General features: G+C 41.0%; 1 protein-coding gene across 1 annotated transcript; it reads right to left on the bottom strand.

Annotated features, from left to right (window-relative positions):
- Positions 1-32,203: 32,203 nt before the first annotated feature.
- On the bottom strand, positions 32,204-46,967 carry ERI1 (exoribonuclease 1). The gene is made up of 7 exons (XM_081085133.1): positions 46,702-46,967; positions 44,003-44,181; positions 41,245-41,455; positions 39,917-40,000; positions 38,488-38,597; positions 36,228-36,342; positions 32,204-33,300 (listed from the first exon to the last, which is right to left on the bottom strand). The coding sequence occupies exons 1-7, from the start codon at positions 46,807-46,809 to the stop codon at positions 33,058-33,060; spliced, it is 1,050 nt and encodes a 349-aa protein (XP_080941259.1). The 5' UTR covers positions 46,810-46,967; the 3' UTR covers positions 32,204-33,057.
- Positions 46,968-72,089: the final 25,122 nt, after the last annotated feature.

Raw genomic sequence — 72,089 nt, 5'->3', positions numbered from 1 at the left:
TTATGATGGGTGTGCCTTCTACTTCCAAATGTAATAGCTAGAATATAAACCGTAGGAAAGGAAAAGTATTTATTAAACACCAAAGCTCCTTTGAGAAATGACTGAGTCAAGTTTACTGGTTATCATTAGTTTTATTAAAATGGCTAGGAAAAGGCTGACCTGGCAGATGTCTGTAACCATACAATCTTCAGTGTGGAATAATGTCCTGTGTTATACTGTGTAAATTGCAAGGACTTTCCCTGCGAGTTCAATAGCTTCAGCAACGGCTCCCTTTTCAAACATGCCAGGAAAGATGTGTTGCTTTGGGTTACAGACACTGGAAAATCAACAGACCAAAACACCCAGAGGAACTGAGTAGAGAGAGGACTGAGCCCGGTCACCCTGTAGTGTCTGAAGAGCTGCAGAGAGACAAAGCCGACCGCAATGTCCTTGAACAGTTCTCTGCCCACTCCCCGGCCACCACCACCACACCCCTGCAGGGCCCTTCGCACATGGTCTGTCAAAATGCTGAGGAAAAGAGCCCTAACTGGTTTGGCTCAGTGGATAGAGCGTCGGCCTACGGACTGAAGGGTCCCAGGTTTGATTCCGGTCAAGGGCATGTACCTTGGTTGCCGGCACATCCCCAGTAAGGGGTGTGCAGGAGGCAGCTGATGGATTTTCTAACTCTCTATCCCTCTCCCTTCCTCTCTGTAAAAAATCAATAAAATATATTTTTTTTTAAAAAAAATGCTGAGGAAAAGAGATTCAACATGACGTCAGGCCCAAGTTAGAGACATATTTCACAGAGCCACAGTTCAAAAGAAAAAAATGAACTTTGACCTATTTGACCTCTACACATGAGAATGGAGCCAGACCCTTTCAGATACCAAGTGTTCTTTCCGTGTGCCTCTGCAAGGACCAAATGCACTGGGCAAGTGGGTTAATTGGTCCCTTATGAGGAGGGAGTTCTCATGGGTATTCATTGTGAGTGCTCTGTGGGTGAATAAGTGGTTGGGGAAAAGCCAAGCAACTTCTTCCTTTGTGCACACTGGCAGTTCTACCAGCTCTGAACACCACCGATGCCTCACCAAACATAACAGGGTCTCCTTACACTGCTTTACATACGCTCTTTGAGTTAAGCCATCCCTGTCCTCTGCACACCCATCTTGAGGATAACACATCATTTTGAGGGCAAAACTAGTTTATACTTCTTAAAATACTTGCAGGCATGTTTGATCTTCATACCTGAGAGAGGCGTTCTCAGGGAAAAGTAACTGAATTTTCTTGACCACTAAAGTATGTTTCTTTATGTTACCACAATAAACAAAATTTAAGTCTCAAAAAAAAATCTTTCTAAAATACATTGCAACAAAGAAATATAAATTAAAATAAGAATAGTAAGAATTTTCAAAAAATGTTTGCCTATTATATTAAGGACTTTTTATTAAGTTACTAGAGTCCCAGTGCACGAAATTCGTGCACTGGGGGAGAGGGGTCCCTCAGCCCGGCCTGCACCCTCTCACAATCCAGACCCCTCAGGGGATGTCTGACTGCTGGTTTACGCTTGATCCGCAGGTATCCCTGCGGGATGGGTCCTAAACTGGGAGTTGGACATCCCTCTCAAAATCCAGGACCACTGGCTCCTAACCACTCGCCTACTTGCCTCATTGTCCCTAACCACTCTGCCTGCCTGCCTGATTACCCCTAACCCCTCTGCCTTGGCCCCTGCCATGGCGGCTTCGTCAGGAAGGTCGTTTGGCTGTCTGGTCTAATTAGCATATTATGCTTTTATTATTATAGATAATACCCATTATAATACCCAGGTTCAGAGAGCAGCAAGGGAAAGGATTCCCACGGACAATGCCGAAGAGATTGTGAATTTTGACATTTGGGGGAAGTGATTTGATAATATGGATCCAAAGCCTTATACATGTTCAACTCCTTGACCCCACAATTCTTTCATGCTTTTAATATTATTTGAATGCCTGCCAAGTGCTAAAAACTCAAAGTACAATGAAGAACAGCACAGGCCAGCTCCCTGCCCTCAAGAAGCTTACATTTTCATGAAGAGAGAGAAAGACAATGAAAAATCACACGGGTAAATAGAGAAGATAAATTCAGACAGTAATAAATCCTAGGAAGAAAGTAAACCATAGCTACGATGGAGCCTGTAGGTGAGAGAGGAGGTTGCTTCTCTTGGTGTCATGAAAGACCCCTGTGGCCAAGAGGACCTCAAACAGTCAGCTTCCCACTCACCCTATTAAGAGAGCCCCAAGAGAAGAGAAAACCAAGCCCACCTTTCCTGGCCTTCCCGAAGACCAGGATAATGTGGGGGGTGTAAAGGCAGTTGTTAGAGCTTCCAGAACAGTTATTTGAAGGTGAGACAGTGTCAGGTCAACCACATGTAACTGAAAAAAAGATAACTGAAAAAAACACACACAAAAAACTTGAATTTCAAAAGAGATACATTAATGGTAAGGAAAAGAGCAATTCTGGCTTAGCTATGGCTCTGAAAATATACATCTTCTGCTTCCTGTACCTTTTTAGTTATGAAGCTTTAAGTGAAATTGTTCAAGGTTTGGTAGATACTTCTTGCTTGGAGGAGTTGGGAGAGAATACTATGGAATATATAGATGCTATAATTCTCTGTGCTAATATGTATTGAAAAATTGTATAACACAGGATAGCAGCCAAGTGGGGTAGAAAGAATATTGGAGTAGGAGTCCATCGACCTGGCTTCCAGCCCTAGTTCAGCTCTAAAAGGCTGTGCAATCTTGGCAACCAGTCACTTAATCACGGAGCCAATCCTCTTCCACTTCAAGTGAGGAAATTGGACGAGCTCATCTCTAAGGCCTCATCCACCTCTGTAAGCCCATTTCTTCTCTTTTCCCTCCCTCTACTATTAACATTATACACACACACACACACACACACACACACACACACACACACACAAATATATAGGCTGAAGATTAAATCCCACTAGGACTTTAGAATGAACCAGTCCAAAGAGAGGAAAAATTACAATCATAAAATAATGACTATATATGCCCAGAAAACTTAATACAGATTTTAGGATGATAAAAGAATGTGTCTATAATTTTTACATGTAAGATATTTTATATGTATGGATAATGTACCTTGTAGCTAAATCAATAATCAAGGCTTATATTTGTAGAATGCTTTCGTGTTTCCAAAGCAATTTTATGTCATATCACTTTCACTTTTGAGCCTCCAACAACTTTAGGAAATCGGTAAGGCAATAAGAATTATTTCTTCACAAATAAATAGATGGAGACTTCAAAGTGTTAAATGACTTGCCCAAGTTTACATAGCAACTGGGACCTTGTCCGGTTCTCCAGCATTTACTCCCGCCTGCCACAATGCAGGGCCACTGGAATGACTGTGGCCCAGGCGTATTCCCTCGCCCCTCACTTCACCCTTCTGTTCCACCCATTCTCACAGCTCAGCTGAAATCACTGAGGACACCAGAGCGGTGAAGCAACAGGATACCCAAGCTTCCCTAAGATAGAAGCTATCACAGCGACACTCAACCAGCTGCTCCACTGTCAACTTGCAGAGCAGTCACATCTCAGTGTCTTTTCTTTCTTTAATTTCAGATAGGAAAATAGAATGCATAAAATAGGTTACACCCCTTCGTTTAAAAATAATGGCTAGCATTATATATCCATCATTCATAATGGAACTCATCTTGAATGACAAAACGGCCTACCTCTGCACAAAACAGTTAATTTGATTTCTTTCTGCCCTTGGTTTGTCGCCCACTTTCAGTATGCCTAACAACCCAGAACAATGTGAACTCTAAATCAAATCACTGTAAGCACTGGTGAGTTCGAATGACACCAGGCATAAGTGCTATATAAGGACCACAATTGGCCCTGGCAGGGTGGCTCTGTTGATTAGAGCACCGTCCCCTACACCAAAAGGTTGCGGGTTTGATCCCAGATTGGGTACATAGGGGAGGCAGCCAATCAACATTCATCTTTCTCTCTCTCCCTTCCTCTCTCTCTCTCTCTAAAACATATCCTTAAGTGAGGATTAAAAAAAAAAAAAAAAAAAAAGAGCCACACTGGTTGCCTAGATAGCAAATATTTATTTTAATCCAACTAAGTTAAACAGGAATATATGAAAATCATAAAAGGGTAAACCAAATGCCACAATCTTATCATTTTTGTCAGTCATTAAAATGGATAAAAACCACTGCCCATTCTGAGTTCTCAGGGATTAATTCTTATGGCCTCAATACCTGGAGCTCTTTCCATGAGCAAATGCGCTTCTAATTTTAACAGAATCATTAATTAAAGCTCCATTTTCCACCAAGCCACCTAAGAGGTTTTAAAAAAGAAATAGTCCTTGATTCCACCTTTTTCACACTTCACATTCACTTCATCAGGAAATCCTGGGCTCTACCACATTCCCAGGCCTTCTCAGCACCTCCGTGGCCCAGTGAGGCCTTTGGATACTTGCAGCAGTCTCTTAACTGGTCTTGCTTCTGCCCTTAAGCCCGGCAAGCTGTTTCTAAGGCAGCATGGGACAGGTTGTGTATTTCTTCTGGTCCAAAGCTTCCAGGGTCTCGCATCTGACTCTGAGGAAGGCCCAAATCCTTACAACCGCCCCCAAATGCTGCAAGATTCACCCCTGTGCCTTTCCGGACCTCAACTTCTTTCCTCTACCTGCCCACCACTCCGTTTCAGCCTCCCTGGCTTCCTTGCTGCTCTTGACACACAGCAGGCAGACCTGTCACCTTGGCTGGTGCCTCTGCCCCAAGCAATCTAATCCCAGAGTCCTCCGTTCATTGTCTCACCTCTTTCAAGTCTTTGCTTCAATGTCACCTTCTCACCCTATTTAAAAATGCTCCCCCAATGCTCTCATTCCCCCCTTACCCAGCAGTCCTTCCCCCTAACTTACACCTTCTAACCCCCAAAATATTCGACTTACCATGTTCACTCTCTTCCTCTCCTCACTAGAAAGTACTCTCTACAAAGGGAGGGACTTTTGTCTGTTATTTTTCACTGTGTCTAAAACAGTGTTCGGCACATAGAAGGCCCATAATAATTATTTGTTAAAATGTGAATAAATGTAGATGGCTAATCCTTGTTTTGCAAACCACAAACTGGTGTGATTGCTAAGCATGGATCCCCAAATTGTTGAATTCCTGATCTGCATGCTGGGTTTTCTATGTGATGACTGAAGTGTTAGCCAGTCCCTGAGACAAGGCTCATTGGCCTCCTCCTGCAATTAGAAGTTATGAGGAGAAGAACAGACCAGAGCTGGGCAAATGTATGAAAAAGAAGAAATAAGGCGCTAACTAGGAAAGGGAGTTTAACTTCAAGAATAATTGAAGAAATATATAGCAAAGCACTAAGACCATTTTTTAAACTATTAAGTTCGCAAAGGTTTTTTAAAAATTATAATATTCAGGGCTGGCAAAAGGACAGAGAAAAACTACTTTTAGACACTGCCCTTTAGAAATTGGAGCCCTTTTAGAAACTTACTTGGTGAGTGCGTCAAAAGCTTTAAAATAGTCAGGAATTAATTTGTGCAATTTTACCCTAAATGTGGAAACAGCTTTATGGGCAAAGATTTTGTTACAACTGCATTTATAAAAGCAAAATTTGGAAGCAACGTAAATGATCCATTATAAGAAGATGATTAAGCAAACTATACATGGCTCATCAACTCGATTTCATTTTTAATGACTCATTAATAACTTAACAATGTGGAAAAGACCGAATGTGATGCTGTGTAACCCCCCATCCCACCGGAGCAGGAAAGAAAGATGGGGGAAGAGGTTAGTTGAATATAAACAGGGGTGGGCCCAGGACAGAGCAGTGCCCCTGGATTCCAGGTTGTTTGATGCCGTCCACCTTATCCCAGATATCAGATTGGCCACAGATCGTCTCTCTCCTGTGTCTGAGAGCAATAGTTCCAATGCCCAGAAACATTATGTTTCCCACCTCTTATTCACTATCTCTCCTCAGAGCTGAGGGGCCCTACACATGTAGGCACCCAGTGACCTGCCCTGAGACCCTGCTGTTGCCAAGGGACGTATATGAATGAGGCCCCAGAGTGACCTCCCTCCAAATAATTAAAAAGTAAATACAAACAGAAATGAAAGAATGGAGGTGTTAGACAACAAATGTATTTGTAAAAAAGTAAACCTGAATCCTATAAAATATTGAATCAAAATCAGGCCTACGTGGGCACATAATGGTATATTTTGAAGGGTATAATTTGGTCCTCTGGATTGTTTTATAATAGGAATCTGCCAAAAATGAGTTCAGTCACAGGTTATTTTAAATACGCTCCAAAATGCCACTACCACTACAAATTTATACTACCTTTGATACATCCAATTCCACGGCAGTAAAATAATTGGACCCACTCTGAGGAGTTCAAGCAGAATAGATCACGAATCAGATAAACTTCATATGTGAACGTGGGAATGGGAGCTCATTATCACACCAGGTAGCATATTGGACCTTAGAACCTTGTCTGTTGTTGTTTACAAGCCTCTATGGATATATCTCCTTTCACTTTAGAAGGATCTGCTGAATATTATGCTCGGTCTTCAACTGTTTTTGAAGTGCCTTTGTGGAGACAGCTGAGACTGGGTGCTTGGCCGCTTTTCAGAAGAGAGTTTTTAGGGTCGGTACCTCCAAAGTTCTTACCTGGTCCCCCAGCAATTCTCTAACACCAACTGGGTGTCCCACAGTTCAGTCCAATTCTGACACAAACCACCAGGAGTAAGCATTAGATCTGTAAGTGAAGGAACGAATAGTCTCACAAGATTGACCCCACTTCAGATGCCAGAAACAATTACGTGTAGGTGGGGCCCCGAGCCACCCACAATTCTGCCGGGCTGACTACAAATTCTGGTTTCTATACAAACATCAAATCATTCTGCTGCACATCTGAAGCTAATATAATGTTATATGTCAATTATATCTCAAATTTTTTTAAAGTCCAAAAATTTGGGAGTTTCTAAGATCCCCATCAGGTTTAATAATTTGCTAGAACAACTCACAGAACCCAGCAAAGAGCTGTACAATAGATCCTCCTTATCCCCGGTTTTGCTTTCTGCTATTTCATTTACCCCTGGTCAATTTTAATCTGAAATATTAAGTGGAAAATTCCAGAAATAATTCCTAAGTTTTAAATCACAAGCCACTCAGCTCTGTCCCACCTGGGACATGACTCATCCCTTTGTTTAGGTTCTCTACAATGTAGACACTCCCTACCTGCTGGACACCTAATAGCCGACCGGATTATCAGACCAACGGTCATAATATCAAAGTGCTTATGTCCAACTCACCCTTATTTTACTTAATAAGGGCCCAAAGTACAAGATTAGTGATGCTGATGATTTCAGATATGCCATGGAGAAGCCATAAAGTGTTTCTTTTAAGTGAAAATGTATCTATGTACAGGGAAAAAACATAGTATACTAGTATATAGGGTTCGGTACTATTCAGTTTCAGGCATCTACTGTGAACATTGGAACATATCCTTCTTGGATAAGGGGGACTACAGTATTTATAACTACAGTGTTAACTTAAAGGACACAAGACAAATGAAAGAGATGCACAAGGCAAGGTAAGGGGGCAGGCGGGGTGGGGGCAGGGCCCAGAACTTCTAAGCCTTTAGATACTCCACTCTTCCAGAACTCCGATGAGTTCATCAGCCGGAAGCTCTTCAGAACCTCATTGTTCAAGTCTTTATCGAGGGCTCATTACTTAGGCACAGAGGATGGACTGACCTCAATCTCCAGCCCCTCTGCTCTCCCTGAAGGTTGACGGTGAGGCTGAAAGGTCTAACCCTCCAACCTCCTGCCTAGTATTTCTGCTGTGACCAGTCCCTCCTTTGAAATTATTTAAGGGTTCACCACGAGTCACCTCATTACTCTACACTCAGATTGAGCCAGAAAGGAGCTCGTTATGAAGAACAAAAGATACTCATATCACTCAGAAAATTCCAAGGATTTTTGAAGTTCTGTGCCAGGAACCTGGGACAAAGACCAAATATATCTTTTATTATATCACAGTTCTGAAATGTTTTCTGGGTAAAATCCCTTTACTTCAGTTTTCTGAAATGTAGCCTGAAGTTACCGAGTTTAACTTCCTTGACAACCATGACCCAGGTTTTTACGATTCTGAAGCTAATACAAGCTTGACACAGTTCTTTGTGCAAAGCATGCACCTCAATATGTGTGCACTTAGTGTGCTTCTCAATTAATAATCGATAATGCTGGTATGTGCTACTTGGGCCAGAACATAGCTGGCGTTAGTGGGAGAGCATGGCCAGGACCCCAGGAGACTGAGGGCTCTGGGAGAGTTAGATCAATTAGATAAAGCACAAGAGTTGACTCTTCTCAAACTAGTGGTGTTCATTCAGATTATTCCGATATCAAGAGATAGAAACCTGACTCAGATTTGCTTAAAGGAGATTTATTATTTTTAAAAATTTATACTAATAAAAGGGTAATATGTTAATTAGACTGGGAGACCCTCCAGACAAAGCCATGGTGGGCAGGGTGGGACAGTTGGGGGAGATCAGGCTGGTGGGGGAGGGGGCAGTTTGGGGCAAGCAGGTCAGCAGGGAGGGAGGAGTGGGGGCAAACAGGCTGGCAGGGGAGGGCAGTTGGGGGCAAGCAGGCCAGCAGGCAGAGTGGTTAGGGGCGATCAGGCAGGCAGGCAGGTGAGCAGTTAGGAGCCAGCGGTCCCAGATTGCAAAAGGGATGGGATCTGGCCTAAACCAGCAGTCGGATTTCTCCAGAGGGGTCCCAGATTGGAGAGGGTGCAGGCCGAGCTGAGGGGCACCCCTCTGCCCCATGCACAAATTTTGTGCGCCGGGCCACTAGTATAAAATAAAAGCATAAGCTAATTATACTGGATGTACTTCTGGATGAAACCAGGGCTGAGAGGGAAGACTGGGTCCCGGATGCCAGAGGGAAGCTGGTCCTGGCAGCTGGGGGTAGGAAGGCCTACTCTTGCACGATAATCGTGCATCGGGCCTCTAGTATACATATAAAAGCTTAATCTGCAAATTGTCCCCTCAGGAGTTCGACCAAGAGACCAGCAGCGCGATTGCTCACTATGATGCGCACTGGCCACCAGAGGGCAGCATGGAACATAGGAAGGCCCCAGCCTGCAGCTGGAAGGCCCTAATCAGCCCTGATTGCCTGATAGGCCTAGGGACCCTACCCATGCATGAATTTCATGTACCAGGCCTCTAGTGTGTGTGTGTGTGTGTGTGTGTGTGTGTGTGTATGTATGTGTGTGTGTATATATATATATATGTATATATATATATCACGGAATGAAAGAGGTCTTTGTTCATCCATGATCAGAAAAGCAGGAAACAAGAAACTCTGGGACTCCAGACATAAAACTGTGACTCAATATCATTAGGTCTTTATCACTTAGTCTCTCAGTGTCTGTCCTCATCTCTCTCAGCTCCTATTCTCCTAAATACTGTTTCTTTTTTGTATGTTACCTTTCTTTTCTCTTAGCCAATCAGCTTCTTCCCTGACACTGTAGCAATTGCTTTGGAACTACAAGGAAAAGGGTCTTCCCACCTAAGACTTCAGTTAGAAATATTCAAGGTTTGGGCTTATGTTCATAGTCTTTGAGAAGCAGGAGAGGCAAAAGAAAATATTGCACCAATTTACATTCATTACATAATGCAGAGCCAGCCACTCAGGAATACTTAGTAGCCCCAACCCCAAAATGGGGAGTCAGGCATGCTCAGCAATAAGAGATGAGTTGTGGTCAAGGCCAAGTAGAGGTCAAGGAAGAGAGCCAATAGCGCCATGGGAGAAAGCCAAGGACACCCTCCATAGTGAGTCAGCCTGGGACACTGCTGGGAGCATAGCTGAGGATACATACAGAGGTTGCATTCAAGGAACAGCTGGAATTCCTTCAGAGCTCCTCCTGTGAAAGCCACAGGATGGTGTCAGCTTAAGATTCCCTCAGAAATGCCTTCACTGAGCTATGATTTAATGCAGTGCTCTCAGCTTTTATCAAGAATTCAGACAAGAAATGGCATTTAAGAAACATTTTGTGGTCTTCAAAAAATCCACAACAGAATACATTGTTCTTACTTCTTATGTAATGAGCATAATATTCTCCCCACAATTTAGAGCCAAAGAAATATCTGTCTCTCCAGGCATACGTGTGCTGATTTTTATCAGACAATATGAACTATACAGCGTGTTTCCCTTTTTGCACTGGCCCCTGCAAACCATAAGTTAAATTTGGTGCTTCATTGTTCCAATATCACCTAGATTCTTGGATGCCTTCTAATAAGTTCTGATTTTCCTTTCTGTCTTGACCCACCTTGGTGGCATTTTTTCTAACTTTTTAATTGGGAAGTACAGTACACATACAAAGACACACAGCACAATGATGACCTCAAGATAAATACCCATATAACCACTACCCAGGTCAATAAACAAGAATTTCCAGCATCCCCAAAGTCCTTTTTGTCTTCTTCCCAAAAACCATGCATCCCCTTTCTCTATCATTCCTTCCTTATTATTCTGACTGCTTTACTTCTCTGTATATTCCTATTCCTCAACACTATAAGTTTAGGTTTTTTTTTCTTTTAACTTCACAGAACTAGAATCACTCAATGTGTATTCTTTTGTGACTGGCTAATTCCACACAATATTACATTTGAGTATATATACAATCCCTTATTTTTATCTTTTCTGTTCATTTTTTTCATAGCTGTATAGTATGCCATTACATGGCTAAGTCACAACTCTTGCTACTGATAGACATTATCCTTTTATTTCATTTTCTTGAATTACTAATGTGGCTGAGTACCCCCATGTTTATGGGTCATTTGGAGTCTTCTCATTGAACCATAGTTTTTAATTCATCTTACTGAACCAAGGAAATGGACTCTCCCCTAGAGCCTCCAGACGGAACACGGCCCTGCCAACACTTTGACGTTAGCCAGTGAGACCGATTTTAAAGATAATAAATTTATGCTGTTTTAAGCTACTAAGTGTGTGGTAATTTGTTAGAGTAGCAATAGGACATTAATACACAAGGAAAGGGAAGAAGGCTGCTTAGATACTTAAAATAGTTTATGTTTTTAAAATGTAAAGATATATTTGCATTATTAACACATTACAGCATTGTCCATTTTCCAAATTTAATATCCCATCATATAAAGTAAAAAATGGCCCTAGCAGACTTGGCTCAGTGGATAGAGCATCAGCCTGCAGACTGAGGGGTCCCAGGTTCGATTCTGGTCAAGGGCACATGCCTGGGTTGCAGGCTCGATCCCCAGTAGGGGGCGTGCAGGAGGCAGCTGATCAATGATTCTATCTCATCATTGATGTTTCCATCTCTCTCTCCTTCTCCCTTCCTCTCTGAAATCAATAAAGAAATATATTTTTAAAAAATGATTTTTAAAACTGAGGTATAATTTATGTACAGTGATATGTACAGATCTTAAGTGTATAGTTCAAAGAGTTCTGACAGATGCCGACATCTGTGTAAACAACACCCAACTCAAGATATAGAATATTTCCACTCCTCCAGAAATTCCTCATGTCCCTTCCTAGTCATTCCCTAACCCCTCCCTGCCTTCACCACCCAGGCAGCCACTGATCTAATTTCTATTTCCATAGATTAGTTTTCTCTCTTCTAGAACTTCAAATAAAAGAAACACACAATATCTACTTTCTTGTGTTTGATGAGAATGCTCACTTTGAAGTTAAAGACTCCAGTGCAAATTCTGGTTCTTCCACTTACCAACTCTGTGAACTTGACAAAGTGCCAGGCTTTCAGAGGCTGTTTCCATTGAGAATATAGACTTCCCACCTCAGAGCTACTATGGTGACCAGAGAGCATATGATAAAATGGTATGTCGTTTCTCAAATGGCATATGCTTGTTTCCAACTCAAAACAAAAATTGGATGCTAACCATCTTTGGGTAATGGTATAATAAGTGACTTTTTAAAATACATACATATATATTTATCTATCTCAAATTTGTATTACCATATATTCCTTTTAAATTAAAAAAAATCATTTTAAAATAAATTAGCACAGGAATATTAATGAACTATTTTATATCACAACCCTTTCTTATTAGATTTTTGTTTTAATATTCTGTTTCAATGAATAATCATAATCCTTAAATATGTACTTGTGCAAATCATATCAATTATGATGTCACACTTCTAACTTGACCATCCTGTCATCAGCTAGCCCAAAATGTCCCTGTTCTGATAGCAGGATTTTACAGCCTCCATCTCTCTACCACTTAGAACTGTTTTATTTTTAATTTTTTATGTATTGATTTTAAAGAGAGAGAGAGAGAGAGAGAGAGAGAGAGAGAGAGAGAGAGATTTGTTGTTTCACTTATTTATGCATTCATTCACTGATTCTTATATGTACCCTGACCGGGGATTAAACCCATAACCTTGGTGTATGGGAACAATACTATAACCAACTGAGCTACCCAGCCAGGGCAACTGAGAACTGTTTAGATATGGATACTAATTGCAGTTAGCTTCCATAAACTACACAAATAACTGATTGTTAATGATACGAATCAAATGTCAACTATTTTACTAGAACTTTACCCTCCATAATTTACAAAGTGCCATTATAGACCATCCATAACGACAGAGGACTGCAGCGTGATAGAATCGTCAGGAGCTACAACCAGTGGGCGTATGTTTAATATTACGAACCAAGATGGAATGACTTCCTAGAACTGGTCTATGCAACCATTCCCATTGCCTCTGTGACGAGCGGAAAAAAGCAAGAAATAGAGAGATAAAGACATTGCCAGGAAGTTTAATAGGGAGCAGTAGTTGGTATTCACAGAAATTCCCCATAGAACAAACCTCTATGTCGGAATTGCACAGGTCGGCGTAATAGCGAACTTAAATAGGAGCGATACAATAATAGTTTGCATTTATTGAGTGGTTACTACTTGCTAGGCACTATATTAAGTAACTTTATAAACATTAATTCTTCCATTCTCACTACCACCCTCTGAGATCAGGGCTATTGCGCCCCATTTAACAGAAGGCCACTTACTTGGCAGCACCACATGGCCTCAGAGCCATGCTCTCGATCATTACACCGTGCTCACTCTCTAATGATGGCTGGAAAATGACTGCATTGCAAGCTTGAATTGTAAGCAATTACAGTAGAAAAGACTCAACATTCTCAGGAAGCCATGTGTGAAAAAGACATGATTATTCAAACACATCCCGTGGAGAATGCGTAATTACCTGGGATACTCAAGAAGACCAAAATATACAAACTCAGAACAACGAAAGAAGCAGCTGCAGGCAGGATGAAGAGGCAGTCGGTCTTAGAAGTAACCCCAATGCCCTGTGGGAAAGTAGTGTAGTTACTACGAGAAGTCATGTTATTCTCTTTACTTAAATTAAGAATTTAGCAAATAATATGTAGTTCATTCCATAGTCCAAGTTTTGTTACTCTCAGTTCATCCCTTCTGCTATTGTTTTAAAGTCCCAAATAAAGGATCGACTTCCAAGGCTTATTGGAGTCCAGTATCAGACCCAGGTGAACTGAGCTCACTTAAAGAAGTACACCCTGACAAAGTTTATTTCCACCTGACTGTGCAGCTGTGGGTCACTTTTGCACCATATCTCTTTGATCCCCACAACAGGAGAACAACAGGACAGATACTATTATCCGCATTTCATAAGGAAGAAATAAAGCAGCCCAGAGATGTGAAGGGATGTACCTAACACCAGCCAGCAAGCCCAAAACCTGCGACTAGAATCTCGGCTTCTCCATTTCTTCTCTAATCCTGACCCATTTTAGTGACAACTTTCCAGATGTATTAATAAACCGAAAAACTGGCTGATTTGGCCTACCTGCTGGGGAGGTATCAGTGAGTGGTGAAATGTTCTGAAAGTGGACTGAGATAAGAAGGTAGAGCTTCTAGAATAAACTTAGAAAATGAAATAGTCATATAACAACAAATGCCATGTTTTTAGCACTTAGAATCTACAAGAAAGTTTGCAAAGTGATATATAGGATGTCCTCCAAAAATGTATACACACTTTGAATAATTATAAAGATAGTATTTATTGAAATACATTTCATTTTCAAAATTAAGCTATCAGCTGTTAAGATGTGTATATATTTGGGGGGAATATATATACATATACATATATACACATATATGCATATATACACATATATCTATAATAATAAAAGCGTAATATGCTAATTAGACTGGACATCCTTCCAGACGTCCTTCCTTCCAGACAAAGCTGCAGAGAGCAGGGGCCACGGCAGAGGCGGCAGGCGGGGCCAGGGCCAAGGCCCTTGCATAAATTTTGTGCATCAGGCCTCTAGTGTGTGTGTGTGTGTGTATATATATATCCTCATCTATCCTTAAACCATTCCTATAGGGATATATTATTAGCTCTATTTTACAGATAGGGGAAGTGAAGGTGAAACAGGTTAACTTACCAAGGTAACAGTCTGAATCCTATGTAACAGGAGCTGTGTGCTCAGATCCAAGCTCAGCCCAGCCTAACGCTTCCACAGAGATGGGAACTTCAAGCTTCTCTCAATGACGTGAGCTGACAACCTGTGCTCTGCGTACCTCTCTTGCACGGCTGCCCACTCTCCCTCTCCCCTAACCTGCCGGCCCTGAACTACGAGGCTACTTGTTTGTGCAAGTGTTCACTTTGATGCAGGCAATCCCTCCCGTCCTCTGGGAGGCCAGTGTTCTGATGCTTTTGTGATATCCCACTCTCTCAATTCAGGAGGATCTGAATAAGCCCACGTTTATTCCCTGTGTGGGAATGTTTACTGGAACTCACAGTGGGGCACACAATTTAAGAAAAACAATGCTTGCCGGCCAGTGTGGCTCAGTGGTTGAGTGTCAATCTATGAACCAGAAGGTCATGGTTCAATTCCCAGTCAGGGCACATGCCCAGGTTGTGATCTAGATCCCCATTGTGGGGTGTGCAGGAGGCAGCCAATCAATGGTTCTCCCTCATCATTGATGTTTGTATCTCTCTAGCCCTCTCCTTTCCTCTCTGAAATCAATAAAAATATTTTAAAAGAAAAATATAAAGAATGATTTAAAATATAATATTTTGAAAAAAATCAAAGTTAATGTAAAAATATTTATTTTAAATAAAGACGGGAGATCCTCCCCACATCTGCACCACTCACCCCACCCCCTCACCTGGCCTCAGTCCTGTCGGATCCTGACTGTTTAAATTATTGACATTCTGTTCATTGTGGATGTTTTTTGCATTGATTTTTTTTTAATATGGTACTAAAACATTATTTATCTTGATGACAGAGGGGTTTTGAGTCCCCTTAAATTTTGTACCCGAGGCCTCTCTCGCCTCACCCTATCCCAGTCCAGGACTGAGTATATAAAAGACAGAATTGCAGACAGTAGGCCCTGACTCCCAGTTTCCCCTTGTCCTTCCCTGTCTCTCTTTATGTTAGTTCAGTGGTTCTCAACCTTGGCTGCACATTAGAATCACCTGGGAATCTTTTTGAAATCCTCATTTCTGGGCCTCATCCTCCGGAAATTCTGTTTCTTTGTTACTAATGTTGTGGCCTCACCCCGTAACAAAGAAACAGAATTTCCGGAGGATGAGGCCCAGAAGTCAGGATTTTAAACAGATTCCCAGGTGATTCCAATGTGCAGCCAAGGTTGAGAACCACTGTGTTAGTTTGCCATGTCAGCCGCACCAAATAAGTGACCGCCACATGCACTCAGGTGCCTAGCGGAGCCGTGAGGAAGGAGGAGAGAGAGTCTCTCCACCGGGCAGCAGAGCCAGAGGAAGGCTTTGGCTGTGTTTCTTGCTCTTTCTCACAGGACACTTCTTATTCCATCAGCTAAGCACTTTGCCGCGAGGGAAATTCCTCCCTTTGACACCCTCCAGTCAGTGTTGACATGTAATTTTAATTATTGAATTCCTACCGCTGTTTCTCTAAGGCAGGGGTTCTCGGTCTTTAAAAAACTAATCCCTGTGCCCAGGCTGCTTCCAAGATCCATTATGTCAGTGTCTCGCGAGGCAAGAGCCTGGTGTCCGCAATCTTTACAGCCTCCTGGTGAGTCGGTGTGCAGGCAAGGTTGGGAACCATTGCTCCTGTGCATGGCTGGCTTTTCCTTTTCCTCGGTCGGAGGGTTTTCCCTTGGTCCCTCCCGGAGGACATCAGCCAGGGCTCCAGGGGCGGAGGGAGCCGCATGCAACCCCTGGCTCTCCCACAGACTAGCTTTGTCATCTTCACAGGATACTTGATTTTTATTTCCTCAGCTGGACCCTGGGGATAGAAACAGAATTTGCCCCGTGGAGCTGTTTGAAGGAATCAAGCCAAGGCGTCTGAGACACCGAGCCCAGCGCTTGGTGCGTGTGCCTGCATGCACGCTCACTGGGGGCTGTTAGCGTGATGAGTTATGAATCCATCCTGCCAACAAAATGGCAAGGAGCCAGTGCATAAACAGATAAAGGTGGAGCTGCTCTGTCGGGAGCCTGTGGCGGGGCGACACTCAGACCCCACTCTCCTTCCCAGGGTGCTCTGCAGAACCCCGAGGGGCTCTGGGAGGTCATCTGAAGATCACTAGTACGGAGCATAATGACATCACGGACCCAATTTTACAGTTTGGAGGGGCTCTTTCTGCCTCGGCACTCCTGCCGCCCATCTCTGATCTCTCTTCTGGTGGCAGGCATCGGCTGGCCAGGTTCAGGGCCATTCTGCGGCCACAGGACCCAGGGCTGCTTGGCCCAAGTGGCCTCCGTGGCCTCAGGCTTATTCGTGGAGTAAGCCGCCGAGTTCACGGACCCACCGAAGGACGTTGCTCTAAATGCCCAGTCCCCTGGCTGGTGAATGTCCATTTGGCTTCGAGGTGTGTGGTGGCGGCTGGAGGCTTGGATGTGTTTCCTGTTGGAAAGCAGAAGGTATTGAAGTGCCAGGTGGGGCAGGATCCCGAGGGCGTGCAGGCGGGGCGAGGACGCTCCCTCTGGGAAAGAGCGGCTGCCTTTGTTCCCCCCTGAGAGTGGCTGTGCTCTCTATTCGTTTCGTGGGCAGTGTTGACTGTTTCACCCCAATGAGTCCAAAGTCTCGGCCCAGTTCAGAGACCCTGGCCAGCCTCGGGCTGACTCCGAAGGGGAGGCAGAAGGGTTAGACGGGGGCCAGTGTGGCAGGTTGGCTGGGCCTCAGAATCGTCTGTACCACGAAGTCGAAGTCGGCTGTGGTTCCTCTTCCCTGAGAGAGGCCCGTCTGGGTCCTGCTGGCCCATGTGTTACTCCCATCGCAGCAAGATTTCTCATAGCTGTCCCCATTTTCCTTTCTTCCCACCAATCGAGTGTCTTTCTCTTTTTGCAGAAAGGGGCACTTCTTGAACCGAGCGAACCGCTGAATAAACTACCCGATAGTAAGAGTGTTTTGTTTTTTCCTCCCGGGAGCCCATTTCCAGGCCTGTGTGGGAAGAAAGGTGATATTTCACCCCAGCCTGAGTGGAAAGTGTATGCCTCGATTGTTCTTTAGAGAAGCTATTTTAGTGAGACGCGTAGTCGTTGGGCTCTTTAATTGCAGGTAACAGAAGCCAACTTGTGGCGGCTGCAGCCACAGAGAGGAATTTATTATAAGGATAAAGGAGCATCTCATGGAAGCGACGACAGGAGTGTGGCCAGGCCTCAGGAAGGAACTGAGGCCTGGAGAGCTGCCAGGACACCTCCGCGTGTTTCATCTCTGACGCTTCCCATGTGTGCTCTCTTTGTCTCTCTCGCTAACTGGTTTTCACTGCCTCTGTCCACAGGGAGAAACGCTGCTGTCACTCAGAGGGTACGCTCTTCACCTCTGCCCAGGATGACTAGCGGCTTTCAGTAAAGATTCATGGGAAAAAGAACCTGGTGGGTCAGATTCCCCCAGCGATGGTCTGTGGACAGATGGCACAGTGGCCGTCTTCTCATCCAGGGTTTCCAGATCTGGCAGATGATTAGAGTCCCTAGTGGGAGATTTTTGTTTTTATTTTTACATACAGACCCAGGTTCCACCTTAGAATCTATAGCAGTAGGAGCTGGGACTCTGCACTAAAAATTCCTCCAGAGATTCTGATGATAAATGAGATTTGAGAGCCAATGAAACCCAAGTCTTAGGTACCCATTAATCTTTCTCCTAAGGACTCATGAGAGACTGCCTTTTAAGCTGTCTATTTGTGGAGGCTATTACTATAGGGCTGGAATGCACAATTCATTTCAGTGCAAATATAGGTAAGTGGGATGGGGAACTCCCTACCCCACCGAGCACTTGCAGAAGAACCAGTCTAGTGGAAATCTGAGAAGCCGGCGAGAGCTGGATCTAACATCACTGTTCTTAAAGGCTTCATGTTCAGCACTTTTAGACAAGATTTCAAGAACCTTGCTTACCAGGTGAAATCTGGCTGAGTGTTAGCCAAGCAGATGATACAGCAGTGTGGGCCAGTGTGAGTCAAGAACAGGTTAGAACCTAGGGCTGCAGGATGAGGAAAAATAGAACTCCGCTGGGAAAATGCAATTGTAGAGAATCAAGTTGTGTGTTATGTTCCCACGTTTTTATTTCTCACACAGGCTGATACCTAAACTATCACCCCTTGTAATGTCTACTGGCTTGTTCTTTAAGACTGAACTTGTGTCTCCACTGAGAGAAAGCCTTCTCTGACTCCTCAGTCCCCTAATCGTCGCTTCTGCCCCTATAATACCCTCTGTGTACCTTGACCACATAGTGGATTGTATTCGTTTTACTTCTCCATCGCCTCCACTTGATGATGGGGAGTTGGCACTTCGGTACCTAAACCTACATGAGGGTTGGCGTGAACTGTCCTATGAACTGATGTAGGACATGCCTGCTAATTGGGCGCCTGGCAGCCCTTCTGTCCCTCACATCCCCTTAGTCCCACAGTCAAAGCCGTTATGCTTTCGCCAACAATCTCAATACTATTCCAGGTTCTGGGAGAACCCTTAATCATGGAAAATTTAGGGAGCCCTGCATCCACTATGCCATGCTAGTATGACGCCCTGATGAATCTGGAAGATGTTTTACTTGTGTTTTACTCTACGATACTCTAGCTAAATCAGCCATACTTCATTAGGCATGATTCAGATATTACCTCATTTAATTCCCACAACAAGCCTACAAAGAATGCTTCATGGGAAAAACTGGGAGTCAGAAAGGTTAAGTAACCGACCTAAGCCACACCACCAGTAAGTGTCAGAACCAAGATCAAAACCCAGATGTGACCCAAAACCTTACGCTCTTAAACACCAGGCTGCACTTGAGTTCTTTTTTAAACTTACAGTCAGTTGCTTAGTTAACTAGTTACTTTATATAGCTGGTTATCATTCCCTGTGTATGCCTCATAGCTGAGTGTCTGCCTCATTTTCTCAATTAGAATAAAATAGTATTTGTTGGCTGAATATAATCAATATAATTATATTGATCTGAACAAAAAAAAAATGAGTGCCTAACCTTCTCTTATTGGTTATCAAGTACAGAATGATTTCCTAGACGTAGCTATTTGAAAGTTTCCAACAGAATGTAAGTCTAGGCCTATTTGCATCTCATCCACTTGCCATGGCTGAGGAAAAGATTTCTCTTGGCTGTCCCCATTTTCCACAAGATATTCCTGAACTTCAAGGAAGTCCAGTGTGCTGATTTATAAGTTGCCCTACACAGTAGGGTCTGAGAATACTTATCAAGAGAGGTGATGGAGCCAGCCACAGCTCTCAGAATAGTCATTACTGAGTCACAAAAGAACCACATGCGGGCACATCCCCAGTAGGGGGTGTGCAGGAGGCAGCTGGTCAATGTTTCGCTCTCATCGATGTTTCTAACTCTCTATCCCTCTCCCTTCCTCTCTGTAAAAAATCAATAAAATATATTTTTAAAAAAAAAGAACCACACAAGCTGGGCCTGAAATTGGGCCGTTAGGGGAGGGCACAGTATACAAATTTCCCAACATGCCAGCTACATATCTGACAGCCCACACAAGAAAACCTTCTTCTCTGGTCTTAAAGGAGGGGTTCTAGGAGACACGAGAGTTCTACAGGATATCAGAAATGGTTTGCATCAATGACAAGTGGGGAAGTCGAAAACTAAATTCTAAATAAACCATAACCATGCAGCCTCTCCTCACTGAAACGTGGTTCAAAGGCTAGAAACCTGGAGATGAACTTGGACCTCAGAGTAGAATCAACCCCACCTATACCGACAAAAGACATGAAACATAGACTGCAAGGGGGGAGGGGCAGGCCTCTCTCTCCAGAGGCTGCACTAGTCCAGAGCCTTGCAGAGATGACATGTACCAGGCAGATACATGACCCTACCTTTGGAAGAAACAGGGGGACAGGCTGATTCAAGCAGGCTCAGGTGTCACCTTCTGAAAGCATAAGGTTTTCCTCCAGCTTCATGAGCAAACTTTTCATTCCGGATGCAAAGGGCAATACATCGAGGCTTCCTCCAAGGGCAGAAAGCCACAGCAGCCTGCAGTGGGAAAGTGAAGCATCCCCATAAGCATAAAGAACAGCTAACTGGCACCTTTGCCCCAGATTTTGAATGTGAGTGATGAGCAGGTGACAGAAGTACAGGTTGGGAGGAGGGAGAAGGGAGGGGATAGCCGCGTGTTTGTTCCTTAATGTATCAACTCTAAATGCTGGACACATTCATAGCATATCCAGTAAGCTGGTAGAAAGCAGTTCTGGAACTCAAAATAGAGGTCTGGGCAATAGATTTTAGGAACCATTAGCAAGGAAGTGAGAGTATCCTATGTGTCAGAGAAGACAAGAAATCAAGGTGAGGACGGAGGACATAAGCTTAGGGGAACATGCACTGGATGAGGCCTTCTGGTTACACAGTCCCCAAGTTCCTCCTCTTCTTTCTACAGAGATTCCCCTCGGCCCTGAGAAATCCCTAATGCTCGCCTTCTTCTATTCCCTTCTACCTTGAACAGAAGTAGTAAATTTTCTCCCCAAACCTGACAGTCAAATAGAGCCTTGGAATAAATGACTTCACTCTGGGTTGTAAAAGGCCATAAAAAATGTTGTAGTAGAGTGATCTTTGAGTGGATTAATAACCTTTCTCCAGAATAAAGAACTGTGGTGTCTAAAACAACGTAAGATTCTTATTGCGTCCCATTAATCTGTATAGTTGAGGGGGGAAAAATTACCTATGAGAATGGTTTAAATTGTTACATTGGTACTTTATTACACCTAATTTTCAAAAGCTCCCTTCCTTCTCTCCTCCCCACACACTAACTGGCAGAACAGAAGGAAGTTGCCTGTATGAGGAATGTAGGACTTAAAGCAAGTTTTATGACTTAAGGCCTATTTATTATATTTTACCTGTCTTTCCTGAATTTCCTGAACCATCATTAAGTTATTGTTTGAAGTTCCCACATTCTTCTCCCTAGACACACAGAATGAACAAGAAGCCGTGGTCACTGCGTTCTTTATACATTCGGCACAAGTTTGCAGAAGAGCCGTGTAATCACTGGGACACTCAGCAGAGCAAGCGATTGGGTTTCAGCTGTCTGCACTGGGAACTGTTTCCTAACATTATATATACCTAGCATGTGGGCAGTTTCAACACGGCTCGGGACTGAATAAGCACTAGACTGAGGTGGGAAGAATGCTAACCCAGGTTTCTTGACATTATCAGATAAAGGGAACTCAAGAGGCTTGGTGTTGGCTTGTTGACAGATAAGCTTTCTGACATTAATGCAGGTTTGGTTTGGTTTACACTCCCCCTACAAAAGATTAACCCAGTTTTCCCAGTGCCCATGAAGGAAGTCCTGAATAAAAGCTTTTATCAAATGTGAAAAAAAAAAAAAAAAAGCACAAATCACAGATGGAAGCATTTTACAAACATACAGAAATTTTCAACACTCTGGATCAGAGGTCTTCATATGGGGTATATCTAACCCTATCAACGGAACCTCAAAACCTTCCAGGGGGCCCTTAAGCCAGGTAACATCCTCACCTTTTACACATACCCTCCCCTCAAACTAAGCAACGTGAAAAACAACAGAACACCACATCGCCAATATTTCTCCCCTTCTACAAACCAGAGGCACACAAGTTTACACAGGGCTCAAGTTGCTTCCTTGGGGCTTCCTAGCCTTCCCTGTTCTATATTTCTATTAAGAGAGATTTAGAAATGGGGTATTTGAGAATTGTTAGGATTTCAAAAGTGGGTTATGTGGTAATGTGGGGGACAGTGGAAGTAAAGATTGTTATTTAACAAGTGGGCCACTCCCATCTCCAGATTCCTGCCAGGGAAGGAATATATCATTCTTGATGGAAGCCCCACCAGCAAAGCAGCAAAGAAATATAGAATGCTACAAATAGCTTTTCTCATAAGTAATTGTCCCAGTATTTAAAATATTCATTTTTACAACACTCGCTGACTGAAAAGTACTTTTGGACAGTCAAAACAAGAATAGTTTAGTGATGCTGATAATTTTAAACGTAACTTGGAATATTTTTCAGGACTACCAGAATTTTCATGATGCACTAAATAAAACCTACGGACAATACTTTTCATGATGTTATCATGACATATTTATTCTAAATACAATAAATCTCCACTTAATTAGTCTCATGAACTTATTAATATCACCTATTAACAGAAAGTAAATTAAGATTTTAGTTGCCACACCAGTTAAATTATAAAAATAACATATTGAATTATTTTATTTTTTTAAAAAATATGTATTCTCTGTGATTTTTATTGCTTTGAGTAAATTTTTACAAGGAGTGTTCTGTGATAGTCTTAATGATTTTTATACTATTCTTTTAAATTCATTAACACAGCATTTGAATTTTCAAGTCAGACTTTTTCTGACAGAAAGGAAGCCTAAGTTGGTTATTTGAAATGGTTGGTTATTTGAGACGGCGGATTAAATCTGGTTTTGATGAATTATATATTTAATGAAATATCTATTATGATAAAAATATATTTAGAACATTAATCCTACCCAAATATATCTGAAAAGGTGTTTTGAAGGTAGTAGGTTGGATTTTCCAACTGGATTAATTTACTGGATCAAGTAGTTTTTCTAAGTGAAAAACTAACAGGTACAATTAATAATCATTTGATAGTCTTGGTAAAGCCTATTGGGTTTAAATGCCCAAATTTGAGAATGAACAATTCTAAATAACGAAGTCTTCTAAAAGTCAGGCAGCTTCTAATTCTCTGTTTTCAACAAAAATAAACAATAAGCTAACCGTGTCACCTGAAAGCTGACTAAAGACAATGTGACTTTTAGTATTGAATTTAAAGAACTGAATAAAACTATTTTGATAAAGCTACTTCCATTCCCACCTCTTTATTTAGGAGCTATTTTTTCAGCATCTACATAGATAGAAATAAAAGGCATAAATAAAATTGACACTGAACCCTCTTTCATTCTAGCAATGCCATAATCATGCAAGGGCATATAAACTAATCAGAAAAATTAATCTCATTAAAAGAGGACTTTTTCCCCCTTTTTATTGAATGTATTGGGGCAACACTGGTTAACAAAATTATACAGGTTTCAGGTGCACAATTCTACAACATATCATCTGTACACTGTATTGTATGTTCACCACCCCAAGTCCATCACCATTTATCCCCCCATACCCTCTTCCTTTAAAAAATATTTTGTCATTTTAGTTGCAAAAAAGTATGACAGTAATCAATATGACCTTCGGGTATAAAAATATATAGTAAACCTATGGCAACAAACTCCACGAATATGAAAATCTGGTCTATTGGAACTGGCCCCCATCCTCCAACCCAGGCCCCCATTCCCAACACTTTAAGTTTCTCTGGAGAAGGCATGTGGTATCAGTGGTGGTGGCTAGAAAGTGATGGCCTTGTGATCAGTGGGGACTTTCTCAATTTAGTGAGCAGTCAGTTTGTAAAATAAGTTTTAGTACCTTAAAAAAAAAGTTTTACCCTAACCGGTTTGGCTCAGTGGATAGAGCAGGGGTGGGCAAACTTTTTAACTCAAGGGCCCCAATGGGTTCTTAAACTGGACCGGAGGGCCGGAACAAAAGCATGGATGGAGTGTTTGTGTGAACTAATATAAATTCAAAGTAAACATCATTACATAAAAGGGTACGGTCTTTTTTTTTTTTTAGTTTTATTCATTTCAAACAGACCGGATCCGGCCCGCGGGCCGTAGTTTGCCCACGGCTGGGATAGAGTGTCAGCCTGCGGACCCAAGGGTCCCAGGTTCGATTCTGGACAAGGGTATGTACCTTGGTTTCGGGCATATCCCCAGTAGGGAGTGTGCAGGAGGCAGCTGATCGATGTTTCTCTCTCATCAATGTTTCTAACTATCTTTCTCCCTTCCTCTCTGTAAAAAATCAATAAAATATATTTTTTAAAAAGTTTTACTACCTTTACTTTTGTCCTTTCTGTGATAGTATAGGCTAAAACATACTTTTAAAAAATTAGTATTAGCCCTAGCTGGTTTGGCTCAGTGGATAAAGGGTTGGCCTACAGACTGAAGGGTCCCAGGTTCAATTTCAGTCAAAGGCACATGTCTGGGTTGCGGGCTCGATCCCCAGTAGAGGGTGTTCAAGAGGCAGTCGATCAATGATTCAATCTCATCATTGATGCTTCTATCTCTCCCCCCTCCCTTCCTCTCTGAAATCAATAAAAATATATTTTAAAAATATTATTATGGCAGTAATATGACCCTGTATTTTCACAATTCGATTTTTGAGTCCTAGATAGGTATTATGTTTTATCATACTAGAATAAAATCTTGTGGAAAAACTGCAGTGAAAACATAAGATCAAAGAGAAAAAGAAAAGATGTAAAATTTTAAATATCTTTATGTATTTTCTATATGGTTGATGGTATTAGGACTCCATTGGATAGATTTGAAAGAGCGATGAACACTTTTTAAAAATGTCAATATTTATTCTATGCTGGAAATTATATCTTTTGCCAATATTTAAGAACAGCATTTAATGTGCAAAGGAACAGAGTATCTTTTTAAAACTATTTTTTAAAAGTGATTTGCACAGGGAGTGCTTGTGAAAAACAAAAAGTTTAAAAATCGCTGCTTTAGAAAGAGGAAACTTAAGCAATGACCCTTTCCAAGGCCAAAGATACTAGGAGCAACCACTTTTTTATCAGCAGTACATAGACTGAACAACTAGGAAGGAGAGCTTAACATTTGTTTGCTTTTTCTGGCCCCTAGAGGGAAAGCCAAGCATAGACAGGATTAAGCATTTCTGTTATTGAGTTGGAGTCTCTAAAAATGTATTTATGAACCATAGTTACAGGGAAGGGACAGCTCATATCTCTAATTCTACCCCGGCAGGAATTCCTTCTTTATCAGAGAGCAGTCAAGACCTAAGCTCTGTACCCTCTGCAATTTCAGGAAAAGGTGCTGACCTCCTGGAATATATTTTATCACCACTAATCATTTTTAACCAAGCATCCCTTATGTGTTAGGTTCTAGGGATACAACATGTAAAAACCCGCACTTGAGGAATTTACAATCTCATTGGAGAAACAGAAAAGACACTGAGATCAATACAAATCTGTGTAATACAAATTAAGGGGCCAATGAGTATAACAGAAAATGTAATGAACAGCCCAGCCAGTGTGGCTCCGTGATTGAGCATCGACCGGTGATCCAGGAGGTCACAGTTCAATTCCCGGTCAGGGCACATACCCGAGTTGCAGGCTCCATCCTCAGTGGGGAGTGTGCAGGAGGCAGCCAATCAATGTTTCTCTCTCTCTCCCCCTCTCCCTTCCTCTCTGAAATATATACACTGAGTGGCCAGATTATTATGACCACCTGACATTTGTAGGCAAATTAGCTATAATTTCGTGCTGAAGTTGCTAGAAGGCCAGACCATTATAAATAGGGAAGCAGGTTGTTTACCATGACAGAAGTGATTTTTTTCTGAAGATATGGGTAAACAACGCGATTTAACAGCCTTTGAACATGGGATATACACACACACACACACACAGAGTGGCCAGATTATTATGACCACCTGACGTTTGTAGGCCAATAAGCCGTACACTGCATCGTATGGGATATGGAAGTCGAAGGCCTGTTCAAACACCTTTGCTGTCTGCAGTTACCAAGATAAAACATCTCCAATTCACACAGGAACACAAGGATTGGACAGCCGAGCATTAGAAAAAAGTCATGTGGTCCGATGAATCACATTTCCAGTTGCATCATGCAGATGGCAGAGTGAGAATTTGGCAGAAACAGCATGAAAGCATGCACCCTACATGCATGAGTGCAACGCTTCAAGCTGGTGGGGGCAGTGTTATGGTTTGAGGCATTTTTTCCTGGCATGATTTGGGCCCTTTAATTGGTTTGGAACAACGTCTGAATATCACAACATACCTAAGTATCGTTGCTGATCAAGTTCATCCTATCATGTTGATGGCGTATCCCAATGGAGATGGCTTCTTCCAACAAGACAATGCGCCATGCCACGGTGCTCGTATTGTGCAGGAGTGGTTTCAAGAACATGAGGGAGACTTTACCTTGCTTAGGTGGCCCCCACAATCACCAGATCACAATCCAATTGAGCATTTGTGGGATGAAGTTAAAAGAGCCACCACGCGGCTGGTTCCATAACCATCAAAACTCACAGAACTGGACAGTGCTATTCATCAGGCATGGTGTCAGATTCCTCGCATCACCTTTCAACATCTCGTGGAGTCAATGCCAAGAAGAATCGCCACAGTATTGAAGGCAAAAGGTGGCCCAACGAAGTAATGATGGGGTGCTCATAATAATCTGGCCACTCAGTGCATATGCGCGCGCGCGCGCACACACACACACACACACACACACATACATACCACGTTCAAAGGCTGTTAAATCGCGTTGTTTGCCCATATCTTCAGAAAAAAGTCACTTCTACTGCTGTGGTAAACAACCTGCTTCCCTATTTATAATGGTCTGGCCCTTTAGCAACTTCGGCGCAAAATTATAGCTAATTTGCCTACAAATGTCAGGTGGTCATAATAATCTGGCCACTCAGAGTCTGTGTGTGTGTGTGTGTGTGTGTGTGTGTATAAAATGTAATGAACAAATGAAGTTATTGCCAAAGATCAGGATAGTCTGGGAAGGAGAAGACTGGAATCCAAGTAGGTCTCTAAAAAACCAGGACCAAGACAACAAGATTGATGGGCTAATTTGCTGGGGACAGAAGTAGGACGGGGTAGGTGTGATGCAGGTATGACGGTGACAGGAATAGTGATGAGTCCAGAGCAGATGGCTGCTATGAAACTTGGAAGGAACATAGAAACCAGACTGCGGAAGGTCTTAAATGCCAAAGGAGAGCTGTGTGTTATCTTATGAGAAATGTGAAGGTTTCTGAGATCAATATGCAACATTTTAGGATTCTTTTTTAAAAAAAATAAGTCATATAGGAAGAGACAGCAAGAGAGATAGACGAGTCAGTTCCATTTTAGCAATAACCCGGGTAGCTAGGATGGAAGCAGCCTGTTGCAAGGATACCGTGAATGAAAAATAAAGGTCATTGTGCTAAAAGGGGCGGGTAAACCACAAGTAATTCCCAGGTTTCATTCCCTATGATAATCACTGTCCCACTGACAATAAATCCAAAAGGAAAGCAGGTTTATGTTTGAAGGAGCAGGGCCAGCAGGCAAATGAAGGGGAAGGCTCAATCTCCAACTCATAGGCCAACACCAACTATACAGAAAATCATACATTTTCTCCTATTTTGTTCTCTTGTTCAATTCAGGGGGAAGAGAATTAGTATTCTAAACTGGTCATTGATCATACTGTACCCACAATGATTTATCAATAGTCACCCTAAATAAATTTTCCTTGAGAATATTCAAAAACAGATCTAGCTAACGCCTCAGACTCATCAGCCTCTTTCTTACTCGTCTTGCTGCATGATTCATAAAAACAATTACCTCTACCCTTCAGCCCCTCATCAGCCAAGCTTAAGTCCTTTGACCTCTGTCTCATTACAGACTCATTATAGTCCTCACTTTCAGCACGCTGGGAAAATTTTAGAACGTAAATCCTTTTCCTTTCCCACTGGCCCCCATCTCCAACAAGCCTTGTAAGCTCGTTACTTTTGAAGTTAACAGTATCTGTATGTTTGTTCCAGTCAAAGAATGAACAACAAATTATTTCCTGATATACATTTAGTACAACCAGACGATGAAAGTGCCCAGTTTAAAATGCACAGGAAGATGTCCAGACTACGTAGGAAAACATATCTGTTCCCAGAATCTCAAATGAGCTGGTCTATCGGGGTGGGTGGCACAGTGAAGCGTCAAAGTGCAAGGCTCAACTCAGACTGCCCAAGTTTGAAACGCCCACCACTTCAACTCTGGCAAGCTAACCTCTCTGAACCTCAATTTTTCCATCTGTAAAATGGAGATAATCCTGCAGGATTCCACATTAGGAGAAATTCTTACTGTACCTTAGCATCCTTCCTACAGTTGATTTCTTATTTACTGACGGAAACCTTATATTGCTCTAGGTCAGTGGTTCTCAACCTTCTGGCCCTTTAAATACAGTTCCTCATGCTGTGACCCAACCATAAAATTATTTTCGTTGCTACTTCATAACTGTAATGTTGCTACTGTTATGAATCGTAACATAAATATCTGATATGCAGGATGGTCTTAGGCGACCCCTGTGAAAGTGTCGTTCGATCGCCAAAGGGGTCGCGACCCACAGGTTGAGAACCGCTGCTCTAGGTCCAAGAGGGAGGAATAGGCCAACCCTTTCTGCAAAGGGCGAGGCAGTGATATTTTCCGCCCTGCTGGCCAGATGGCCTCTGCTACTCAACTCTGCTATTGTGGCACAAAGCAACCAGACAGCATGCAAACAAATGACCATGGTAGCTGTGTTCCAATACTTTATTTATAAAAACTGAAATTTAATCTCATATATTTCATATGCTAAAGTACAGCTTCCTGTGACACCCATCATAAACTGAAATGGCATAAAGCGAAGAGTATACCCACTTCCCAAAAACTCGCATTATGCCACTTTGCTTTTACCAAAGACCTTCTTTAATATGGTAACAGTTTTCATAAAAGCAAAAATCTTTGGTTTTCACTCAGCTAGTGAAAACAGGTACTAACGTAGGTTTGCTATAAAAGCCAAGAGGCATAATGTGGACTTTCAGAACGTAAAGGATACCGATATTATTCTCTCTTAACTTTTTTCAGCCATTTAAAAATGTAAAAGCCATACTTAGTTTGCAGGCCATAGAAAACAGTCGGGGGACCAGATTTGGCCTATGGGAGGGAATCTGCCAGACCCTGCTCCAGATTAACCAGTTTATGGGCTTTGGAAGCTTTCTGGGGGCAGGGAAATTGAAATACAGGTTCATGATGCAGAAGAGGAAACTTCTAAGTATAATTTTTAAAAAGGAAATGTAAAGCTGCCATTCACTTATTAACACTAAACTTGACTATGGTCAAGGCACTTTTGGAATCACATACCGTGGGAATCAAAGATGGAGAAGTCCTAGTCCCTGCTCTCAAGGAATGCACGCTTCTTCACAGCCTCGATACTGAAAGTCTTCCTTCAAAACACAATCTATCCAATCTATCCAATTTTGCAGCACATACAGGCATATTCATATAAGGGGCAGGTAGCTGCTCTGGTGACCCCACCTACAGCCTACGCCAAACCTAGTTATCCTGACCACCCTGCTTCCTCCTGTCTTCGATTTTACTACCAGTTCTTTTCCTCTCCCCCAAATTACTCTGTTTTGCATGATCATTGGGGATATCGTGATGTACTAAAGAGAACAAGACAACTGGCCCCATCTTTAAAAAATGACCATAAAGTAGCCTTCAGTGATACCATGTCCCTTTTAATAGATAATATGTTAGTGACGCCTATGGTTTTTCACTTCAATCCAGGTAGAAATTTGTCCCTAAAGAACAGGTTAAACAGATGTATTTTGGGGCAAAAAAAAAAAAAGACCTCAGAGAAGATTTTTTCACAGCAAATGTTTTCAAGTATTTTATCCAAAAGAACACAAAACAAACCACGGACAAAATACAGTGCTCTGGTATATACCTCAGTTGGTTCTAAAGATTGTGCATCTGAAATAATACAACAGAAACCTAGTATCTCATCTCAATGTATCAGAAGTGAAAAGTAGAGAGCAAAAAATTAATATAGCTGATAGTTAAAGAAAAAACAGAAGGTTTTTTGTAAAGAATAAATAATGAATATTAATATCATTATAGTATATAGTATATATTACAATACTAAAGAAAATAAAACCTGACAATAAATTATTATTGATTTTCTGAAATACTAGATGGCATTCATCTCTTAAGCATTTCCCTTGCAAAAATCAAAAAGTAGAAAGTAGTATTCCCTATGTTTAATTTCATCTCATCAGAACAGGCACAATTAACAGTTTCAGCAAAATCCAATGAAAAGTCCACTTGGCCCAACCTGCGTGGCTCAGTGGTTGAGTGTTGACCTATGAACCAGGAGGTCACAGTTCAATTCCCGGCCCGGGTTGTGGGCTCAATCCCGTGTGGGGCATGCAGGAGGCGGCCAATCGATGATTCTCTTTCATCATTGGTATTTCTATCTCTCTGTCCTTCCTCTCTGAAATCAATAAAAATATATTAAAAACAAAAGTCCACTTGACACCAGTTATATCAAATTGGAGGGAAGGGCAGAGACTCAACAAAGCAATTAAAAATGAGTTCAGAGGAACGTGAGGTCAGCAAGATGAAGGGCTAGGCAGTTCCAATGCTCATCTTCCCACAACAAAATAAACTACAAACCAACAAGGGAAAGGGATGGGGAAAATGGGATGACATAGGACAAAGGGTACAGACTTTCAGTTATAAAAAGAATAAATTCTGAGAATCTAATGTACAACAAGGTAACAATGGTTAAACAGTATTATATCCTTGAAAGTTGCCGAGACCTTAGGAATTCTTACCACAAAAAAAAAAAAAAAAAAAAAAAAAAAAAATATGAGGTGATACATGTGTTAACTATTTTGATCTTGGTAATCCTTTTACAATGGGTATCAAATGATCACATTTACACTTTAAATATATACAATTATATTTGTCCATTATTTCTGCATAAAGTCTAGAAAAATGAATTAGGACTATAACGCATCACCAGATAAAATATTTGGTTGAGCCAAAGGATATTGAGAGCTTATAATGTTGAGGTCTTAACAATAAATATAAAATGAGCTTCTTGGTACTTGGGTACTTAGCAAAAAGAAAAATCAGCAAAGAAATTGGCAGCTTGACTTAAAAAGAAACAAAAAAGGAGGGCAAGGTAATATTTCTTTGTCATTCTCAGATTTCCCACTTGCAGCTTCAGCTATTGATGAGCAACTCTGGAAGCTGGTGAAAGGTAATTCCAGTTTTGCCATGACCATGAATTTGAATTCTATGGTAATGTGGTTAATGTGGCAAAATCACCCAAGGAGTATGTCAAATGGATCTCCTAGCATCCACATTTCAACAGTGATTTGCTATTCTCTGCCATGGCACAGTAGCTCAGCAAGTATTTGAAGGAAATTCTTTAAAACTTTCAGTAATATCATATGATATATTATATGGTGATATTTGTTATTCAAAAATCTCAGCATATATTCACTTCACCTCCAGAGTTTACTGTAAAAACCTAAAACTTCTAGATGTTTCACTATACTCCACATCAATTTGTCTAAGGGCATCATATACCCCTGTGCCTTCTATTGTCCACCTGTTATTCTCCATTATGCTGATTCTACAACTACTACCCAAGGGCAGAAATTCATTCTTTTAAGTAGGAACCCTACAGCACTGTGTATATTTTCATACCAAGAAAAATACCTTTTATCCTATCCATCACGGTTGAAAAACCTCTATAAAATTCATTTGATTATAACACATAAATCATTAAAATAAAGTAGCATCACAATTATTAAAAAAGAAAAAAGCAATGTCAATGAAAATGCTCCATGGAAAAAAATGCCGATGAAATTGTTCATGAAAGCTATAGGAGAAAATGCAAGTCTGAAAATACATACTTTTAGCTTCTAAATAAAAAGAGTTTTCCTTTCCCAACTCTGTGAACACATTTTTGTTTTTACAACTAGTTAAAAATTAACTATTCAACATTTAGTGATCACTATGTAAAATCAGTTTTTAATAATAAAAACATAAAACATGGTAGAAAGCATTACTTGACTTTATTAACCTCACTCACAATGTTAAATACAAATAAAAAATTATGACCCTTAGTTTTAAGTCTACTTCAAAGCATGGTCTCTTAGATTTAAGAATTAGGGCAGATATATGTCATGAGAAGGAGGGGAATCAAAAAGCCAAGTCCCCAAATCCCACTGATTTATCTGTGTATTATAAAGTCTGAAGGATAGCCCTGATATTCCTTTAAATGGTATTTTCTTCTGACTTGCCATTGTCATCAGTGCTAAATTTTTAACCAGACCCTATAATCTATCACAAGTCTTACAATTATAAATTGAAAACAAACACAGACAAGTATATGTACCACGTACTTTATGAAATTCACCACAAACAGTTGAACTTCACATATAAACTTCAAAAATCAATATGACTATATTATTAGAAACCAAAAGCTATATAAGGTCCACCTTCCAATCTTTTCTGCAATTAAGAAATAATTTGATCTAATGATGTTAATGTAGAAATACACTATATATTTTAACTCAGTAAGAGATGACAAAGGGAAACTCAATAAACCTTTGCATTTAAAACCAAAAGAAACACATCTTAGACACCTTAAACTATAAAATTCAGTTCTAACGGAACTGTTACTGTGTAACAATTACTGCTCATATAAAAGTGCTGGTGACAAATAATTCAATATGCCCTCTCCACAGAATCTGTTCACGTATATGTATCTATAACTGTAAATAAGATTTTTTATCTAAGGTGCTTAAATTTTGCACTGCAAGACTAGTTCAATAAGTATTCATCTGCTACCCCTTTGTAGCAACTCCAGTTATAGTGAATGATCCATGGGCAAAAGGCAAAAACGCTGTTATTTTCTAGAATGTGGCATTTGTGGAGGTGGAGCGCCCTCTATTGGTAATGAGGAAGACACACTCATTAACTGTCCTGCATGCATTTTTTCATTAATTCGGAGTTCGCATCCATCCTGAAGCATTCGAACTGCTATTCGGGCAATATTCTTGGAGTCATCAAGGCCACTGTGTGGCCGCCCATCATAATCCATTCCTAGTTTTTCAAGCATTATTGTCAGTTTGGTTTGGCCTCTAGGAACCTGAAAAATAAACAAACAATAAATAATTTTTTATTATTCTAACAGTGACTATGAAGTAAAAAAATAAGAAAGAAAATTAATAGTAATAGCTAAATAAAGTTAAGCAAAGGGCAAATACTCCTGGTTAAAGTAAATTAATAATACAAACCTCCATGGCTCTAGTATTTTGGATGAAAATATATGTATCGACAGGTGAAATCCTCAAGACATCTAAAAAGTTTACAGTTTTATAATTTAACAAATCATTTATAAAAGGAAATGTGTTGTTCTTCTAAACTGAAGCTCTACCATTTTACCCCAAACTAATTCTTTTTTACATGGTATTTTTCTGTGATATATTATTTTACTTGAATGACTCCTTAGACAGAGATACCAAACATATCTGGCTCAGTTGGTTGGAACATCATCCCGTGCACCAAAGGGTCTCAGGTTCGATTCCCAGTCAGGGCACATACCCAGGCTGTGGGTTAAATCCCAGGTCAGGGCATGTATGGGAGGCAACTGATCAATGTTTCCCTCTCACATTAATGTTTGTATCTCTCTCTCCCTCTCCCTTCTCTCTAAAGTCAATAGAAAATATATCCTTGGTGAGAATTTTTTTAAAAAGAATGAAAGACAATGCCACGTATTTTTCAGCCTATTTAAATACTCGCTCCATTTAGATCAGTGGTCGGCAAACTGCGACTCGGCAAACCGGGGCTCGCGAGCCACATGCAGCATTTTTGGCCTCTTGTGTGGCTCTTCCACAAAATACCGACTTCTGCGCATGGGCCACGAAGTTTCAATTGCACTGTACGTGCGCGCCCTCACGTGGTATTTTGTGGAAGAGCCACACTCAAGGGGCCAAAGAGCCGCGTGTGGCTCGCGAAGCCTCGGTTTGCCGACCACCGATTTAGATAAATATAAAAATCTCACACACTCCTTAATTTCACTTTTGAGAATCACTATACATCAATTGGTTGTCTCCTGCACAGGCCAGGGAGGAGCCTGCAACTGACGTACATGCCTTTGACCAGAATTGAACCCAAGGCCCTTGGTCCATAGGCCGACACTCTATCCATTGAGCCAAACCGGCTAGGGTAGAATTACATTTTAAATGTATGGTAATACCAGATGCTGGCAAAAACGTGAAATAATTATCAATTCATATATTCTTCAGGTGAAAAGTACAAACTGATGTAACTCCTTTGGAAAACTCTGTTTGCATAATCTAGTAATGCCAATGATACACATGTCCTATACCCAAGCAATTCCACTCCTAGGTTTATAGCCAGGAGAAATGAGTGCACAAAAACACAAGAAGACATACACAAGAATGTTCCTAGCACTACTGTTCATAAAAGCCTCAAAGCGGAACCCAAATGGCCAGCCAAAGTACACCAGATAAACTCTGGTATATTCACACAATGGGATTCTCAATAAAATAAATGTGCTATAGCCAAATACACAACATGGAAAATTTCAACCATAATGTTGAGGGAAAAGCAAAATAAACAAAACAGTCAGTATGGTGCTAATTATATCATGTTCAAAAATAGGCAAAACATAAATTTATGATATAAAGATAAACATATACATATTAAGGCTGTACACAAAAGCAAGAAAATGATTCCTATTAAAAGTATGGATTAGGGGAGCTCTGGGAGGAAGGGGGGATGAATAAGTGGAAATTACAAGGGATTTCACTTTAAACAACCTGTCAAACTCCACTTTTCTGTATTCATAGTTCTCAGTTTTAAGAAATGTTAAAACCACACTCCAAAAACATTTTCAAACAAACAACTTTTCTCATGAACCTACTTTAGGATGTGCTTCACCAAAATGAAATAGTAAAAGAAGAAAGATGAGAGAGATGAGAGAGAAGCAAAGGAAATCTCTTAGATGATTTTAGAAGCCTGAACAACAAATAGTTCAGATCAGAACAGGATTAAAGGCTCCAGGAAGTTATTCCCCAAAGGAAAAACAAAAAAAACAGACTACAGATGCTGAGAAGTGATTTACCGTTTCAATGGAAAGGAACAGGATAAGAAAACTTAAGTTGATTATTAAATCTGAGGAAAAGCTATGAACACAATCTATCATCATCTATAACAGTAAAGTGTAATATGCTAATTAGATGAGACATCCTTCCAGATGTCCTTCCGGACAACCTTCCGGACGAAGCCGGAGCTGTGAGGGAAGCCTGGGTCCCGGGTGCCAGAGGGAAACCGGTGCCAGCAGCTGGGGGAAGGAAGGCCTACTCTTGCATGAATTTCGTGCATCAGGCCTCTAGTAGGAATATAAACACTGAATAATGATTCAATTGTAGAGATAATGTAACTATATCAGAAAGATGCAGGGAGAAGGACATGCAAAACAGTGGCTTTTCAAGAGAGCTAAATCTTCATCTTCCATTGCAGGAGATTAATAGATACCTCAAACTGAAATTCAAGAAACAGTATAAACACATAATTTAGAAATATTAAGGTATTAGAAGAAATAGCTTTAAAAAGTTGAAAGTGTTTGTCTCAGGAGAACAGAAACCAGTACTGATAAGGGTTATGGTGGAAAACTGCCAACTGTTAACAACTTTGCAATATTATATTTTAAAATTTTTCATTTAATAAATGTTTTACATGTATTCAATTTGATAAAATTAAAATTCAGTGGTGATTAACTGTTCCACAAACAATCCACATATTGAATACCCCAATAGTTTCAAACCTGTTATTGACAATCATGTTAACCCACTTACATAACAGATTAAAAGAAAAAACAGCTTCTCTTTCTAAACTCATATGAACATAACTAATTTGGAATCTGAAAAGTAACAACTAATTATATGGCCCTTTCCTGTGAAAAGCACCTAGTGAATCATAACTTAATGTGCATGCAAAACATAACTTATCAACAGCTTAAAAATATAATCAAAATATAGAAATTGTTACCTTGTAAAAATTTCCATATGACTTTCGAATATTGATCCACTTTTTAGCAAAAGGAGGATATTTGAGCCTGCTGAGCCGGCACTGAATGTTCAGGAACTTACTCATATCCCACGAACTTGTAAATCAAAAATAGGAAATAAATGGATAAAATAAATGCTATACTATTTTTACAAATGAGTATTTTAACTCATTCTGTTTTTTATTTACACGACACCTTTCTTTCTTATACTTACACATAACATAGAGCTTAGGAAATTAAAATTTCTTCTTCTAAAATACTAATTCAAAAATAAACTAACAAAAAATAAGTTGGGTATATCAAATTTTTTTCACAATCTATTAGAGTTATCTTGATTGTTTTTATGGTTCTGATTATCTAGGCAAACCTCTATCTTGTTGAATATTTTTTCTTAATTCTAAAATAATTCTGCTAAGCGTACTTTGTGTCAGGTTTATCATATTGGGAAGTTTTATGAGGGTATATTTTGAAATACAACAAAAACAAATGAAAGGAGCTGGTATCAGGCAGTTAGAATACAATTTGGTCTGTTACAGTATGTTCCTAAATACTAACCAACCTGTGTAATTAAATAGGAGAATATGGGCTGTATAATGCGGAAACTGTGTTGGTTTAATACGTGGGTTTTACTAGCCAGAGGGAGTCAGAATGATAGCAGTCAAACTTATAACCTTCAGCAGAAAAAAAACAAAAAAACAACTCTCGCCCTGCCCGGCTTGGCTCAGTGGATAGAGTGTCAGCCTGCGGATTGAAGGGTCCCAGGTTCGATTCCGGCTAAGGGCACATGCCTGGGTTGCAAGCTTGATCCCCAGGTGGGGGGCGTGCAGGAGGCAACCAATCAATGATTCTCTCTCATCATTGATGTTTCTATCTCTCTCTCCTTCTCCCTTCCTCTCTTAAATCAATAAAGAAATATATATTAAAAAAAAAACAAAAAAAAAAACCTCTCAACTCAGCTACTGTACCAGCAACAGGAGTACTTTCAAATGTATTTTAAGAAAATTAAAAATAAGTGCCTGTCCCAGAATCCCATTGCTTCCATGCGTAATATCCTCTCATGCAACTTCAGTAAAGTCCCCACCTACGGAGATGCTTGCCTGGCTGTCCAAATTATGTCTGGAGTTATCAATTACTGCCTTTATTAGTGCTCTGGTTAATTGCACAGGTTATGAATGGTCTGTCCCAGAATGTGAGGTTTTTACAGAATCGCACACACTGTGTCACAACAAAAACATCTGTATACTTGAGCAGGAACACTGATCATTCGTGTTTGAAATCAATAAGATTTCTAAAGAGGTCCATCAACATTTCCCCATGCATTGTTAAAACATCATTACAATGTGATTAAAAGCAATGCTCTTTCCTTGTTGTATGTAAGGGTCTCTAAACCCTTTATGTAGGTGACATCGTAGCTGTAGTGTACAATCTGTCCACAGTTTGAAACAGAAGTTGTTTAGAACTTCCTTCTTGAACCTGAATAGCATTATGGGAGGAGCTGCCTTGGCATAGCTTCTTTTGATGTTCCTCATTTCCCAGTTAGGCTTTCATTTCACAAATGCCTTTGGAGCATACATGTTTAACTCAACACTACAGTAAGCGCTATATGAAAGACCACCAAGTAGCCAAAGTCCCTGCTCTGAGAGGATTTTTAATCTCTTTGCAAACATAAGTCTTATGTACATAAAGTTTAGATATCAGAATATTTAGTCAGATGTTAATAGGAATGGTACACATCAGAGAGGTTTTTATATGATTTCAAGAAAAAAAGAATCAATGTCAATTGGAGTGTCTGGAGTAAACACGTGGTAGGCTTTGAATAATAACGAAGAAGCGGTAAAGGAAGAGAGCCTTCCAGTAGAGAAAAGCGTAAGTACATAGAAAAGGATAAACCATGTGATCCGTGGGCCAGCCTGACTAAAGTAAAAAAGAATGGCAGGTACCTTCGCTACACAGGGAGGGCAACATTAGATGAGAGATCCTTGAACGCAAGACTGAAGAGTTGGACTTTTCTGAGCAAGAAAGTGTCCTTATGTGACACAGTTTTAGTTTCACATATTAATATGTATCTTTTTCTAGCCTTCCAGTCCTGGATTAGACTGTTTTTCATTGCTTTCAATGATAACAAAAGGAAAAATATTGTCTCCTTTAGTAAATAACATTCTTATGGTTATTCTAAAAGTTAAATAAGGACATCCTTAATCTTAAAAAGTAGATAAAAGTATTATAAATTTTCCTACTTACCCATCTGTTAATATGCAATACTTATACTTTGTTCCTAATTCCTTCAATTTCATCCAGTCAATTACTTTTTTCAGTACCTGAGGGAAGGTATCAGCTTTGTCTACCTGATCCTGAGGATATAAAAGTAAAATACACAAAAATCAGCGTAGCAACAGGTAGTCATACAAAATACCCAGACACAAGCACTGGAGGGAAAGGAACAGAATGAGAGTCTTATCTATGATGTTTTAAATTCTTCATGATTTCCTTGGCTGAGATACACCTAACATTTCATTTTTAAGATAATTAAAAATTGTTTATAGCCAAGTATTAGGGACTACTTTCAAGTGAAGCACATAATCCTCCCAAAATTAAGACTTAGGATCATCCTCAATGGTTCTCTTTTTGTAGGCCTCAACCTAGCAGCTTACCAATTCTCTGGAGTAGAGAAAAGGGAAATCTCTTCTCGCTGAAAGCCATAGCCCTCTACACTAATCTATCTCGAAGCTCACCTCTTTCTACCACATACTACATACCACTGCCAAACTGATCTTCCTAAAATGTAAATCTTACCCATCACATCACTTTCATACTTAAAATCCTCCAAACACTCTCCAAGGCTTTCAAGATAAAAAGACACACAAGACTCTTCATAACATGGCATGTCTCAGCTACCACTTTAGGTTTATGTGGGAGCATAAGCCTGTGAACATCATGAACTACTTACAATCCTGCTGTTACACCTAAAATGCCCAGTCATTCTTCTCCACCTACTGACCTATCCTGACTCAGCCCAAGTTCACCAACATGAGCAAGTTTCTCCCAGGACAGCCCCTTTGTCACAGGAAGCCCCTTTCTTAGATGCCTATGATACCCTGATGAAACACTAACTTACTTGTCAGCCTTCCTAACCATACTGTGACCACCGGTTTCTTCTTTGTGTCCTCCGGAATATAGATGGTTAACTGAACTGAGAGAGAGACTGACTTGACCATCTTCGTAGCCCTAGTACCTTGGCAAATAGTATAGTAGGCAGTCAAATTATTTGTTGAGTGAGTGAATGAATGAATAAATAAAGGAGCTACATAAATGAACAAAGGGTCTACCACATTAAAATACAATCAGAAATCAGAGACTAAAAAAAGTAACTATACTGTATATAAAGTCAGGTTGATAACAGATATATTTTTAAACTTTAGCTCCAAGTTCAGCACAGTAACACTTATTTTATTAACACTGCAAACAAATGAATCTTTAGATTCATCATTACAACTCCTTCAAAGGAAAAGTTGAGAAAAATTTTAGATACAGAATTTGCTTTTCTATTTCTTAAACATTACAATATGAAAAATCTTTGCCCAGCAAAGTACCTATTAACTTAAACTATGAAATAAATCGCTAATTTCAAAACAATTTTCAAACTCCTGAAAAAGGAACATAGAATTATAACCTGAGTAATTCCAGTTAAATTGATGCAGAAATCAGAAAGCTGGGTGTTAACCTCTGGTCTCACATACTGCTGAAACGTATCTTCCTATAAGGAAAGGACAGCAAGTTAATGTCTTTTAATGACTTAAGATACGTGACACATGATACATAACAAATACAACCACATAAGATTATAACTATAGGTGCTTATGGCATAGAACTTCTAGTTTTAACAATTTAAGGGTACTTCCCTGTTCCCAAAGCACTCTGATTTTCCCCCTCATAATCCATTTTAATTAAGGCAGCGCTGATAAATTCTCCAGAAACACTGATTTTTTATTTTAAAAATTACGTTTCAGTTTTAAAATTTTTACAATAAATCAAGTGTCTGCAAGCAAGTCAGCAAGCTGAAGTTTAAATAAACGTTTTCCAGAGAAACATGATGTAATTTTGTTTGTAATATTTTGAAACTGTCAGACTATTAAATGCAACCTCTAATTCAAGATACTAAAAGCTTTTTAAATTATAATTCCTTTAAATAGCAGTCTTGAGTTAAAATAAATTACCTCCAGATTACTGCTAACTCATTTACTCAATAGTCATTATACTAAGATTCCATTAAACTGAACTCTGAAGTCAAAATTTGACTCTATGATATCTCATAGTGTTGGGAGTAACTTTTGAGTAGATGAAATGTTATGATATATTATCTCTCGGATTTTACAAGGTGAACAGTATTATTATGGGAGAATTCCTGCTGACTTCCTGAACTAGTAACACGGATAACTAGTATCTAAAGCACATACATATTCACATGGCTAAGGAGCCTAGGCTATGAGAGTTGTTTCCCCCATAAACTTATCACCAGAATGATGGCCAGTTCTAAGTAGAAAGGTGATTTCTGTAAATTATCATTTTCAGAGATCAGAGGATACATTAGCCTATAGCAGTGGTTCTCAGCCCTGACTGCATATTAACTGAGAAGCTTTAAAAATTATTGACGTCAGGGACCCCAGCATAGAACAACTAATCCAGAATCTCTGGGATAAGGGCCAGGCATCAGCACTTTTTTTCACAACCCAGGAGATTCTGAAGTCTAGCCAGATATGTGTTCTAAGCAAACAGAAAAAACACTATAATTTTAGCTACTGGAAAAAGAGAAAGCAGACTCTAAAATATTTTATTATAGCTTTTCTATTAATCAAGCTGATACAAAGCACACAGCGAGAGCAAAAGGCCCACTTAGAATTCTAATTCTAGCTGAAACAGCAATTGAGATCCTTTGCCTTACTAACCAATCCCAGAATAGTTACTGCTAAAAGTAAAATTAAAATATAACAATTCACTTACTATTTCTAAGGTACCAGTATTCAGTAAAACAACAGGAAATTCAATTATTTCATGCATGAACTCGGGTGGGTTACCCTCTTCACAAGTGGCTTCAAAGTCAATAATACAAATGTAGTCATAGTAACTGTCAGCACAATTGTCCTCTTTCAACATCAGCTTCTGCTTCTTATAATAGTTTTTCAGCCTCTTCTTTAGTACATCTTTTACTCCTCTAGGGAAAATAATAAAATTAACTCTTAGGTGAATTTCATGGTCAAGAATCTGAACTCTTACCTGATGTCACTGGATTGAACAACTACAATGACAGCATAATTTAGTAAATGTTAACTAAAATATATGTAAAGAAAACAAGACTCAAAGCTCATTTAGCAAAGAACAAATTAAAATATATGTTTAATACAGCATCAATATTTTCTTTTGCAAGTACCTTTTCATTTTGTAGTATGTAAGAGCATTTTTTCTTCAATATATTCTAGTACTTCGAACCGTAAGCCTTGCCAGTATACACCACCTACATAGCCATATTGTTTTAAGATTAAGATGACATACATGACACAAAAACTGAAAATAATATTGACTTATTCTACTAGCCAAATATAAATTTCAGAGTATAAAAATTCAAGTAAATTGAACATATTGTGCTACATCTTTCTTTTGGTTTTTGCACATTAAACAACTAAAAAAGTCCATATGAATATGAAAACATATGTGCCTAGTATATAAACCTGAATATCTGTTAGTTAATTAACTAGAAAAACTAATTCAGAAGGCACCTTAGGCCCTGGCAGGGTAGTTCAGTCGGGAGCAGCATCCCGATTCGCCTAGGTCACGGTTCAATCTCCAGTCAGAGCACATACAAGACTTAACCAATGAATGCTATTTATGTTCCACTTATTTATAGTGGAACAACAGATCAATATTTCTCTCTCAAAATCAATACATTAAAAAAAAGATACCCTAGAGCAGTGATGGCGAACCTTTTGAGCTCGGCGTGTCAGCATTTTGAAAAATAACTTAACTCTGGTGCCGTGTCACATACAGAAAATTTTTGATATTTGCAACCATAGTAAAACAAAGACTTATATTTTTGATATTTATTTTATATATTTAAATGCCATTTAACAAAGAAAAATCAACCAAAAAAATGAGTTCATGTGTCACCTCTGACACACGTGTCATAGGTTCGCCATCACTGCCCTAGAGTGACCTGTGTCCAGAAAAAAACTGTGATACTCAGTAAGTTCTTAATTAGATGTAGCTTTCTTAATTTACCATGGATAGAATATGATTTAGTAGATTCAGTATTACAGGTATTTTTAAAATACATGTTCCACAAATGGGGGGTGGGAAATGCTTATTCTAAATAGGTAACAATGGCTGGTAATGGTGGTCTCCCATGTTCTTCAAACAGTATGTATTTCTTCAAAAAAATGTAACAACCAGTGCTCAGACTTCCCTCAGTACCTATTGGTTGAGTCCTATAAATGGCTTGCAAATGCATAATGGCAGTAAAAATGAGATCTTATTAATTAATGTGTAGGGACAAGTAAGGTATTTTGGTCACATCAGCAATTAGTGACTACTAAAAAAAATGTTTTTAACTTTTGTTTTCCTTTCTAAACTACCACTGAAAAGCAACCCTGCCCATGAAAATATTGATAATTAACCAGTTAGTTGTTTTAAAACGAAATACCTTAATATATTTATTTTTTGGCTAACTGACTGCCCCGCCCTAAGAGATGGCGGCACCCACGGCCAATACGGAGGGAATATGCTAACTGACCACCCCGCCCTCAAAGATGGCAGCGCCCACAGCCTCAAGATGGTGGCGCCCAGTCTCCTCAGCCCCGCCAAGGCAGCAGGTGCGCAGCAAGGCCAGCCACAAGATGACGGTGCCCAGTCTCATCTCCACGCATCTGCCTCCGGAGTCCCCCAGTCCCCTCAGCCCCCCAGCCGCCCAGGCGGCCCGAGGTGCAGGTAAACAGGGCCGCCCGAGGCTTGCGCTGCCGGCAGTGGCAGCAGCAGAGGTGTGATGGGGGTGTTGCCTTCCCCTGATCACCAGGTCGCCTCCCGCCCCTGAGGGTTCCCGGACTGTGAGAGGGGCAGGCCGGGCTGAGGGACGCCCCTCCTCCAGTGCATGAATTTTCTACTCTCTATATATAAAAGGCTAATATGCAAAGTGTCCCATCAGAAGTTCGATAGGGAGACTGGGAGTTCGATCGCTCACTATGATGTGCGCTGACCACCAGGGGGCGGCGCAGAACGAAGGAAAGTCCTAGCCGGTAGCCAGGGAAGGAAAGCCCCAGCCAGCAGCCAGAGGGCCCTGATTGGCCCTGATAACCCGGTCAGGCCTAGGGACCCTACCTGTGCACTAATTTCACATACTAGGCCTCTAGTAATACATATGGACAAAAGAAATTATTCAATCTCATTATAAAATATTATCCAGTGACCAAAGGAGCAACTGAAAGAACTTAAAACATACTTTGTATATTAAGATAGATATTCCTATACACTACTGGTAGGCTGTCAAAATATTCAGACTTCGACTCCCCAGTCCTAGTCAATCACCTAAAAGACTGACAGAAAAAAAAAGAGTTGCACACAAAGATTCAAGTACAGACAAGAATATAAATTACAGTTGTTACTTGAATTTTTAATAACGGCTATTTCTTTATGGTAAGATTATTTTTAACTTTTTTCAGTGTTTTTAAAATTTTCTAGGATGAGCATGTACTATATTTATAATTTTATTTACCTGGTTTCAAGCTTGAATTCTGAAAGTTTAGCTCTGAGTTCTTCCTTACTCATTCTATTAATGCAACCATTTGTAATAGCAATCTCTTTGTAAACTGGGTCACTGAAATCACTTGAATGGGAGGTAATGAACTTAGATCCTTTTGTTTCTTGGCCATCATACCTACATCGTTGCTTTTTCTACCAAAAAAAGAAAAAGATATAGTTTAAAATTAGTACAAGCATCTTAAAGATTCAAACATCTGAGGATGGAGTCTCTGTGCTCCATGTTCAATGAAACATGCCTGTTGCAATCACTGGAAGAAAGGAAGGATAGGAAGAGATGTGTTTCCAATACAATTGAGACTGTTCTCTCCTGAGTCAAGAAGTTCCTTATAAACAATGAAGCTAAGTAAAAAGAGCACTGATGTTGAGAGTACAGAGCCACAGATGACCATTTACTAGCAGCATGACCTTAGGTAGTTACTAATTAACCTCTGATTATCCATTTCCTTATCAATAAAACAAAGTATAATAACAATTGTCTCAAATGGTATTTGGTATTGGTAATGGTAAATAGTATTTAGGCAAGATTATTATAAGGAACAAATGAGGTTATGTGTATCAGGCTCCTACTACCATACCCACCTTGGCTATTAATAAGTGGTAATTTTACTATTACTCCGACAGATTATAGAACAGACCTTCTCACTAACAATATTCTAAAATTTAAAAACTAATTTTTAAATGACTCATTACAACATTATGCATGTATAAAGCAATGACTTCCTGAGAATTTTTTCACCTGACTTCATTTCACAATGCTAACAGAAATTGCCCAATATAAAAACAACATAGACTAGAAATCTAATTCAAAATTTCCTAGTACCCAAGGCAAAAAAGAAAATGTATTCAGCTTCAAGCAGACAATTTCCAAAAGTCACATGTAACAGTTATTCAGGATAACTATATTATGATGTCATAAACCTTTCTTCTTTTCTTAAAAATATTTTTTGTTGTTGTTTTGTTTTTGTTTTTTGCCTGGCCAGCATGGCTCAGTGGTTGAGTGTCGGATCTAGGAATCAGGAGTTTGCTGTTTGATTTCTGGTCAGAGCACATGTCGGGTTGCCGGCTTGATCCCCAGTGCCGGGCATGTAGGAGGCAGCCGATCAATGATTCTCTCTCTTCATTGATGTTTCTATCTCTCACTCCCTCTCCCTTCCTTCTGAAATCAATAAAAATATGTTAAAAACAAAACTGCATCCAGACACTAAAAAAACACCTTAAAATAGTGAATTTAAGTGGACTACTACTCTTTCAAAAGAAGAGTTCTGATGGAATCTAAACCTACTTGTTAAAAATATAAAAATGCAACACTCGTTTACAAATACAATTGATATTAGGAGTAATGGAAATTTACTTAGCTAACTTCCAACAACAAAAAAAACAACTCTGCTTGAGAATAAAAAAACCCAAAAACCCACATCATCATATTATGAGTATCCAACAATAGATCCTTAACAAATATGACAGTCACTGAAACCAACCTGGAACACAGACCCAGGCCTTACGTCACCACAGCTCCAAGTTTCAAGACGGAAATATCGTGAAGCATATTCAATTCTACTTCTTACTAAAATAAACTTTAAAAATTATTCTTAAACTGACGTACATGATGAAGTTGTTGGCAGTGCCACAGACTGAAGAGGGAAATGAGGTGGAAGAAGAATGGGTCTCTAGAGAGAAGGCCCCTGGAAGACCTTCTTCAAAGTGACAGGTAAAGGAGAACGCGGTAACTGTGCAAAACCCCCGGGAAGAGCACGCGGGGGCATAGGCAACCCTTAGAGGCCAGGCGGCCAGGCGCCTGGGAGCAAAAGGGAAGAACAGTGTGCGGAAGCGGTTACTATGGACACAGGAACCACGCCTGCGGGCCACAAACTGAAGACGAAGGAGGGGAGCAACCCGGTCCGATGGGTTATTTAAAGATGGGTTATTTAAAAAGATCATTCCAGCTGCCACTTGCAGAATTAGCTGCGGGATGGAAGCAGCACTAGCCAGGAAGCCTCTTGCAAGTAGAGCATTCACTCCAGGAGGCACTCAACATGAATTTGCTGGTAACAGAAAGTGACGAATTTTAGTATTAGACCGTTTTACAATCCGCAGCGCTGGTCACAGTAACTAGATTCATTCGCGAAGATGAATAACGAAGCGCCTAAGTCCGTTTTTACAATTGTGCCACTGTACCTACCAGTGAACCGTCGCAGTCATTAAGAAAATTAGTCACTCGTATGTCTACGTGAGAGAGTAATAAATGGACAAAAATGTCCAGCAGACACCAAAAGCTGGACGGAAGGAGGAGATGGGCCTAAAGGTCTCCAGTGACATACACACTGTGCTTTTTAGAAAAGCACACAGCCTGCCAATTACCGATACGGCTGGGGAGAACGACTACAGCAACAGCGTGCACTGCACGTCCAGGTGGGAATTCCCACCCAACTTCTCAAGGCCCGGGTCACGTGCTTCCCTCCTGGCCTGTTCACTCCCACCCGGGAGGCCATTCGGACCGGCGAGAGCTCTAGGACAACCACCCCGAGGAAAGGCCCCCCGAGCTGGGACAGAAAAGGCGTCCGGGCTGCGGCCAGAGGGCGCGCAGGCTGCGGACCCCGCGGAACACGCAGGAAGGAAGGGGCGCGCGGGCGTCCGGGGCGGCGGGCTGCTCACCTCGGGATGCCGGAGCTGCGGCTCCTCCCCGGACTCGGACCGCGGCGACTCCTGCCGCGCGGGAGCCACGGCCTTGCCGCCAGGCTGTAGGCGCTGATCAGGCTCCATGCCGGGTGTCACGTAAGAAGAGGGCTGTGGAGACCGACACTCGCTCACTCTCACGCCGCCAGACTCGAAGACCTCGCCTCTCTACGTGGGAAAACTACCGGCGGCAGTTCCCGCGGCGGCGGCCACACAAACTCGAGCAGACACCTCCCACTTCCGGGAGCGTGCGGCGTCTACACGCCGCGCAGGCGCAGTGAGCCGGCGCGCACGGAACGCCAGCGTCCAGGCCGACGCGGGCGGGAGGAAGGCGGAAGGAGGCGCTCGCGGCGGGGGCGGGGGAGGGGGGGGTGAGGGGGGGAGGAGGGGTGGGACAGGCTTTCCCGCCCCTACGCGGAGGCGGGCTCCTATTGAAGTTACTCCGGGGTCTAGACCCCAGTCAGAGGACACCACAGAGAAAATGACCCCATCAACGTTTTCTGGGAAGGAGAGGTGAAATTTAACCATAGCAAACAAAATAAGACGTCTTCTTCAGGACAAGAAGAAATGGGCCTGGACTTACTAAAAAAAAAAGAAAAACTAAAAAAAACTGAACATAATGTATGAAACAACTGTTTTCAGACAACCGTCAGCAAGCAGTCTGGACTGTTGTACCTGACAGAAAAGAAACAAGGTGACCCCTCCGTCACCCTGTGGAGGTAATTTCCAGTGTGAGGGGCAGGGAAGAGGAACTCAGAGGCTGAGGGAAACGGAGAAGACCGGTGAGTTTAGGGGGTTTGTAGGCCAACTGGTTGAAATTGATGAGTTGGAGTTCATGGAGGACGAGTTTCAGAAATCTACGTGGAAATACCCTGGAATCTTTATTAGAATAAAAATTAGTGACTAGGTCACGGGAAACTCCACAAGGCCCGGAAAGAACAATCTGGGGGGAGCAGGAAGCCATACACTTCTCAGAGCTCACACAGGACGAGGAATCATGAGTTCCCTGCAGCCGGAGTTGAATATGTCTAACTCCCTCCAAAAGGCTGGGACAAAACCTAGGACTCAAGAACATTCAATTCAATATGCCAGGTATCCAGTCAAAACTTTAATAGACATGCCAAGGAATAAGAAAATATATCACACAGGCGATGGAACCATCCAAAAAGGACAAAAATGGTGACATTAATAGGCAAGGACTTTAAACACCTATTATAAATGCACTCAATATGCTCTAGTATTTAAAGGAAAAGATGGCAGGAGAGAAACAAGAATTTTTTTGTGTGTGTTGTTGTGTGTGTTTTTAAAAAGACAAAACAAGTTGAATTTCTGGAGATGAAAAATACCTGAAATTTCATGACTCTCTGGGTGGGAGCATTAGCACATCAGGCACTGCAAAAAATAATAATGATAATAATAATGAATTTGCAGACCCAGCAATAGAAACAATCCAAAATATAGCACAGAGACAAAATAGACTGAAAAAAAAATAAAAAAAGACCAAGCCTCGGGGATGTATGGGACAATATACAAGAGGCTAATTGCAGACCCGGAAAGGGGATGAGGGTGAAGAAAAAAATATTTGAAGTAATGGAAAAAGGTGTTCCAAATTGAATGAAGCATATAAACTATAGATCCAAGAAGGTCAAAGAAATCCAAGTAGAATAACCATAAAGGAAACAATAGGATAAATCATAATCACACTGGTGAAAGACAGTGATAAGAGAATATCTTAAAAAGGTACATTATATACAGAGAACTGATAATAAGAAATTTCATAACTTCTCATTAGAAAATACGCAAGTCAAAAGAAAATGAAATGACAACTCTAAAGTGCAAAACAAAACTGTCAACTTAGAATTCTATACTCAGCAGGGTGAGACACTTTTTCCGACAAGCCCAGGTGAAGTAGAGCCACCTCAGCAGACTTGCATGCCTCTGAGGAAGAAAAATAGATGCTTATTATAGCCACTGGGATGGTTTGTTATTCAGCATTGTTATAAGGAATACAGGCTCACTTCAAGCCACATGGTAATGGGTGAGGGCATATAATTCCCTAAGAGAGAATGGGATACAACTAGAAATCTACCACAGTTATTTTACTTCTGATATCACCTGTGTCTTCCTAAGTGGACTGTATTTTTCCCGTTAAAACTACAGACTTACCTTTTTGTTTATAAACTAAGGTTTATAGACTCAGAAATTATAAAAGACTTCTAAGGTACAACTCCTGAACTAATATTCTCTTTTTACCAAGATTTATTCATTTTCTCTTCAGATAATGACTTTCAGTCTTGACACACAACTGCAGAGGATTGTTTATCTCATTTCTCTAAAGATATCTTTTCTCTTGAAGAAGAAAAAAAATGACCCAATGAACATTATCAGGATGCACATTAATAAGCACTAGGTATAAACTGTTTCACTTGAACTTTTTTATTTGATACATGTGACTCAACTGTTAAGAAGATTCACTATCAAGGATTGATCATCTATCTATACTGCAAATGATGGGCTCATACCTTAGTACTTCTGCCTGTATCTGTGGGGATGCTAAGATACAATAACCATTCATTCAACAAATATTTATTGAGCACCTTTTATGTGCCAGGAATGATCATTGAACAAAATGACAAAAACTTTGCCCTGGTGGATTTCACATTCAAGAAGCAGATTACAGACAATAAAAGAAATTAGTGTTTACAATATGGGGAAATATTAAGCAGGTAAGGGGGGGTTGCAATTTTAAATAGAGAGATTATGGGAGGTCTCCCTAATGATGTGCTGTTTGAACAAAGACCTAAAAAAGGAGCAAACTGTGAGGATATCTGGGGGGGGGAGAATTTCAGGCAGAGCAGGCACCAAGTGAAAACGTCCCTAAGCTGAGAACATGCCTGGAATGCTCAAAAAGTAACACAGTGTCCCATACAGATGCTCCTTGACTGAAGACGGGGTTAGGTCCTGATAAACTTACTAAGTTGAAAATATTGTAAGTCAATATGCATTTAATACCATGCTATAGTGTGTCAGTTGTTTACACCAACAAGGGAGAAATCCCAATGATGTTAGTGCCTTCTGCCTAAGAAGATATGTGCCCAGATAAACAGCTAAAGGGGAAAGCCTCCCTAAATGTTTCAGGCATGGCACAAATCTAAAAGAGAATGTTTACAATTGGTTATTCTCTTTAAATGCAGTTGAATTTTGTATTATCCACTATTTCTTCTGTATGTTACATAAATCATTTCCTTGCAAAAGGACCTTTTCCTTCTCTATTTAAACGGGTTTAACTCAAAAATTTCCAACTTAAAAAGACAAACCAAACCAAGCACTTCTCTCAATCTCAGACCCTACAGCTACTGCTCTAACTCTATCTCTATCTCTATCTCTATCTCTATCTCTATCTCTATCTCTATCTCTATCTCTATCTCTATCTATCATCTCTCCCTGCCCCTCTTTGGAGATAAACCTCTTGAAAAAAGTGTCTCTTTTCTCACATCATCATTCACTATATAACCTATCCTAATTTGGATTCCATGCCCACAGTCCAGGGCCTTTACTGCCCCCATTGAAGTCACCAATTATCTCCATGTGGTTAAACCCTGCTGGCTCTTGTCAGAGCTCATCCTGGATGAACACCCAACATTGTTGGCCCTTCTTTACTCACTGAAACACTGTGTTACTTTGGTCTCCATGACAACACACTTGCCTGGCTTCCTTTATTTCTCTCGGGCCATTTCTTCTTAATCTCCCTGGTCAGTTCCCTCTCTTATATTCAATTGTATAGTGTAGGAATTCTTTCAGAGTTGGATATTAGACCCTCTTCTTTTCCATTGTATTTTTTTTTTGGTAGTTTTTTTCATCTTTATTGTTGAAAGTATTACATATGTCCCCCTTTTTCCCCCCATTGACCTCTCTAGCCAACCCTACCCCCTGCCCCAGGCCTTTACCACCCTAAAGTCTGTGTCCATGGGTTATGCATATAGGCATACAAGTTCTTTGGCTGATCTCTTCCCACCCACCTTACTCCCACCTTCCCTCTGAGATTCAACAGTCTGTTCCATGCTTCTGTGTCTCTGGATCTGTTTTGTTCAACAGTTTATTTTGTTCCTTAGGTTCCACATATGAGTAAGATCATGTGATACTTGTTATTATACTCTTTCCTCAGTATAAACTTTCACCCTAGGTGTTCTTATCCATTCTTGTAGCTTTACTTACCATTCATTTGCCAATGGCTCCAAAATTTATATTTCCACCCAAGATCTTAATTTTGACCACCAGATCCACATATCTCATTGCCTACTTACAAACACCTCAAATTTAACATATCCAAAAGTAAATTCATCTTTCCACCAAAACCTACAATTTCTCTGTTGTTTCTTTTCTCAGCAAATGATTCTACAATCTGTATAGTTGATCGGGCCAGAAATATGGAATTCATTTTTGACATTTCATCTTCTTCAACTTCCTTAGCTAAGATGCCTGCAGTGCTCAAAATGATCTGGGTTGTGCTTATCTCTCCAGGTTCAGCATGAGATACCTTCTATCTCCTTCCATATTAACTTCCATCAGTACCTCAATATCCTATGCTAGTTCTCATGTTGGAGCTTTCCCAGGCTAATTTCTGTGATTCTTTAGATTAGAGATTAAACTCTACTTCTCCAGAATGTTTCCCCCAAATCTCCAGATTTTACTGGGTTCTGCCCTTTATGAGATCTGCCGTTTTCCTTGGCATTTTTTTTTTTTTAGAATAAAGATTGAGCTGTGTAAGAAAAAGACCTTAAATGTCAGTAGTTTAAATGACATAGAAGTTTATTTCTCTTAGAAGTTAAAGCTTGGCTCTGTAAGGCAAAGATGTCCAACGGCCCTGGGTTCTTCTATCTTGCTGCAGACAGTTTGGCATTCTGTGTGCAGTCCAGCCAGTGGAGAGAGGAAGAAACTGAAAGGGAAAATGTGCATTTCCTTTTACGGTCACACCCAGAATTATGCACATTATTTATGCTTCTATTCCATCTCTTGGAACTTGGTCACATAACCACACACTAGTTGCAAAAGAGGCTGGGGGAAATGTTGCCATGGTTCTGTAAACAGTTAACTGTTAACAGTTGAAAGTCCATTATTGTTGAAAAAGGGAAGATCAAATATTCTGACAACTAACAGTCTCTGCCACAATCCTGGTAAACACATGTTCATGCACACCCTTATTCCTGCACATAATGCACACTCATCCCTTCCCCAGTGGAGACAACCCCCAGATCCTTTTCAGCTAGTGCACCCAGCTGGGCCCCCAACCCTGATCAAGGATCGGGCCGGCCGGCCACCCGTGGCTCCTCCCCGTCACTGGCCCAGCCTGATCGGCCCCCATCGGGGCAGGCTGGCTGGGCCCCACCTGTGCACAAATTCATGCACCAGGCCTCTAGTATATATATAATTTGTCAGTTAAATAATTCCTTATTCTAATAGGTTCTTTTCTTGTCTAATATTATGCAATTGCTTAGAAACATTTGCATGATCTGGTTTACAAATTATGCCCTATCTCATCTAGAACGCAAAACAAACAGGGTCCTCTTCTCTACCCACAGCATAAGGATGTGTAGCCTTGCTGACAAGCACAGACCTGCAGGAGGCAGCCATCGATGATGTTCCTATCTCATCAATGTTTCTATCTCTCTTATCCCTCTCCCTTCCTCTCTCTCTAAAAGTCAATAAAAGCATTTTAAAAAAGAAATAGATTGTTTTCTATAAACACATAATTTATATTTGTACTTTTGTTCAGTTTCCTAATGTCCTTAAATTGTATCAGAAACTCATCAAATTATTTTGAAAATTATAGCTTTTCTCTGATTACAAAAGTCATGCATATTCAATTGAGAAAAATTTTTAAATAGATGCATTCCATTGAGATTTTAATAGCAGTAGCAGCCGGTAGCCTCTCTTTAATGATGACTGACTAGTTTCTTGAAATACCACCAGAGGGTGATAAATCCAAAAATTGCTCTGGCTGATGTACAAGTAGGCTTCTGTGCTGTGGAGATGCTAACAGGTTTTCCGTTTTAGTTTGGGAAGGCAGTGGGGGGAAGGGGAGCTGGGGAGGAGAAATTAAAATTGTTTTTAATTGGTAAGAAATTGTATCTAAATAGTAAATTTTTGAAAAGTTTTATCACTACTCTTTTTGGAACCTAATAATATATTCCTGATGATAACAAACATTTATTGAGGGCTTACTGTTAATTGTGATAGATGCTATTGATAAAACTTGATCCTGGCATTTTAGGATTAATATTCTTTCTGGGGAAAGAGACATATGAAAACAAATGAATTAGGATCCAATTTGTTGTGTACTACATTAAAAACCTTTCAATGCAGTGAAGAACAGGATAAATTCTGCTAAAAGAAAATGTTTCAGAAAAATGCTTCGCAGAAGAACTGGATCTTACAGAATGAGTAGACACTTTTGAACTTCCAGGTTAAAGTGGTAGATTGAACATATGCATTTAATTTTCCTCCCTCTTGAACAAACATAAAGATGGGAAGTGTTTTGTTTCAAAACCTACACCCACAAAGATTAGGAGAATAGGAGAGAAAACAACAGCAACAAAAGTGTTTGTATTATTATTTTTTTAAGTCCTTTATGTATGATATGTTTCACAATTTAAAAAGCACAGAAAAACATCATTTGCTAAAATTATAAACATCTACTTTGCTTTTAAACAATATCATTATAAATTTGAATGTTTTATTAAGCCATGATGGAAATAATAATGAGGAGGGATTTTGCAGGCAAAGGAGGCAAGAACACATTCAGGACAGTAGGAATACAGGTGAGGAGGCTTGATGGGATCTGGCAAAGTCAAAGATGCAATGGAAGGAAATTATCCTATGCTGAAAACATTCTTAGTATTATAGTATATTTGTGTTATATATTCTTAGTAGTACAACAGGCCAGATCAATGGCACAAGTTGACAATTTTTTAAAACTTTAAATGATAAAAGATTATAGAAGCATCCAGGCAGAAAATTAATACTAGAACTCTAAAAACAGAACAAAACTTAGGCCTTCCTCAAATTTTTTTCAGATATTAAATTCCAGAAGTAAATTGACAATATCTATAGCTTTCTTAACCAAGCTTTCTGTCATGTGTAGTGTAAACAGAAATTCTCAGGTATGCAAGGACCCAAAAATATATTTAAATATGTACTCCAGACCATTGAAAAATAATTAGATTAAAATCAGGATTTCATGATATAATTTTGTGTGTCTTGAAGGCATTTCTCTTAAAATTTTAGTGTGAATAAGCATCACTTGAGGAAGCTTGGTAACGATGTAGATTCATGGTCCTTGTTCCAGTTTTTTACTTCATAGAACTGGAGAACCTCAGAATCTTCATTTTTACCTAACATTTCAGAGATTCTGAGTAGGTATTAACACTGCCCATATGTTGTAGTGGAAATAAGACAAGAATGGACTACTAACTTTCAGACTTGGTCACAAAACAAATGATCTATATATATAAAAGCCAAGCAACCCGAACTACCAGGACAACCAGTTGCTATGATGCACACTGGCCTGATGGGGGCGGGGCCAGCCAATCTCCCTCGGCCCCTCCTCCCGGCCAGTCTGGCCCCGGATTGATCCCCACAACCCTGATCGGGGGTGGGGCTGGCTGGCCAACCTTCCACAGCCCGTCCCCCGGCCGGCCTGGCCTCCAATCAGAGAGGGCTGGCTGGGCCCCACCTATGCACGAATTCATGCACCAGGCCTCTAGTATTAAGATAAGAAATAGAAACTTAAATAATATTTAAAATCTATAATCAAAGGATCACTGTGACTCTAGAATTGTTAAGAGATTAGCTAGGTGGTGAAATAGTTTTATTAATTTATTTGTAAATAATTCCAAGCATATAGAAAAGTTGCAAAAACAGTTTAAATAATTCCCACATCCACTTCACCCAGTTTTAACTTTTTTGCCCTTGTTTCTCTCCCTATTTACTCCCATCCTTCTCTTTTCCTTCCCTTCCTCCTCTTTTTTAGTTTTTAGTTTTTAGTCTATTTTGAACCATTGAGTACAAGCTGCAAACAAGGTGCTCCATCGCTTCTACATACCTAAATGTGTACCTCTCCCAAAAAAGGACATTCTCAGACATTTCTTTGAGATAGTGATTTCATTTTCTTTGGAAAGAGATCCAAGAGTGAGATTGCTGGACCACATGCTAATTCTATTTTAATTTTTTGAGGAACCTTCATACTGTTTTCCGAAATGACTATCAATTTACATTTATTTGTTTGTTTATATTAGTATGAACTAATGGCTTCCTATTTTATTCAAGGGATTGTAATCCATTACTATCAAATATTTTTAATGCTCAGATTGACACAGATTTGCCCGCGGGAGTCCCTTCAAGCCAGTTCCTGTGTCCTTTTGACATGTTCCTGTCATATTTTAAGCATTTCCCTACTTTCTTGTGCAATAAAATGTTTCAAGCTCATCATATATTTATGGCCCTGGCCCTAGAACCAGCCCTTTTATCTAAGAAGTCCTGGTTCCTTTAAATGAAGAATAATATTTGGAAAACATTTCTATGGAGATGTCATTGCTTATGAGCTCTCTTGTGAATCTAACAGCCACAGTTGCTGCCACACAACTAGTAATAAGAGGTTATGAGTCCATTGCTCTGCTTAAGTGTAACTGTAGTTAATTTATCCCAAATAAAGCAAAATCTCTTTTACATGGAAAACATGAAATTTATTTATCCAAGGCTATTTGTTGGAGAAGGGCAACATGAGTGATTTTTTTGGTTTTGTTCCATTTATGAATCCTAAACTACCCACATGTCTTGTGTTACGTAATAATAGCTAACACTAATTAAAGAGTTTTATAAAGTGCTCTTCACATATACAAGATATAAAAAATGGGTCTCTTTCCAAGCTTTGGCTAAGGCATGAAGACAGTAGATATTAAATACCAAAGTAAGTTGTAAGACAGACCACCCCAGAGGGCTTACAAAGTAGGATGATAAATTGTTTATACAACTTTTGACTAGTTTAGCCAAGTCAAATATATAAAAGAGCTGAAGTTGAGAGAAAAAGTTTTTAAGAAAATATATTTAGAGAGAGGTACTCTCTGGTTCCTTTCCCATCCACACTGAGGGAGTATGATGGGGATGCTTCTTTCTTCATCTCAAGTCAAGGAGGGCATCCCTGGGACCATCCAGAGTGTGGTATGTGTCCCATGCAGTGAGGAGGCCCAGTGAACCACTGTCTGACTTCACCTAGAGGACAAGAGAGAAGGGTGGACTAGAAGCATCATGAACAGAGTGAAGGAGAGTTGTTGCTGTATTATAATCCTGCTCCTCCAGCCTTGTCACATGAGTGGGAGCTCCCAAATAGCCTTCTAATAATGTTCTTCCTTCTAAGTTATTGGAGTTGGATTCTGTTACTGGCAAATATGAACATTGCCAGACACAATTTAGGGGCATTAGAGGCACTCTGATCTAGCTCTCAGGAGGGAGCATATTCCCCTTTTTATCCTTGTGTTTGCCGCAGTACATTGGGCTGCTCAGGTGGCTGAGACTTGGACTCAGCTTGGAGGAAAGGGAGCCCCAGAGCTGCTCATCTTCATCAGGGTGCAGCCCCTTCGGCCTGTCTCTAGCCCAGGCCAAATGAATCTTTCCCATCATGCAGCCAGCTCACAACTCTAGGGGCTTAAAGGAGAGATCCCTCCCCTCCCCTCCCCTCTTTCCTCTCCTCTCCTCTCCTCTCCTCTCCTCTCCTCTCCTCTCCTCTCCTCTCCTCTCCAATCCTCTCCTCTCTTCTCCTTTCCTTTCATCTCGTGTGTGTGTGTGTGTGTGTGTGTGTGTGTGTGTGTGTGTTTAAATTTACATAGTAGGTTTGTACTGTAACTATTATTCTGATGTTTATCTTACATTTTGCTCAATAAAAATGTCTCTAAAGTCCTCTCCATGCTGCTGTGTGTATACTTAGTTCAATGGTTCTACGCTGCATGTTGTTTCATAGAATTATCTACCATATTTAAAAATCCATTTCCTTGTCCATGGCCATCTTGCTTGGTCTCCAGTTCCCCAATACACAGCTCACTGTGATAAGCAAGTCTTAGATATGTCCTCTGTTGACCTGGGTGAGAAATTTTCTAGGACAGAAGTCTTGCCTGGTTGCAAGAATCACTTTGTGGGGAAATGGGAAGAATGTTACTTATTAACATGCAGATTCTCAGGCCCTTCCCCTGGAGATTTTGATTCAGCAACTCTGAAGGGGGGCCTGGAATCATTACGTTTCATAGGTGCCCTGGGTGAATTTATTGCCAGGTGTATTGGGGGAATACTGATCAGCAACACAGCCTGGAATGGGACTGCTGGGCCAAAGGAACAAAGTCTTCATTTCACTCTTCTCCAGAAAGACTGATCCATTTGGCTCTTCACCCCACCTACTGATTCTGTGTTTTAATACCCAGCGTCGTGTCTCCAATCAGTATCATTTAGGACTATTTGCTTTACATTATCAAGTTCTCCTTTATGTGCTTGAAGGAGAGCATGATGTTGTTTTTATGTTTTATTTTCTCCCTAGTTCACAATTGCAAATTCATTTGGCATCTACTGTTTCATCTGTTTTCTTTTATTACAGTTATGTTTCTCTGTTTTTATTTTCCCCTTTGAGTCATAACTCTTTGAAGATTGGGTGCCGTGGCTGGTAATGTGAACCTCAGTGGAGGGTCTTTAGCTCAGGCCCTGGATTGTGTTGAGTTTAGGGAGAAAGCGAGAGAAAATGTGTGTGTTGGTGACTTGAGGGAGTAGTGGTAGGGGTGGGGTGGAGAGAGAGAGAATACTTAGGATGTTAATTTAGGTTTATCCTTCTTATACTCCTGCCTGGGAGGTCTGGTTTCTAATTATCATCTTTGTTTCCCTTGGTTGTAACCACCTAATAGGGCTTGAGATATGATGGGAGGAGTAGAAAGAAGGACACACAAGGACTGGATGATCTGTCTTTCCCTATTGTCATTTTTTTATGTAATTTCTGGAATCTTCGTAGGGTCCCAGTAGTGCCCCAATGTGTCTCTGTTGTCTGCAGCCAGTCCTGGGTTAGCTGGGGTTTTTCTCGCCAAAAACAGTGGCAGTGGGGGCAGTGACATACCCAGGGCAGGTGAGGGATGGAAAGAAGCATAGATCAATATTCCCCATTGGTGCACCCAGCCATCTTCTGCCCGAGGTGCTCTCTACCTATCTCTCTCTCCTGGTGTAGGATTTAACCAGGGATATCTCACAGATTTCACATCAGCTTCTCAGATCTTTCAAATTCCCTGTGGCAGAGCTCCAGAGAGAAAGGCAGCAGCCATGTTACTGTGCCCTCTTTTCCAGCTTCAGTCATTCTGCTCAATATTCATAGAGAAGGAGTCTCATTGGCTTGGGCTGGGCCACGTGGCCACCCCTTAGCTAGGGCAGGACATCTTGATTGACAGTCACAGCAAGACTAATATAACCGTAATGCAATAGTAACTAGGTAATGCAAAGTTAGAGAAGTTTTGTGCAGCTAGTTAGGAAAGCCTTGAATCAGTGACTTCATTCATATGGCCACTGCACTGTGCTTATACTACAGTCTAATGGAGGGTGAATCTTTTTGAAACAGCAAGAGTTCTCTAAGATGCTTGACATCAATCCAATACCAACAGCCCATTAGCCAGCCTCTTATGACCCTATTTTGCTATATCTCTTCCCGACTTCACATCCAGTAACATCACACTGATACTTTGAAATTGACCACAGTGAGAGAGTATTTATCCCGCAGAAACCAGCAAAAACTACACACTTGGACCCTTGTTTTCAGAGAGCCAGTACCAGCATACCCCAGGCCAGATTGTCTCCGAAGGCCCCTGCAGGCCTAGGACTCCTCAGTGTGTCTATATTACAGCAAATAGATTAAAAGTCTGAAATGAATGGGACCATTGTCTAGTCACTTGGTTTTACTTCATCAACACCCACATAAAAATGTAAATTGAAAACATGTAACCTAAGGAATTTTTTTATATAGTCCTTTTTAACCTCTTTCTCTCCTTGGTAGATAGGATTCTTGGAGGTTACTAAAATAGAAATGATCTGCAGTGAAGTCAGGTGGAAAAGAAAGATACAGCTTTGACCTAGAAGAATGTGATATTTGGGATTGTGAAGGGAGAATAAATAACTTTTTCTCCTATCAGTCTCTGTCCCAGGAGGCCTTGGGTTATTAATGTAACTGCTCGAGCAAATAGTACTTCTCCTGGGAGAACTGGTTCTTGTTTGGCTACTCCCAAGACAAGCTGCACTAAGCCTATTAGTCAGGCAGCCGGAAACACCTAGTTGGACCTCCTTAGAATCCCCTCAGCAGCTTTGACTGTCTGGAACACCACACTAACTAAAGATAACTGCAGTGGGCCTGTCTGCCAGGGGACCTGAACACAGCCGCTGGGAGGATTCCCTCGTGGGGAATTCTCTCAGTCTTTCAGTTTCTAGAATTCTTTACTCACAACAGCCCTTTATTGAAAGTTTCTATAACCAGTCTCCTCTGGACCATGAATGCCTTCAAAATTCGGCTCTAAAGTCATAGACTAGTAAATCCAAAAAGGGTCTCAGGGATATTTTACTCCAATCTCCCTTTTACAGGTGAGGCCCAGAGAAAGGCGGTCACTTGCCCAGAGTAACAGCAAAGCATTGGCCAAGGGAGAATTAGAACTCGGGACTGCCAAGTCCGAGCCCAGGCCCTTTGCACGGACATTCTGCCCTTCCCTCTTTCACTGTCTCCCTTGGGGGTGGGAGAGAAGTGGCACCACTGGGGGAAAGGAGGCAGCATCTTTATTACCAGCAAACTACAGTAGTCACAGGTTTCGGGGATCTCTAAATCGATGAGAATGTCAAAGGCCCTCGGCATGCTCAACTAGTGGACAAAGATTTCATCGAATTTAATTTGTAATGCAACTATTCTATTTAATTGATTGATTCATTTCTTTCAAATCTCTCTGATGTACCCCCCAAATAATAACTGAATACAAAATCACAAAAAGGAGAGAATTTAATCAAAACATTTTAGTGCCTCCTTTTAGAAATAATTCAAGGACAAATAAATATAGGAAGCCTTACTTCATTCACCTAATTGGATAAACCTCTCAATAAATTCCACCATTATGCCACTAACAGAAAGCAGAATCCTCTACTTAAGTTTCAATTCAAAGAAAAACAGTTTCTAAACAAAACAAACCTTAAGAAATAATTGTAGCCTCAAGCTAACTTTTAAAAGAAAATAATGTTACATTACTAATGTTTTTGCAAAGTCCTTTTAGAGCAAAAATCATAAATTGTAAGACTAGATTTTCATGTGTGGCAATGTAAACGTTTTAATGGAAGAATAGTGAGTCTATGTTTTCATTTATTTATTACCTGAATTATATTTGAATGGTTCCCATTGTCTGCATGGGATAAGCTAGTTCACTTTTATATCATACTAGAGGCCCAGTGCACAAAATTCACGCACTGGTAGGGTCCCTAGCGACTGCCGGCTGCTGGCCAGGTACTCCTTCCCTTCCCCCCTGCCCCACCCCCTGGTCGAACTCCTAGACGAACTCCTGGTCGAGGAGACAATTTGCATACCACCCTTTTATTATATAGGATATAGCATTACCAAATTACAAGGCTAAATGGTTTGTGCATCAGAAGACAGAGTCTGAGTGCCCCACCTTGCAGGTGAGAAAAGTGATATACAGGGAGGTCCTGGGACCCACCCAAGTCATAGAGCTAATTAGCCTCAGAGCAAGAAATAGAATCTATGTGTCCTGACCGCAGAATGTATGCTGCTGATCATTCTCACAAAGTTTATAAAGCATCTTTTAATACCAATGTCCATGTTTTCACTAGGTATATGGAAATTATAATAATACCACACTTAATAAATGTTTGCTCCTGAGTTACACACTCTGTGTTCATGTGTAACATTGGAATATTTATACTTTGTCAATGACTCTCCCTCTAGTCCTTAAATATCACAGTATTTGTAGGGCAGCAGGAAAAGAGCTCAGATTTAGGATTCAGATGTAATGCAGAGTTTGAACCCTAATTAAGTTGTGGTTAAGTTGTGTGATCTACTAAAGCCTTTGATCCCCAGTTTTCTCATTTAAAAATGGAACAATTAATGCCTACTTTGGTAAGAATAATGCAAAGCCCCTGAGATAGTGGACTTGTGGTGGGGGTGGGGGGATGAGGAGAGAATTACTTTTGACATTTGAAATCCACTATATTTCTGGTCTGTTTGAAATTATTCATTCATAAAATATTTATATCGCTTCTCGGCCTTTTGGCTAAGATCAAGTGTAGCATAAAATATTTATTAGGCACCTTCTAGAGCTAAACATTGTTTTAGATTCTGGAAATGCAATAGTGAACCAGATGAGCAATAGCTTTGGGGGAGTGAGGCATCAGCCAGGAGGTGCTGGTGTCTATGAGCGGACAGGCAATGAAGCTGTTTTAACATGTGTTAGAAAAGCTTCAAAGTGGTCTGGGCTGCTACTAAACGAATGAACTGCTGTTAAGAAGCATTGCTGGGATGACACTCAGAATCAGAAGGCAGACAAGAGCCCTTGCTGGTTTGGCTCAGTGGATAGAGTGTAGGCCTGCAAACTGAAAGGTCCTGGGTTCAATTCTGGTCAAGGGCACATGCCCAGATTGCAGGCTCAATACCCAGTAGGGGCTGTGCAGGAGACAGCCAATCAATGATCCTCTCTCATCATGGATGTTTCTATCTCTCTCCCTTCCTCTCTGAAATCAATAAAAAAAATATTTTTTTAAAAAAAGGCAAGCAGGAAACAAGTCCTTCCTCCTCCAACCTCCAGGCTCCTAGCAACCCCTATTGACATAGTCTACCAGAGAGCCAGCTAGCAAAGCAAAAAAGTGGTTTCCAATCCAACTACTGCTTAGAATTCTAAACCTTTTATTGCAAAACAATAACTACTCATGAACAGTGTGCACCTGTGTGGTTTTCTTTACTTTTACAAGAAAACATCTCTCTTTGAGTTGGTTTATTCTGAAGTACTTAACTATTACAAGAAATTTACTAAAATGCCATGGGGAGAGAAGAAAGTGAGGGATTCAGAAAGTAAGAGAAACCTGTGGGGGAAAGAATCGGGAAATTTGGGAAATGACAGCTGAGAAGAACTTTGGGAGAAGAAAGTCTCCATGAAGAATTTTTTTTTAAAGTTTCCCCACTAGATATGCACACTAGTCTAATCCATCTCCCTACAAAATCTACAATAAAATTTGCAGCCCTAGATGGTTTGGCTCAGTGTATAGAGCATTGACTGTGGGCCAAGGGTCCCAGGTTCAGTTCTGGTCAAGGATTAACAAGATAGAGGTTCAAGACTGGGAATGGCAAAAAAGATGAGGGACAGATTCATAACTGAATATTGAAAATCTATTAAATTGCCTCCCATCCACGTTCAAAGGAAAAACTCTCTAAGAATATAAAATGATTTTTAAATATTTTTGTTTGCATTTTAGAATGTGTACTTCTTCATGGAGGCATATTTGCTGTGTCCTGAATCCTAAATCCAGAACAAGGGCTCATACCTAGGTTGCAGGTTCCCTGGCTGGAGTGTGTGCAGGAGGCAACCAATCGATGTGTTTCTTTCACGTCGATATTTCTCTATGTCTTTCCCTCTCTCTTCCACTCTCTCTAAACATCAATGAAAAAATATCCTCAGGTGAGGATTTTAAAAAAATTGCATCACTCACAAATGTTTGATGGACTTGATTTTATTGTCATCATCATCATCATCATCATCATCATCATCATCATCAGGATAGGTAATATATACATTGGCACAGAACACAAAATGGACAAAAGAGTACACAGTAATTATCTTCCTTCCACCACTGTCTTCCAACCAATAAAATAAATATGATAGCAGATGTATTATGTTGGGGCTCATTTTCAGGAAAAAAAAGCCCACCTGATTAGCACAAGGAACATCATTCTAGATATGCAATACTGTGCCAGGTTCATTGGGAAGGTGAACAAAACAGAACCTAGGCTGTTTCCGGGAACACCTCCCAAAGCCTCAGTACAGTACTAGGCCACCAATAGAGCATTTCCTCGCTGTTCCTCAACGAGCCAGGAAATTACTGACTGCTTAAATGTCTACATCTGTCACAGTCTTCCCTTTCCCTCCTCTCCCCTCCCCACCTCTCCCCTCCCCTTGTCCTCCTCTCCCTGGTGGTGGGAAAGAACTGAAGTGATTATCAGTCTGACTCTCCAGTCCATTCTTTTTTTTTATGTATTTTTTTTTTTACTTTCAATATTATTTTCCCAGCCTGTTTTTTCAATTTCAAAACCACAGCTCATCTTATCTTCTCTCACCAACCCTGTAGACTATGCATTATATATGAAGGTCCTAGTCTATTCTGTGGAGCCTTTAGGGCCAGAAAAGTACTGGCTGCACAAGTGTAGAATTAATATTTATAGAGCATGAATGGACAGAAATGGGATCTTCTGAGAGAAAATAAACCAAACCTAATTAAAAAAAAAAAAACCCTAAAAAATAAAGCCTAATGTGGGCTTTTGGAAGATTAACAAGATAGAGGTTCAAGGCTGGGAATGGCAAAAAAGATGGGGGGCAGATTCATAACTGAATATTGAAAATCTATTAAATTGCCTCCCATCCACGTTCAAATGAAAAACTCTCTAAGAATATAAATGATTTTTAAATATTTTTGTTTGCATTTTAGAATGTGTACTTCTTCATGGAGGCATATTTGCTGTGTTCTGAATCCTAAATCCAATTTTTATTCCATTTAATAATAATACTATCCTATATAATAAAAGGGTAATATGCAAATCGACTAGACAGTTGAACGACTATGATGCATACGAACCACCAGGGGACAGACGCTCAACGCAGGAGCTGCCCCCTGGTGGTCAGTACGCTCCCACAGGGGGAGTGCTGCTCAGCCACGAGCCAAACTGATGGCTGGCGAGTGCAGTGGCCCACCTCTTGGCAGAGCTAAGGATGTCCAACTGATGCCTAAGCCATCAGTCAGACATCCCCTGAGGGCTCTTGGACTGGGAAAGATCGCAGGCCAGGCTGAGGGTCTCCCCCCCCCCGCCCCCCCCCCCCCCCCGTGCATGAATGTCATGCACCGGGCCTCTAGTGATGATTATAAGAAAGCAGTTATCTAGTGAGCACTTTCTATCAAGCATATGCTAAATGATTCACACATATCTCATTTAAGCCTCACACCTGTGTGAAGCAGGTTCTGTCTAACCTCATTTGACAGATGACATTAAGTCTTAGAGAGATAAATTAACCAGCCCAAGGTCATAATTCTAGTTAATATTTCAGGATGAATACAATATTGTGGCCCAAATCTCCTTTGGGGAAGCATCCATATGTATGTAACTACTTTGTGAAAACTCTGCACTGGCAACAGAGACAAATGTTCTATCTTTCGTATCCAGTTGCCAGATTAGTGCTCTTTGCTCTGACTTCAGGTTAGAGTAATCCAATGAGCTCATAAAATTGATGCTGAGGTCCTACCACCAGCCAATGCAGTCCGAATGTCATGAGTTGACATCACTATAGAACAAGTTAAGCTAACAAGTTCAAATGGATTGAGATGGAAAAAAGCAGGAGGCGGGTGGGGAACTATCATTACATTGAAAATGTCGTGTTAAGTTCATGGGTAGGGGAATGTGAATTAGAGAGACAAGGAGACAGTACTACAGCCAGCTTTTAGCATCAATGAGTAGGAGGTTAAGCGGAGGGAGTAATGGATAATGAAACAAGTGTAGTCACTGGTTTTCTATTTCCTAAGAAGATGGTTATAAAACCCTGAGCTCTGCTCAGCTGGTGTGGCTCAGTGGTTGAACATTGACCTATGAACCAGGAGGTCACTGTTTGATTTCCAGTCAGGGCACATGCCAGGGTTGTGGGCTCGATTCCCAATAGGGGGCATGCAGGAGCAGCCAATCAATGATTCTCTCTCATCATTGAGGTTTCTGTCTCTCCCTCTCCCTTCCTCTCTGAAATCAATAAAAATATATATTTTCTAAAAATCCTGAGCCTCAAATTCGGGAGAAAAATACTGAGATGTATTTCAAAATAATAATTCTCAAAAATAATCCCACTGAGGACAGATAGTTTGCAAAAATAAGAGCACAAAACAAATAAAATTAGAAAAAGAGTACCATAAAGACAGACCCAGGCATCACCATTTTTTAAAGGCTTCCCAAGAGATCCCAATGCAAGGACAGGATGGAGATTTATTGCCTCATCTCTTTCCTTTTAATCCAGTCTTACTTCCCTGCACATCCCCACTTCACTATTTGGCGTCTGACATATAGGAAGTGCCTGTGATTGATGTTATTTCCAGACAAGCAAATGACACTTAGCTCTACAGAAGGGATGCTGTGTTCAAGCCAGCTTGACATGGTTTCTGCAGAGGATGCTGTTTGGAGAAGCAGAAGCTGAGAATACTGCCTCTAAGTCCCACCATTTCATTCAGCTCATCACTGGACATGCATTTGCTACAGTGTTATTCCCCATGACAAAGCTCCTAAGGCATCACTTGACTTGGGGCCAGCTGCCCTTATAAAATGCTGAGAAATGCTTTCAGAGACTTAGCTCTTCTTGTTTGTAAATAAACTAGTCATTTCAGTCCTCTCCTGAATCAGAAAGCATTAGGGAAAGACTCCGCTCATTGTGATCAACTTGCCGCCTTTTGATTTTAAGACAGCCCGGTTTTCAGCAATGATGCATTTGTTCTTTGATTCAAATCTCAAGTCAGTGAGTAAAATTCATTAACACTGTGTTGCTTTGGAGGAAGAGTTCTAAGTCTTCAGAACAGTGGTTTCAAAGGTAGACTGTTTTGGAATTGCCTCCAGGGGCTGTTTGTAAATCTGTGTGGGAAGGAGGATTCCCTATCATGATATTTGGATAGCACCGTTGGCATAAAACAGTTCCTCTAAATTTTGAATATCCACCAGATGTTTGCTTAAGAAACTCAAATAAGCCAAACACCATATTTATGATTATCCAATCCTAGAACTCAACTCCATTTTACATATAAACACAAAATATCTTTTGCATGGTTTCAATATACACTGCAGTCCATGAATGCAACTGCAAAGTAAAAAGAGGGAAGACCATAGTTTGTGTTGCTTGCTTTACTAAAAGCCTGTTTGCCATTTCAGAAAACCCTATTACCAATTGGGGACATTTTACTTACCGATATAAGACACCTGTATTAGCCTTCATTTGTAGTTGTCACTTTCATATGTGATGTACCAATAAGGGCACACATATGTCTACTTCATTATGTCTTTTCCTATCATGCCCCTATATTATAGAATTGTAATTTTCCTTTTACTTCTTTATACTTTAGTTAGAGCATTGTATTCATGTTTTAAATTATGTTATGGGGAATAATATTACCTATGAAATCAATTTTAGGAGAGTTAAGGAGATGTTAAAATATCTATACTAATAATAGAGGAATATGCAAATTGTCTGGGATGCCATCACAGTAACAGTAACGACCAAACAGCAGGCTGCGTGGGGCAACAAGGCCAGCAGGGGGGTTAGTGAGGAACAACCAAACAACTGAATAGCAGGTTGTGTGGGGCAACCAGGCCAGCAGAGGGGGCAGTTGAGGGCAACCAGGTTGGCGGGGGGGGGGGGGGGGGCGTTAGGGGCAATCAGCCGTCAGGCACAGGCAGTTAGGGGTGATCAGGCTGGCAGGGGGCAGTTAGGGACAATCAGTCAGGCAGGCAGGCAGGCAGGCAGGTGAGCAGTTAGGAGCCAACAGTCCTGGATTGTGAGAGGGATGTCTGACTGCCAGTTTAATCGGGTCTAAACCAGCAGTCGGACATCCCCCGAGGGGTCCCGGATTGGAGAGGGTGTAGGCTGGGCTGAGGGGACCACCCCCCACCCCCCACCCCCCCCCCCGCACAAATTTCATGCACCAGGCATCTAGTTTGTTATAAAAAGTGAGTATCAAGGATTAATAGGGTTGAAAACTCTTCCTTTAGAATGAAATAAAGAATTACTTTTTTAATTACTGGATCTAAAGAAATATTGAATTTCAACTCTATATTTAATATAAAAACTGAAGATAAATTTCAGTGTATAAAGTGGGCAAGTGTTTTCCAAATAATATCAGCTTGGAAGTACAAAGTTTCAAAATAAATGTCCTATATATAATTACATCATATATAATGAATTACATATACAGTGGGGCCTTGTCTTACAAGTGTCCCGACTAATGAGTTTTTCGAGATACGAGCCCTCTCTCTGCCGATTTTTTGCTTTAAGTTGCGAGCTAAAATTCGGGTTATGAGCCAGCTTCAGATACCCCACTGCTAGTTGGCACAGCAAACGTCACAGTGAACGCCACAGTGAACGCCACAACATCAGCCCAGCATCACGTGTCTCACTCGTTCACTTTGGATTTCACATACGAGTAATCTGAGTTACGATCTCCGTCATGGAACGAATTAAACTTGTAAGTCAAGGCCCCACTGTAATTATATATGCACTATATATTCTACGCATTGTATGTATGTATGTGTGTGTGTGTGTGTATATTAAATGAAGACTGGCTTTGAAAATTCCCTGAGCAAACAAACCAGTTTAGTCATACAGACAAAGCTTAATTTTGCTTATTTTGCAAGATTAACTTGATGTGGGTCATTTCTTGGTATGCCTCTGGAAATATATGCATAAATGGAACTGTTTCCCAGGGTTAATATGAGGTAACAATCTGAAAATTCTAGTATCATAACCAATCACTGTGAAGAATAAACAGTCACAGCTTTCTCACTAGATACGCTGCTTTATAAGAATATACCCCTGAGTCTCATTCCATGATTTGGCTTGAGTGCTCAGTGCTCCCGGTTTGCACTGTCTTTTTGGTGTGTGCAGAATAAACTTTTACTAGTTACTACTAAGGTGAATCATTGGTTTTACTTCTGTTATTTCTGAACTTTCGAATACATATTATATGTTATATTATAGATTATAGATTATAGATTATAGATTATAGATTACTAGAGGCCCAGTGCATGGATTCATGCACTTGGCTTGCCTGTGGGGATTGGGTGGAAACTGGCTCTCCAACATCCCCTGAGGGGTCCTGGATTGGGAGAAGGTACAGGCCAGGCCGAGGGACCCCACCAGTGCACTATCAGGCCAAGGAGGGACCGCTGGAGGGTTCCAGGGCATGTCTGGCCAGTCTCCCCCAGTCCCGATCGGCAGACCCCAGCAGCAAGCTAACCTAACGGTCACCCCCTGGTGATCAGTGCGCATAATAGTGACTGATCTAATGGTCGAACTAACAGTCGGACACTTAGCATATTAGGCTTTTATATATAGGATATTATATATGATACTAGAGGCCCGGTGCACAAAAATTTGTGCACCCGGGGGTTCCCTCAGCCCGGCCTATGCCCTCTTGCAGTCTGGGACCTCTCAGGGGGTGTCCACCTACTGGCTTAGGCCCGCTCCCCAGGGAACCAGCCTAAGCTGGCAGTCAGACATCCCTCTGGCAGCCCAGGAGCCCTTGGGGGATGGATGTCCATTTGCCATCAGGGAGCAGGCCTGAGCTGCAGTTGGACATCCTTAGCGCTTCTGAGGAGGCAGGAAAGGCTCCCGCCACCACCGCTGTGCTGGCAGCCATCAGTCTGGCTTGTAGCTAAGCAGAGCTCCCCCTGTGGGAGTGCACTGACCACCAGGGGGCAGCTCCTACATTGAGTTTCTGCTCCCTGGTGGTCAGTGTGTGTCATAGTGACCAGTCATTCCCGGTCATTCTGCTGTTAGGGTCAATTTTCATATTACCCTTTTATTATATAGGATATGCTGTAATATCTATAATAATAAAGGCATAATATGCTAATTAGACCAGATGTCCTTCCAGATGACCTTCGGACAAAGCTGGGAATGTGAGGGAAGCCCAGGTCCCAGGCCCCAGGTGCCAGAGGGAAGCTGGTGCCAGCAGCCAGGGGAAGTAAGGCCTACTCTTGCATAAATTTTGTGCATCAGGCCTCTAGTATATAATATATACCAGTGGTCGGTAAACTGCAGCTCGCGAGCCACATGCAGCTCTTTGGCCCCTTGAGTGTGGCTCTTTCACAAAATACTGACTTCTGCACATGGGCCACGAAGTTTCAATCGCACTGTACATGCGCGCCCACATGTGGTATTTTGTGGCAGAGCCACACTCAAGGGGCCAAAGAGCCGCATGTGGCTCGTGAGCCACAGTTTGCCGACCACGGATATATACCAATCATATAAAGGATAATGCATGCAATTTTCTGAATATGAACTAAGGTGAAATACTTTCCCTTCATGTAACTGAAATAAACATTAACACTGAATTTCAATACTGCCTTTTAACCCAACGGGTTGGGCATACTTTTGAAAAATTTCAGCTGAGTTAGCACAATGCAGAATTGATCATGAAGCCATCGTTGTCATACTGGCTTTCCTTCAAGGCCTGCTAACCAGCCCTCCCCACCGAGGCCCCCAAAGGCAGATCCCCACCCCTGGCTTGGTGCCTGGCTTTCTTGGGAGGTTTCCTCTCCTTGTTTTGTTGCAGTTGCCATAGGAGCAGCCCTTATTGCATGGGTGGCTCCATCACTAAAACAAATACTAGCAAAGAACTGGGAAGCAGATTTCAATACTTCAGACACCAAGGAATGAAAACAATCTGTGCTATTTAAACAGAATAAATCCCAATACTCCCAAGGGAAGTGGGTGTTTATTTTTAGGCTGTAAGCACCACCACTCAGGCTTACGGAATGACAGGCTGAACGTCCTGAGCGGCGTGTACCTGTGTCTGTTGCACTGCTGGTTTCGGGGCCTGAGCTGGGCCTGGGCAGCGTGAAAAGGAAATCAGCCCCACCAAAAGGGCTCTGGGTGTTCCCGGGGCCACCGGCTCCTGCACCCAGTAGGCAAGGTCGCCATGCGCACAGAAGGGCTCATAGCGTGTCTTTTACCATCCTGGTGCCCCAGCGTAGCGCACGGGGTGCTGGTAATAAGAGGGGCTGGGCAGGCATGTGGAGCCGGAACTGTGGCGGGCGCGAATGGGGCGGGGTGTCCACGGTGATCACCGATCTGGTAGGAGACGCACGCGTTAGGACGCGGGAACTGCCGTGGTGCCCCGCGCCCGAGTGGGAAGCAGGGGGATCCAGCGGTCGGTGGAGGGCGTGCGAGGGGAGCGCTCGCCCAGCTGCGCAGGCGGGACGAGGGCGCACCGGTCCGCGCCAGCTTGGGGAGAGGGAGGGCCTGGGATGGGTTCCAGGAAGGCTGTGCAAACCAGATAGCGAAGAGAACCTTTCTTGAGCCTTACCTTGTAAAACATGGCCTAGGAGCACCATAGCCCTGCTTGGATTTGAAATGCTAGTTTGTAATCGTATTATGTTATACTAGCCTTTTATTATTGCATATAAATATTTTAAAACAGCATTAAGTCATTAAAAGTTAACAGACTTTTTAAAGGGCAGCTTTAGTTTTACCGAAAAATTGAGCAGAAAGTACAGAGAATTCCCATGTGCCCCTTCTCCCCTCCCCACAGTTTCCCTATTAACATCTTGCTTTGGTGCAGTGCATTCGTTACAACTGACCAATCAGCACAGCTACGTTATTATTCAACTGAGCCCATAGTTTTCCTTAAGGTTGACTCTTTGTACTGTACTGTGGGGCTTTTTTTTTTTTTATGAAAGAGGGCACAGAAGGAAAACTTGAACTACAAATTCTCCCCCCCCCCATGTGTTTTTATTTTTATTGATTTTAGAGAGAGAGGAAAGGAGTGGGATAGAGAGAAACATTAATGAGAAATATCCATTGGCTGCCTCTTGCAAAGCGCCCCCCCCCCCTTACTGGGGATTGAACCCGAAACCCCCGCATGTGCCTTGACCAGAAATCCAATTGGTGACCTCTTGGTTCATAATTAATGTTCAACCACTGAGCCACACCAGCCAGCTGGTCTGTGGGTTTTGACAAATGCATGTCATGTATGGATCATTACAGCATCTTACTGCCCTAAAAATCCCCTGTGCTCCCGGAATTCATCCCTCCCTCCCTCAACTCCTCCCCTTACGCCTGGCAAGCGCTGATCATTTTACTGACACCAGTTTTGCCTTCTCCAGAATGTCATAAAGTTGGAATCATACAGTATGTAGTCTTTTCAGATTGGCTTCTTTCACTTATACATTTAAGGTTCCTCCATGTCTTTTCATGGCTTGATAGGTCTTTTTTTTTTTTTAATCAGTGAATAATAAATATTGTATGGATGTTCTATCCTTTGTTTACCCATTCTCCTATGGAAGGGTATCTTGCTTGCTTCCAATTTTTGACAGTTACCGGCCTTTTTGATGCATCTGTAAATAAGAGATTACAAATTAGAAGTAACCTTCATACTAGTGTTTATTACCAAACATGGTTATTAATGACTCTCTGCATCCAACACACTGGGCGCTTTGCAGTCACTCCCACATTGTCTGCCCACTTCTGCGTTCTCCCCTTATGCAGATCAGGTACAGGGCATAATGTTTTCACAAGTTTAATTATTATAAAAATGATACCCACTTCAGGTGAGCATTTCTTCAAATATGGAATATATAAAATGAGAAGTAAAAATCGCCCCAGTCCCCAGCCTTATTCCCACTCCCCAGAGGTATCCCCTCTTGACATTTTTATATGTATCCTACTAGCTACTTCCTCTTTGTAAATGAGCCTATGCGAATATTATCTTCTTTTAGTAACAAAAAAATATATACTTCAAGGTGGAGCAACAGTAGGTTTACAGTTGTGAATAATGCAACAGTTTATTCTTGTATTATTTATTAATGGCTGCATTATTTTCCATACAACTGTAGACCTACTTTTGCCCCACCCTGTATACGAGTACATTCTGGAATATATGTGCGTAAATAACTTATTTTAAAAGGTGTCCGGCTTTTGTTTATAAGAAAGTGCTTTTGAAAACAAAGTCAAATGGAACACTTGCTTTAAATTCTCCTTTTGGCACCTTTGATGAGAGAGCCTTTGGTTACTTTTCTCCCAATGTCACCCATTTCCATGGGCCCTGGAGCTACACTAGATGAGCAGCACTCCTGAGCAGTAGGGAGTTTGGAAGGGGCTTAATTAATTTCACCTCCAGCTGTGAATTCTTAGGTCAGTCATTACTTGTATTCTCTCATTTTCACTATATTCTTGGTAATGTCACCTTTTCCCCAGGAAGTGACTTTTCTCTTCCCTGGTAACCAAAGTTCCACTCAGGGTTTCCCATATAGCTCTAACAGTGGTTCTCAACCTTCCTAATGCCGCGACCCTTTAATATACTTC

This window comes from Myotis nattereri (genome assembly GCF_964212035.1).
Source record: "Myotis nattereri genome assembly, chromosome: 2".
NCBI classification, from domain to species: domain Eukaryota; kingdom Metazoa; phylum Chordata; class Mammalia; order Chiroptera; family Vespertilionidae; genus Myotis; species Myotis nattereri.
This window is presented reverse-complemented; position numbering and strand designations above follow the sequence as displayed.

Bases quoted from the DNA above. Each gene is read 5' to 3' on its own strand.
- ERI1 (XM_081085133.1), bottom strand. From the start codon at position 46,809: ATGGAGCCTGATCAGCGCCTACAGCCTGGCGGCAAGGCCGTGGCTCCC. The intron at 41,456-44,002 runs GTAAATAAAATT...TATTTTCCCTAG, and splicing joins GAATTCAAGCTTGAAACCAG to AGGAGTAAAAGATGTACTAA. The intron at 40,001-41,244 runs GTAAGTGAATTG...CTTTCCTTATAG, and splicing joins ATACTGGTACCTTAGAAATA to GAAGATACGTTTCAGCAGTA.